This window comes from Talpa europaea (assembly GCF_964194135.1).
Source record: "Talpa europaea genome assembly, chromosome: 12".
In the NCBI taxonomy this organism is placed as follows: domain Eukaryota; kingdom Metazoa; phylum Chordata; class Mammalia; order Eulipotyphla; family Talpidae; genus Talpa; species Talpa europaea.
Window position 1 is genome coordinate 41,416,372 of NC_140079.1, and position 60,948 is coordinate 41,477,319.

At 53.0% G+C, this 60,948-nt stretch overlaps 4 protein-coding genes across 5 annotated transcripts; all 4 read left to right on the plus strand.

The window, feature by feature from the left end:
• Positions 1-5,007: 5,007 nt before the first annotated feature.
• Positions 5,008-11,401, plus strand: YJU2B (YJU2 splicing factor homolog B; the record flags this gene model as incomplete). The annotated part of the gene is made up of 6 exons (XM_084248730.1): positions 5,008-5,056; positions 6,228-6,288; positions 7,126-7,268; positions 7,357-7,529; positions 10,546-10,684; positions 10,801-11,401. The coding sequence occupies 6 exons, from the start codon at positions 5,008-5,010 to the stop codon at positions 11,256-11,258; spliced, it is 1,023 nt and encodes a 340-aa protein (XP_084104856.1). The 3' UTR covers positions 11,259-11,401.
• Positions 11,402-12,564: 1,163 nt separating this feature from the next.
• Positions 12,565-19,252, plus strand: MRI1 (methylthioribose-1-phosphate isomerase 1; the record flags this gene model as incomplete). Its single annotated transcript, XM_084249576.1, has 6 exons — positions 12,565-12,696; positions 12,782-13,020; positions 13,789-13,964; positions 15,124-15,300; positions 15,389-15,613; positions 19,115-19,252. 6 exons carry the CDS (start codon positions 12,565-12,567, stop codon positions 19,240-19,242), a joined length of 1,077 nt encoding a protein of 358 aa, XP_084105702.1. The 3' UTR covers positions 19,243-19,252.
• A 1,478-nt stretch (positions 19,253-20,730) lies between these two features.
• Positions 20,731-23,180, plus strand: LOC311181326 (leydig cell tumor 10 kDa protein homolog; the record flags this gene model as incomplete). The annotated part of the gene is made up of 3 exons (XM_084249695.1): positions 20,731-20,827; positions 20,905-20,960; positions 23,043-23,180. 3 exons carry the CDS (start codon positions 20,731-20,733, stop codon positions 23,178-23,180), a joined length of 291 nt encoding a protein of 96 aa, XP_084105821.1.
• Positions 23,181-30,913: 7,733 nt separating this feature from the next.
• ZSWIM4 (zinc finger SWIM-type containing 4) lies at positions 30,914-48,827 on the plus strand (the record flags this gene model as incomplete). Of its 2 annotated transcripts, XM_084251113.1 has the most annotated exons (14): positions 30,914-31,066; positions 33,083-33,284; positions 34,989-35,345; positions 37,285-37,433; positions 37,517-37,667; positions 38,705-38,872; positions 39,439-39,798; positions 40,906-41,043; positions 41,381-41,635; positions 42,195-42,330; positions 44,516-44,670; positions 45,969-46,132; positions 47,470-47,551; positions 47,968-48,827. In XM_084251113.1, the coding sequence occupies 14 exons, from the start codon at positions 30,914-30,916 to the stop codon at positions 48,825-48,827; spliced, it is 3,330 nt and encodes a 1,109-aa protein (XP_084107239.1). The 2 variants fall into 2 exon arrangements, with proteins under 2 accessions (XP_084107239.1, XP_084107240.1); XM_084251114.1 differs by lacking the exon at positions 39,439-39,798.
• Positions 48,828-60,948: the final 12,121 nt, after the last annotated feature.

The following is a 60,948-nucleotide window of genomic DNA, read 5'->3' on the forward strand; positions in this document are numbered from 1 at the left end:
GCAACAGCACTGGACCAGGTGAGTGATGATGGAAGCTGTGAAAAGTAAAAAGTGGCAGGTAGGAAGTGTGCTGGATAAAGAGTGGACAGGTCACACTTTCAAAACAAACAAATATTGCTCATTAGGTGCCTCCTACCCTGGGGAGACTCATCTGAACCCCACCACATAGTCCATAGCATCTTCACAGGGAAACTATGGCCTCTCTGCCAGACTCCAGGAGGGAGGGGCTGGGAAGTGGTTCAGAACCCCACAATTGGTGTCTTTTCTTTTCAGATTAGTCGTGTCAAGCGCGAGGATTGCTAGACAGCTCCCAAGATGGTGAGTGGACTGACTTTGGGCTCACTGGGTTTTTCTTCTGGTCTTTATGGGGCTTCCCATAAGCAGGACATCCTTCCTCTGAAGTCCCCTCCCCATAACGTTTTCCAGCTCAGTCATGAACTTTCAGTGCAGTGGTTCTCAAACTTTGCTGGGCACTAAAATCACCCAGAGAGCTTTTTTTTTTTTTTTTCATTTTCTTTTAGTTTACTTTTTTTTTTTTTTTTTTTGAGGTAACATTGGTCCACACATTATATATGATTTAGAGGGGTTTTTTTCTATTTTTTTTTAAGGAGGTGAAATTCACATACATAAAATGAAGCATTTTAAAGTGCATCATTTAGCACATTCACAATGGTGTGCAACCACCACCATTGTCTAGTTCCAAAACATTCCACCCAAAAGGAAAGTCCATAAGCAGTCACTCCCCACACGCTTCCCCTAACCCCCTGGCAACCACCAACCTACTTCCTATCTCCGTGGATTTACCTATTCTGGATATTTCATGTAAAGGGAATCATGACTTCTTTCACTTAATGTACCTGGCTTCTTTCACTTAACATAATGTTATCAAGGGTCATCTATGTTATAACATGTATCAGGGTTTAGTTCCTTTTCACAGCTGAATAACATTCCGCGTGTAGATGGATCACATTTTATTTATCCATTCATAACTTGATAGCCATTTGGGTCTCCACCCCTTGGTTATTGTTACTAACCCTGCTGTGAACCTGTATGTACAAAGATCTGTTTAAACCTGTGTTTTTTGGGTTGTTTTTTAAAATTCCAGTGTCCAGGTGCCACACATCAGGGCAGATCCTCCTTTCAGGAGGTGGGGCCCAGGCTTCAGTATTTGAGAAACTCCCAAGGTGGTTATAAAGTGCAGCCAAGTTTGCAGCCCTCTGTTCCAGTGGGTCACTAAGTTAACTCAGCAGATGGCCACCAGCATTTAAAAAGAGACACTCGCAGCAGCCTGTGTTAAAGTGTTCTTTCTTGAGACCTATGCTTCAGCTATATCACATATGTATCACCTGTATTTGGGCAGTTGCGATGCTAAAAAATAGCTTTCACCTGTGAAAGCTATTGCCTAGGAGTGTCTGAGCCTCACAGAGTTTCCCAAGGGGACAGTGGATTTTTCTCCCAAATCGCTAGTCCTGGATCAGACATGGAGCCCAGGACCGTCCTCTGCAATGTTCCCCAGTGCTCCCCGAGAGGCCAAGTAGGTCTCCCTTGGGACCCTGTCTGAATCACATGTCTCTTCCACTTTTCAGGGGGAAAGGAAAGGCGTGAATAAATACTACCCTCCGGACTTCAACCCGGAAAAGGTAAGGGTGCAGACTCCCACCTCATTCACAATAGCAATGTGACCCTGAGGCAGGACCCACATAGCATCTCATCCCCACCTGGAGTCAGAGCCTTGGCTGCAGGAGCCTGTGTCACCCCAAGCTCTCATCGCTTTGTGCTTGTTGCATGAGTTGCAGGACCGTGTTCACCCCCAGTGGAAACTGTGGCTCCCACTGTGACCACTTGCTTTATGCCCAGCTTGGTATCTTCCTAACAGAGCTCAGAATATTTAGCACATGGGCTCTGATCGGACCCCCTCAATTTCCCAGCTCCAGTCCTGTTGATCTCGTCATATAAGAAAGCTCAGGCGAAAAGGGTCAGGAGCGTCGGTTCCGGGGACAAGGCTCAGAGGACAAATTTCAGGAGATAAGTCCCAAGAGAGAAGGTTTAGGGGTGAAGATTCAGGGGAGAAACCCAGGAAAATAAGTTCAGGATAAAAGGTCAGAGGACAAGTCTCCCTCAGTTGTTCCCTCTGCTCAGAAGCCTTTCCTCCTTTTGGCCACAGGCCCCCTTCCCTTCCTTAAGTCTCTCCTCACACAGCATTCTACCTGGTGAAGTCTACCTAGTGAACATTCCTCTACATAGTGCTTTATTTCTCTTTCGTGGCCCTTAAAACACCCTGATAGGTTCTCCCTGAGGAGGTGTTGTCCATCTCTCCCTCTAGAACGTCCAATGCATGAGAGTGGGAACATTCATGTCTCGTCCATGGCCTTGTCCCCATACATAGGTGCTCCATAAGGGTCTCGTGAGCAAATCAGCACATCCTGGCCTCATGGTCCCAGACACATGACTCAGACTCTCTAGGCCACAGTTTCCCACAAGACAAAAGGGGGCAGTAAAATGACCTGACCACACAGAATCAGCAAGGGCTGAAGAGGAAGTGGTGCTCATAAAGTGCCCAGTGAGCATTTGCCAGTGTTGTCATCTCCCTGGCCCTCTCCACAGCACCTGGAGAGTAATCATGATCACTGTCCCCAGTGGCAGGAAGGGGAAAGCAAAGCTCGGGAGGGCAGAAGGTGAAACCTCACAGCTCTTATTCCTGATTACAGCCCCTCTTGCTCCACCAAGGCCTTTGTTGTTAACACCCCCCGCAGGACATGAGAGGCCTCCCTCAGCCTGTGAGCAAGCAGGTGCTCCCCAAGCTCTGCAGCACTAACCTGCTCCCTCACCCTTTCTATACAGCATGGCTCTCTCAACCGATACCACAACAGCCACCCACTTCGGGAGCGAGCTCGAAAGCTGTCCCAGGGCATCCTCATCATCAGGTAAGGTCCCAGCCCTCATCCTAGGACTCCTGCCCTTTGTGCTACCTGGTGTCAATCACCAGGAGAATTCAGCACCCCAATTCTGTCCAGTGCTACAGGATCTTAATCCTGAAAAGCAGGATCAGTCAGCCATTGCCTTGTAGCTAAACGACATCCATGTACTATTTCTGGGTGCTTCTGCTGGCCTGGGCAGCCCCGTGTTTGGACATTCTCAGCTGGTGCAGCTGGGCTCCACCACGCGCCTCTCCTCCTCCATCAGGCTAGCTCAGGATTGTTCACATAACACTTCCAAAGAGAGTGAGCAGAAGTGTACAAGAACTCCTGAGAATGAAACCCTGAAACTGGCACTTGTTCTTTCTGGCTCATCAGTGCCTAAAGCTGTTTGGGATGCCAGGCAGTACACACCACCTCTCAGCAGAAAACGCTGCAAACTCCACTGCAAAGTGCACAGATTGGGGAGGATTAAGGATCACAGCCACCACTGCAACAAAGCCAGACAGTGGCCCTTCCCAAGGGATGCGCCTCTTTTTTTTTTTTTTTTTTTTTTTTAGAGGCATGTTTATTTATTTATTTATTATATTTGTTTGTTTGTTTTGTTTATACATGCACTGGGTACAGTCAGAAGCACGGGAGGGTGAGAGAATTCACCAGAGCCAGAGTGGGGAGCAGAGCAGGCAGAAGGACTGAAGTACACTGCTGAGGGGAGCAGCGGGTGGCAGGAGAGGTCTGCGCACCATGTGGGATCCTCCTCCGGTGGCCGGGGAGCAGCCGGGGATCGAACCGGCGCAGCAGAGGCCGCGGGCAGCTTCGCAACCCAGCGCTCAACCGCTGCGCCACCGGGGAGGCCGGGATGCGCCTCTTGTGTCATCCCTGGCAGCAGTGGTAAGCCAGCTATGAGCTCACTGCTGCTGCTTTCTTTACCCCATGGAATCTGACCTCAGTCAGGGTGTACTCTGGGCCTAAGCATTAAATCTAATGACAGGGTTGGAATGTCTGTGGAAAAGGAGTCAAAACATGAGTGACCTTAGGGGACAAGGCTGAAGGACTCCTCAAAACTCCCAACACACCTCCACGCTCTGGAGCCAAACAGGCTCACCCGCCTCAGACCACGTACACCACCCCCCTCCACTGTTTGCTGAGCCCTTATCTCATCCTACAGCATCTTTAATGTGTCTCATTATAAGGTATTTTGTTTTTAAAAAGAAACAAAAGGTTTTTGTTTTTAAAAATTGTCATTACTATCAATGGCAAATCAGAAGGACAGGTCACAGAACTATGGAAAAGAAACCACATGAGAGTACAGCAACTTGACTTGGGTCTGACATCCCACAATCTGCTGCTTCTTCTACTCCAAAGTTTGTTTAGCTGATAGTGATGAAACATAGAAGGCAACTGGGACTGTCACCCAGACCAGGCCAGCCAGCTGGAGAGCAGCAAAATAGGACTGACCTGGCTGGAGAACCGCCACCATCCTTTACCTTCCACTCATGCTTGCCTTTTGCAGTGTGATGGCAGCCAGAGTCTAGGATATAGAGACCCATGGAGCGCCCAAGTGGAAAGGCACAAATACAGTATTCCCCCCTTATTTTGAGGGGTAATCATCTTAGACCCCCAGAGGATGCCTAAAACCAAGGATAATCCCAAACCCTACATAGTCCTTTGTCACTTGATGTGAGGTCCCAGTGCCCAAAACAGTGGTGCCAGTCGGCCATATCCTCTGGCCTAGGTGTGTGTCATTACACTATATGACATTTGCTCACACAAAGACTAAATCACCTAACAGTGCATTTCTCACAGCATGTCCCTTTAGTAAGCTACACGTGACTATATTTTTCCCTACACATACATGCCTGTGGTTACATTTAATCTGTAAATTTGGCATAGTAAGAGATTAACAATAGTACCAACAAAATACAACAATTGTAACATTATACTGTAGTAAAAGTTACGTGCTCTGTCTCAAAATTTCTTACTGCATGGAATATTTCAGACCACAGATGACCTCAAGAAACTGAAACTAAGAAAGCAAATCTGCAAATAAGGGGGCATGACAGTAAACTGTTTTCTGTTGTGTAGATTCGAGATGCCATATAACATCTGGTGTGATGGCTGCAAGAACCACATCGGAATGGGTGAGCTTCTACCTTCCCTTGCCCCTTTTCATCCCCACTCAGATGGCAATCCCCTTAATAGCTGCTGGGCACCATGATAAACCTTCTCCACAGGGTTGGGAGGGCTCCCAGTCAGGAATAGGGAGGAAACAGGAGCTCAAGTGACCAGTGGACTGTGTGCTTCTCAGTGCAGATTAGGCCAGTAAGAGGTCCTGTTTCTGCCACCTCTTAGGTGGATAACCCTGGGCACAAGACTGAACCGCTTTGTGCCTCAGTTTACCTGCCTATAAAATTCAGGAGTTATCAGTGCCCACCTGTATGTCATGTAAATTGCTTGGTGTATAGCACATGATGTGTGGGAGGCTTCATAAACTCAAAGTGCTACTGCTCTTGCTTTACCTTTAGCCTTCGAAACCCTGACCTTGCCATTGGTGCGCAGATGGGCAGGCAGATATGGGTCCACTCAACAACTCAGTAGCCATGACACGGCAGGCAGGTGACTCAACCCCACTGGCTTCTGTCTCCTCCTCTGTAATACAGGGGTCCTCCATTCACAGAAGGAGGGGCCAGGCCATCTCACTGCTGAGGATGAGTAAGCCCTCAACACATCCCCCTGATTAGACCTAGCAAAGGGCATCTGTCCCAAAGGCCACCAGGTTCTCAGGGGACATCACTCATGGGTCATCCTCAGGGGCATTAATAGAAGCAGCCACCCAGGGAAAGAAAACACAAGCAGACTACACCACCCACCAACCAAGCTCTGTCTTTCTAGTTTAAACTTTTTTTACCCAAAAAGCAAGGTCATACAGAGTCAAGAATATATAACATCTGACAATACAAAAGAGAATCTGAGACATGCTCTAGAAAAATAATCAAAGCCAAACCTTTCATGAACACTTGCTGAGTACTAGGCCCTATTGTAAGGGACCCATGTGTATGATTAGCTCCTTTCTCCCAACAGCCCCGTGAAGTAGGTGAGATGCTGAGCCATGATTCAAAACAAGGCCCTTGGGCTTCTGCCAACCCTCCTTCATGGTTTGTGCATCTGACTCACAGATTGGACAGGGCTCTTTTTCCCCCTTGAATTCCAATGTCCTAAAGTGTCTCTTTGCAGAGGACCAGAGGACCACCCTCTACTCCCCCACCAGAAAAGAGCCTAAGTGCCAGCCTCTGCTCTTCCCTCTCTTCCTAGGTGTCCGTTACAATGCAGAAAAGAAGAAGGTTGGCAATTACTACACGACCCCGATCTACAGGTAGGGCGGGGCAGCCTGGCAAGCATCTCAGAGGGACACATGGGGTGACCATGTGGTGAGGGACTGCAGAAGAACCTGAGTAGGAAGGAAGCTCATGCCCTATTCCTAATGGCCATTCCCTGCAGCCTCTCTTAGAAACCACACTGGTCTATCAGTCAAGGCATGCCCTCTGGCTAGAACCCTCCATGACCACCACCTTCCTCAGAGTAAGAGCCTAGTCCTCCCCAGGGCCCACAAGACCCCACGTGCTCTCATTTTACCTTTTCCCACTTTCCCCCTCACTCACTGTGCTCTAGCCACACAGATTGACTGTCCCTCACAACCCCCAGGGATGCTTCCACTTCCACCCTGCATCTGGAATACTGACTCTTCCCCAGATATCTGCAAGGATCCTTTTCTCACCTTGGGTTTCTCTTAACTTTGCTTCTAAGAGAGGCCTTTTCTAAAGTGGCGCTAGCCAGGCACTGTGGTTATTTGTGGCCTGCTGCCACATATGGACACGGGCCCCACTGGAATGTAAGCCTCTCAAGAGCAAGTTGACTTGCTTTGCTGTGACCCTGGCAGCTACAGTGAGCTCAACGCGGTTTGTTAAATGAATGAACAAATGAATGAGTGAATAAGCACACTCCTAACAGAAGGTGAGTTCTGAGGTGATAGGACCATGTCTATCTCGCCCCAAGCTGGACCCCCAGATATGCAGCCCTGCGAGTAGTAAGTGCTTAGTTAACACATATTGACAGATGTTCTTGATAGAAGGACACAGGCAGGTATCACAGGGGTGTCCTGGGACACAGCTGCAGTATCCTGATCCCTGCCCACCACCCTCTACCCCTCCAGATTCCGGATGAAATGCCACCTCTGTGTCAACTACATTGAGATGCAGACAGACCCTGCCAACTGTGACTACGTGATTGTGAGTGGAGCCCAGCGCAAAGAGGAACGCTGGGACATGGAGGACAATGAGCAGGTGCTCACAACAGGTGAGTTTGATGGGTGGCCCAGGCCCCAGGCCTCACCCCAGCCTTGGTCTGGGACCAGACCAGTCATGATCTGCCCCGCCCACCGTAGAGCATGAGAAGAAGCAGAAACTGGAGACAGATGCCATGTTCCGCCTGGAGCATGGTGAGGCTGACCGGAGCACACTCAAGAAGGCCCTCCCCACCCTGAGCCACATCCAGGAGGCCCAGAGTGCCTGGAAAGATGATTTTGCCCTCAATAGCATGCTGCGGAAGAGGTTCCGGGTGAGTAGGACTCCGCCCCAGGGTCCAAACCACAGGCAGGCAAGTGTCCCACATTGGAGCTTGGAGAACACATATTGGCTGAAGACCCAGGTCCAGCCCTTGTCCCACACATCCTGACTATAAGAGGGTTGTTTTGCACTATGAGCCTCAGTTTTCCCATCTGCCATGTGGGGACCACATCTGTACCTCTCTGTGCCAATGGGAGGCAACTAGCACAATGATGCTGTTAAGCACACAGCCCCTTCCCCTGGGAAGACTTTAGCAGATCTTTAAATGGAAGGAAAGCCTCAGTCTGGGGTGCAGGTGAGGGCTGACTCTGCTCTGGGTAGCAGGCCATGGCCCAGTAGATCACTGACCTCCAAGCCAGCTCCTAACACACTGTCCTGAAATAAAATCCCTAGATCATCAACCCGCCCCAAAGAATTTCCACAGTCATCCCTGACTATAATAATAAAAAAAAAGGGAGGGCCTCCCCGGTGGCGCAGCGGTTGAGCGCTGGGTTGCGAAGCTGCCAGTGGCCTCTGGGGCGCCGGTTCAATCCCCGGCTGCTCCCCGGCCACCAGAGGAGGGTCCCACATGGCGTGCAGACCTCTCCTGCCGCCCGCTGCTCCCCTCAGCAGTGTACTTCGGTCCTTCTGTCTGCTCTGCTCCCCGCTCTGGCTCTGGTGAATTCTCTCACCCTCCCGCGCTTCTGACTGTACCCAGTGCATGTATTAAAACAAACAAACAAATAAATAAATAAATAAATAAATAAAACATGCCTCTATTTTAAAAAAAAAAGGGAAAGTCACTTCTAGCAAACTCGAATAATGCATATTTCAGTATAGTCAAGACACCTGGACAGGAGTCACAAAGACACAGGGCATCCTGGGGTGTCGATGGCAGCCACCACGATGGCTACAGAAGTTATACCAAAAATACTTGGTAGGGAATATAACCAAGATGAAAATGCATACATTGTGCAAAAATGAAAAATGATGTAAAAAATATATAAAAATTAAATTAAAAAAAAAATACTTGGGGACCTCCCCAGTGGCACAGCAGGTTGAGCAACATGCTGTGAAGCTGTCCACAGCCTCTGCAGCGCAGGTTCAATTCCCAGCCAGCCAGGGAGAAACCCACATGGCACATGTGCAGCAGACCTCTGCTGCCCTGCCCACTGCTGCCCTCAGCAGTGTCTTTGGTCCCTCTGCCTGTTCTGCTCCCTGCTCTGTCTCTGGTGAATTCTCTCACCCTCCTGCACCTCTGACCTGTACCCAGTTCTTGTTTAAATAAATACATCTTTAAAAAAAAAAAAACGGGGTGGACCCATGTCACAGGGAGTTGGGCTCCCACTTCACATAAGCACAACTGGTCCTTGGTTAGGGGCACTGAGCCACTGACCCCCACGTACAGTCAGAAATCTACATATAACTTTTGACACTACAGTGATCCCTTGGTATTCAGGGGGGATTGTCTTCAAGATCCCCACAGATTTGGTCACCAGAATCCACAGATGTGCATGTCCTATAGTTAGCCTCTGTATCCACATGTTCAGCATCCAAGGAGTCAACCAACCCACATCCCAGCTTGGTTGAAGCCCATGTTGTTCAAGGGTCAACTGCATAATATAAAGGAGGTTTTCACCCTTGTGGGCATCCAGCAGGCTCTAGAAAGAACTTTAGGATGCACAGCCTCTCCCTCTTCCCTCATTCTGAGCAGCTCATGATGCTGCAAATAGAGCCCAGGCAGGGGTATCTTGGGAGAAGGGACAAAGTTCTCCCCATCCTACTGCTCCAGCTTCTTCCTGGCTCCTTTTCTGATCATTCTGTGGCCATTATTATTCCGAAGGAAAGTGCTAGTTTTCCTGCTGCTTATTTGTTACTGAAAATATAGGCCTCCAACCAAGCCTGTTCCCTGAGACATATCTATGGCCTCTGAGCATCTTCACATGGGGTTATAAGGACCCTCAAATATATCATTCCATGGAGCTCTCACCAGTCTCTAACATGCACCCCCTACATCAGTAACAGGCAGCTACCTCATAGGCAGTAGGGGCCCAAAGCCTGGAGTTGGCCTTGACTCATCTTGTAATAATCACCGCTCCTCTTCCCCCATTTCTGTCAGGTTCTGGCTACTTTCATGACCTCCATCATCTGCCTGGACCAACATGGTCCCCCAGCTCCCACCACCCTCCCATATGCACAGTCTTTCCCACACAGCCACTAGGGCACTGGCAAGCACCTGAGTCCGATATCTCAGAACCCTCCATGGCTCCCACTTATTTAAGGTAGAAGTCAAGGTCCTCCTGTGGTCCACCAGACCTAAATGTTCTGCCCTCTTCCCCTTCCCACCCCTGCCCATCTTCCCATTGCTCCTTCTGCTCCATCCACACTTCCCTGTGTTCCCCAACCACTCCAAGCATACTGCTGCTAGAGGGCCTTTGCACAGGCTGATTCCAAGGAGCACCCACCAGTCCTTAACTGCCCTGTGGAACACACGTTGGAACAAGTGTTCCACCTGGGAACATTTTTCCTCCACACACCACATGGGTCCCACAAACATCTTTTCTCAAATGGAACCTTCTTAGGGAGACCACCCCTCACCCACCCATCTCCTGTGAGCCAATTTAAAATTGACTCCCCTGCCTATTCCCCACCTCCTTCCCATTATTCTTTTTCTCTTGCCTCTTGGTATCTCTTACCCACTAGAATGTCAGTGCCACAAGGGCAAGGACTTTTGTTTGCTCACTACTATGTCCCCTGTCTAGAAGGCCTAGCACAGGACAGATGGACGTTCTGTGAACATTGTGGAGTGAATGAATGAAGCCCACCGGGCACATGTGTTAATAAGAATCATGTCTCTGCTTGCTAAGGGTCATCTTTGTCCCAGACACTCTGTGAGGGCCTTTCCTTGCATAAGCTGACAGAAGGGGAAACTGAGGCCCTGAGAGTTGGAGCAGCGCTCCCTGGGTCATGGGGCATTAAGTGGCCATGTTTTGATACCCATCATCCCTTCCCTCTTTCCCCACACACAGGAAAAGAAAAAGGCCATGCTGGAGGAGGAGGAGAGAGACCAGGCATTACAGGCAAAGGCAAGCCTGGCCATCCCACTGGTACCTGAGACGGAGGACGACCGCCGGCTGGCCGCACTACTCAAGTTCCACACCCTGGACTGTGCGTGGGGGGTCGGCATGCAACGGGGGTGGGGTGGTCCCCAGCCATGAGTCCCCAGACCAGAGGGTGGCTCTGCACCCTTCTCTCAAATGCCCCATTCTTCCCTCCCTCTTCAGCCTACGAGGATAAGCAGAAACTCAAGCGGACAGAGATCATCAGCCGCTCCTGGTTCCCTTCCACCGGAGGTCCCAGTCCCAGCAGCAGTGGCAGCAGCAAAACTGGCACTATCCTAAAGAAGCTGGCCCAGACCCGCAAATCCACACCCACTGGCAACCCTATCACCGTGGGCGATCTGGGCATAGTACGGCGGCGGTCCCGGGATATCTCAGGAAGCCCCCAGCACATGGCTGAGGGCCCCAAGTCTGGAGATCAGCCAGAGGAGACCATCCAGGACAGGCCTGCATCCCCACAAGACTGCTCTCAAGAGATAACTAAGACCCCTAAGAACTGTGTGTTGGAGGGGAGTTGTCAGGACAGACCTGGGTCCCCACCAGGCTCCTCCCAGGACATGTTGCACTCCTGCAGCCTCAGCTCCTCCCTTGTGGCCGACTACTCCGACTCAGAAAGTGAGTGAGCAATCTGAAGGCTGGACCTGCTCCAGAGGCCATTACACACCCAGGGGGCCCTCGCAGACTATAGCCCAGTTCGCCCACTCACCCACTGGTCATCAGAGGGCTCAGATCTGTGCTCCCACCCCACCTCACCTTCCCACATTAATGGAATTTTATTTATTTGGTCATAGAGAGGGTGTTTGTGCCTTTGCAGGGGAGGCGGGGGAGGGGGGGCAGCATCCAACATTAAAGTTTCTTTGCCCCTGCCTTGGGTTACTAGATGGGTCCAGGGGCTACAACCCCACCCGCCATCCAACCAAGCTTGGGAAGCTTCTAATCAGCAAATGTGTGGGCCATAGCTGCAATCCCTACCCAGTGTGCTGAGAGTTTCAAAGTAGTGCCTCCAGTTGGCCTGCAATCAGGGCAGGCTTTCTAGAGAAGGCTTCCCAGACTGAGTGTGTGGAGGATGGAAAGGGGACTGGGCAGTGGGTGGCCACCTGGGGTGCCCAGGAGCCATGCCAGATGTAGCTGGGGCATCTCATATTAAGTGTGGGCTATTCATCCCCAGCCCATGGGGATGTCTTTGAAGAGCCATGAGAAAGGGCCCCACCTACCATGTTGCTTGTTTTGAAGACAGCTGGTAAACTGAGCAGAAAAATGACCCCGAAACTGCCCAGCATCCACAGGAACACTCATCCACCCCATTACCCAGCTCCTAAACCTTGAGAAGAAAGGTCATTTCACGAGTATTGATGGTGCACTTGATGTGTGCCGGGAACATCTCTGGCCACTGAGGTAACAGTGGTGAATAGGACAGATATGCTGCCTTCTGGGAGTGGCGGTTCCACCTGAATTCGTAATTTGCCCAGCCATTCCGAAAGTTGTAGACCTGGCAAGGTTTTCGCTACGAAACCCCGGAGAATGGGAATGTCTCAGGGCAGTAAAAACAGACCTTTTGGTGCCTGGAGTTCGCAATTAAGGCCTTGCTCTACAGGTGGTCGCAGACAGCACTCTCTGGCTGGAAGTTAGGCACCTAAGGGTGACTTCCCGGGATTTGGGAGTCCTGTTGTGCATTAAACAGGGCCTGACGTAAGCAAGTGCACCACCGTTGTGGTTTGGGGGCACCGTTAAACAGCAAGGTCAGCGAAAAGGGGTGGGATCTACCCCTTGGCGGATCCCGGGAACCTGAGAGGTCGGCGCGCGCTCACGCGTCCTTCCGGGCGAGGCCCCGCCTGCGGCGCTGTGGCCACGCCCCACGCTCAGTCCCGCCCCACGTGCGCGCAGCCGCCTCGCGCAACTTGAGAAGCGGGGAGGCTCTGGGGTTACACCATGCCACTGGAGGCGATCCGCTACTCGCGGGGCTCGCTGCAGATCCTCGATCAGCTCCTGCTGCCCCAACAGAGCCGCTACGAGGCGGTGGGCTCCGTGCGCCAAGCTTGGGAGGCCATCCGCGCCATGAAGGTGGGGGCGTGCGGCGGATAGGTGGGACCTGCATGGGGGGGTCTAACTCCTCCCGCCCCTGACACCCCCCACCGCTCCCCATCAGGTGCGCGGTGCCCCAGCCATCGCACTCGTGGGTTGCCTCAGCCTCGCCGTGGAGCTGCAGGCGGGCGCCGGGGGACCCGGACTTGCCGCACTCGTGGCCTTCGTGCGCGACGCGCTAAATTTCCTCGTCACTGCCCGACCCACGGCGGTCAACATGGCCCGCGCCGCCCGGGACTTGGCCGACGCCGCAGCCCTGGAGGCAGAGCAGGAGGGCGCCACGGTGGAGACGGTCCGGGAGAGGTAGGGGGACCCTGTGCCGGCACTGCCCTAAACGAAAGCTATTGACTCATCTTTTCTACACAGGGACCCCTTTTACAGAAGGAGAAACTGAGGCGCAGCACTTTTAAACCCTTGTCAAGGTCACACGGGAAGGCAGCCCACCCTCAGGTGCTTGCACCCAGTCACTTAACTGTGCCTCCCCTGAACTTGGTGCGGCCCTGTCTAACCTTTGGTGGCTGTTTAGAGTGCCTCCTCTTTCTTGTGGATTTTGCTTTTAAGAAATTTTGTTGACTGCCATGGCCCTGTCCTCTCTTTTTTCCCCACTCTCCGGCTCCACTCCTTAGCTTCCATGTTTCTTGCCCCCACCCCTCCATCTGGCTCCACCTTCAGGGCCTTTATATATGCACTTTCTGTAGTCAGGTATCCATAGAGCTAATGCTCTCCTGAATCAGTTTTAGGTTCTGCCTTACCCATTTCTCACATAATAAAGTACATCCCATGCTCTATCCTGACTGCTGCCTTTTTCTTCACTTAATTTGTTCATCATCTGCTTCTCCACTCGTGTCAGCTCCATAGGGGCAGAGATTTTTGTCTTGTTCACGGCTTTATCCCCCAACACCTGGCACACAGGAGGTAAATGCATGTCTTGCGCAAATGGAGTGACAGGTGGTAATGGCAGAGGGTCTTTGAGCAGGAGGGGTCCGGCAGAGCAGCCCTTGGCCAGGAGGAGTGGTCAGGCTGGGCTCTCATGCCTGGTGGCTGGTGCTGAAAGCCCCATGTTGGCCTCAGGGTAATCCGCTGTGCTGAGGACATGCTGGAGAAAGACCTCAGGGACAATTGGAGCATCGGGGACCTGGGAGCTCGCCACCTCCTGGACCGGGCAGCCCCTGGGGGCAGCAAGGTGACCGTACTGACTCACTGTAACACTGGTGCACTGGCCACTGCTGGCTATGGCACAGCACTGGGTGAGTGGGGATAGGGGAGGGCCCTTTACAGATGGAGAAAGAAAGTCAAACCACCACTTTATCCACCTGAAAAGATATGAACTTATTAGTTCTTATACAGAAACATTTAAGGGTTTGACTTCAAGTATGGTTGCATCCAAGTGTCAAATACATCAGAATGCATCTATCCCTGTCCCTCCCAACCTCCATGGTGGCATCATCCTCAGACGCCACAGGTTGGCAAGGGCACTGCCAGAATTAAGATCATAAGGAATAGGGCCTCCCTGGTGACACAGGGGTTAAAGACAGCTCTGTCAGGCTATCACCAACCACTGTAGCACAAGTTTGATTCCCTGGCCAGCCAGGGAGCTGACCCACATGGCACAGCAGACCTCTCCTGACTCACCCACCGCTCCTCTCAGTAGTGTATTTTAGTAGATTGCCTGTTCTGCTCCCCACTCTGTCTCTGGTGAATCCTTTAACCCCTACTCCTCTGGCCTACATCCCAGCTCTTGTATGCATAAATAAATAAATCTTTAAAAAAAAAAAAAAAGATAAGGAATGCCAGAGAACTCTCCTTATATTTTAGAGTCTTGAAGGGGGTCACCTGTCCATGCTGGATCAATCACTTGATAAGCCCAGCTTAGCTTTGTGGATTCCAAGAGGACTGAGTGGAAGGGAGTGCCCCCCCCAAGAAAGATTGGGGTAGCTATGACCAAAAAGGGGGGGATTGAGATAGGATTTTCCTGTCTGCCTAGATCCCACCCTAGTGCCTGGGGACTGAGGAAGACATTCCTTCTCTTTCACTCAATATATTTTTAAGCATCTACTGTGTGCCCCATTGTGCATGCATGAATGTATTCTATTTATTCAACATTTGTTAAGCATTTACTGTATGTCAGTCACAGTTCTAAGCACTGGGGATCCAGCAGTGAACAAAGTAGACAGAACATTAGCTCCTGGGAGAAAGAACAGGGAAGGAGCTAAAAGGGGAGGTTGCTACATGAAGTCAAGATGAGAGGAAGTGTTCTCTGTGAATACGTGTCCCAGACAAAGGGAACAGCCACTGCAAGGACTTAGGGATGGGACTGCCTGGTAAGCCTTTGGAGCCCCTAACCATTAAGCAGCCCTGCCCCTTTCCATCTCATCCTGGCTTTCTTCTGGTGGGCTGGGCCCGCAGGTGTGATCCGCTCTTTGCACAAGCTGGGCCGTCTGGAGCACGCCTTCTGCACAGAGACGCGGCCTTACAACCAGGGAGCCCGACTGACAGCCTTTGAGCTGGTCTATGAGCAGATTCCCGCCACCCTTATTGCCGACAGCATGGCGGCCGCTGCCATGGCCCACCGGGGTGTGTCAGGTCAGAGGGGGCTCGGGCAGGCAGGGCTGCTGGTGGCCAGGGCCAGGTCATGACACTCAAAATGACATCTCAACATCTCTCTTCCCAGCTGTCATAGTGGGAGCCGATCGTGTGGTTGCCAATGGTGACACAGCCAACAAGGTGGGCACCTACCAGCTGGCCATCTTAGCCAAGCACCATGGCATCCCCTTCTATGTGGCTGCCCCCAGCTCCTCATGTGACCTCCACTTAGACTCAGGCCGAGAGATTGTCATTGAAGAGCGCCCAGGACAGGAGCTGACCGATGTCCATGGGGTCAGGATTGCAGCACCTGGTAAGTGGTCCATGCACAGGGTATCACAGTGCCTGGGCACCTCCATTTAGGCACCCATTATAAGGGGCATTTTGGGGGGCTGTCAACCTTCTTGGGTATAGGAAGCTCCTTCAAGCTATTTCTTGGGAAGAAACATCTTGGAGGTCAGATCCAAGGTCAGAGTACAGTACACGAACTAATAAGATGGGAAATCTTGAGTGACTTGTTTTGCTACTGGTTTTCTCACCCAAAGTGGAAATAATGCTGCACAGCCAATGCCTATAAAGAGCACAGATAACTATCAGCTTCTCCACGCAGCCTGGCTGTGCAGTCCTGAGCAGGTGGCCCAAGTTCTCTGAACCCTCAGTACCCGAGTGTTCCTGTCTGTAGAATGAACTGTTGTTATGACCTACCTACCTCATAAACCTCAGAGCATTCAGCTTATTAACCCCCATTATATGCGGCGGAGTACCTGGCACTTAGTTAGTACTCATTAAATACTAATAATTATGATTGGAAACTATTTTTAAATATTTTATTTATTTTTGCGTAGAAGATCTTGGCTGTAGGCCAGAGGTGCAGGGAGGGTGAGAGGATTTACCAGAGGCAGAGTGGGGAGCAGAGTAGGCAGATTTACTGAAATATACTGCTGAGGGGAGCAGTGGGGAAGACAGGAGAGGTCTGCTGCGCCATGTGTGGGTCAGCTCCTGGTCATGGATTGAGCTCAGGCCATTGCGGCGATAGCGCTGAAACTCAACCCCTAGGCCACCAGGGAGGCCCATGATTGAAAACTTTTTATGAAAAGGACTAGTAAGAACCGAAGTCTGGGGGCCTCCCTGGTAACACAGGGATTAAAGTCTCAGCACTATCACTAGCCACTGCAGACTGAGTTCAATTCCCAGCTAGGGAAGCTACCCACATGGCTCTGCAGACCTCTCCTGTCTCGCCTGCTGCTCCCCTCAGCAGTGTATTTCAGTAGATCTGCCTGTTTTGCTCCCCACTCTGTCTCTGGTGAATCCTTTAACTCCTGCACCTCTGGCCTATATCCCAGTTCTTATATGCATAAATAAATAAAAGAAATCTTTAAAAAGACGAGAACAGAAGTCCTCTGGGGACTACCATCCCATATTCCAAGTACAGAGTCAGAGTAAAGATAATACTTACTACACAACAGAGCAAAAGGAAATCCTGATATTCTGTTGGTTTTAAGAGTGATTCCTGGGCCTCCCCGGTGGCACAGCGGTTGAGCCCTGGGTTGCGAAGCTGCCCGCAGCCTCTGCGGCGCCAGTTCGATCCCCGGCTGCTCCCCGGCCACCGGAGGAGGGTCCCACATGGCGGGCAGACCTCTCCTGCCGCCCGCTGCTCCCCTCAGCAGTGTACTTCGGTCCTTCTGCCTGCTCTGCTCCCCGCTCTGGCTCTGGTGAATTCTCTCACCCTCCCGCGCTTCTGACTGTACCCAATGCTTGTATAAACAAAAAAACAAACAAATAAATAAATAAAAACATGCCTCTTAAAAAAAAAAAAAAAAGAGTGATTCCTTATAGTTTATAAAAAAATAGACATGTTAATTCTGAAATATTTCTTTTTTTCAGTGGGGGTGTAGGAAGTCCTGCTTTCCTAGAGGCATAATTAGTGCTGGTCAAAATCCAAAAGATCATAGAAAGCAGAGTTGACAACCCACCCCACCCCCACACCCTGTAAAAAAAAAAAGTCTGGGGACAACAGAGTAACAAGGTTCAGAGACACAGGCCAGGTGTGGTCTGGCCCCTGGCACTCTGCTTCAGCCAAAGGTTCCAGGAAACCAGACCCCATCAGAAACAGTCTGTTTTCTATTTTCTCTAAGAGAAGCTTTACATTTTTGTACATGTGAATTCTCCCAAAATTTGACAACTGGCAGCCAATTAAGTGATCTTGAAAAACTGTGAGCCAGAGAAAACAGTTATAGGCCACCAGTTTGATGCCTTTCATCTAGGAGATTGTTTGTAATGTACAGTCTCATTAAGCAAATAATTTTGAGCACCTGACTGATGCTAGGTACTCGGGATACAAGAGTGAAAAAAGACAAAAGTCCCTACCCTGCTGAAGCTGACAGTCCAGTGGGGAGACCACAAGGTAAATAAGGAAATTATAGGGTATGTTAGAAGGGGTAAGGGTCATGGAGAAATAAATAAGGCAAGGAAGTTCCATGCCTGCAAGGAATTTAGACAGGATGATTTAGAGGAGGCTTCCCAGAGAAGGAGACATCTGAGCAAAGTCCTGAAGGAAATGAAACAATGAATCATATGCATATATGGGGGCAAATATCCAGGCAGAGGGCATAAGCCCTGCAAAGACCCAAGGAGCATTCTTTTTCTTTTTTTTTTCTTTAAGATTTATTTATTTATGCATAAAGAGCTGGGGTACAGGCCAGAGATGCGGGGGGGTGGGGATGGAATGAGAGGATTCACCAGAGACAGAGTGGGGATCAGAACAAGCAGATTGACTGAAGTACACTACTCAGGGGAGCAGCAGGTGAGTCAGGAGAAGTCTGCTACGCCATGTGGGTTGCTCCCTGGCTGGTCGGGATGGAACTTGTGCAGCAGAGGCTGCAGATTGCTTCATAGTGCGGTGCTTACCCCTTGCGCCACCAGGGAGGCCCTCAAGGAGAATTCTTAGAGGTTCTTTTTTTCTTTCTTTTTTTTTTTAAGATTATTTATTTATTTATTTGTTTGTTTGTTTATTTATGCATACAAGAACTTGGGTGTAGGCCAGAGCTGCAGAGTGAGAGGTGGTGAGAGGATTCACCAGAGACAGAGTGGGGAGCAAAGCAGGTGGGTCTACTGAAATACACTGCTGAAGGGAGGAGTGAGTGAGACAGGAGAGGTCTGCTGGGCCATGTGGATCAGCCGGGGATTGATAGCATTGACACTTAACTCCTAGGCCACCAGGGAGGCCCCATTCTTAGAGGTTCTTGAAGAGACCATTGCAGCAGGCACATGTTCAAACTTTAGAGCTTGAACAACTGCAATCCAGGAATGGGAGGAAGTCTAAACTCATTTATTGAACACAGAAACCCATGCCTTTGTGCAATTTTGGGATGAGGAAAGATTCCCCACCCCCGGAACCACTATGGGAGAGACTGGTGGCAAGAACTTAAGAGCTTTCACCAGAGTAGCAGACCTTTCCTGTCTCACCTGCTGCTTCTCCTAGCAGTCTATTTCGATAAAACAGCCTTTTCTGTTCATCTGCCTCTGGTGAATCCTTTCACCCCTGCACCTCCAGCCTATACCTGATTATTCTCCACCACAGGTAACTCTAGGTGTTTCTTTGGGAAACTTACCCTTTCTTCTCTCTCTATGCACATTAATTCTATTAAAGTTCTTTACACTAAGAGTATGCTTGTCTTTATGCTCACAGATAGCCAGACCCCTTTAAAGCATGCAAGTGAGGGGATCCCATGGTCTCCCTCAGCTGTGCACTAAATAAAAAAAAAGAGAAAGAAAGAACTTTTACCACCCAAATATCTGTCTCTTTCCCCTGCAGGTATTGGGGTTTGGAACCCTGCCTTTGATGTCACCCCCCATGACCTCATCACCGGTGGCATCATCACGGAACTGGGTGTCTTTGCCCCTGAGGAGCTTCAGGCAGCCCTCAGCACCACCATCTCCTGAGACATGAATGGATCCCAGAAATAACCAGCCATGCTCCTAGGTTTTATAATAAACTTACTGAGTTATCTGCCCAAAAGTTGAGCTGCTTCCTGGAGCAGATCAGACAGGAACTTTTCATGGCTCTTAAGAGCCCAGCAGCTAAAACCAGGCTGCCCAAGGTCAAATCCTAGCCCCACGAGTTTTTCTACCCTGTACTCTTGACCTAGTTACTTCACCTTTTCAGGCATTGTTTCCTCACTTATCAAATGAACACTATACAGCCTCTTTGGTTGATGACTCTAGGGTGAAACCTAGGTGGAGGATTTTAAAGAGGACACAGAAGGCTCTATAATAAATAATAGTACCATACAGTATTTGTTAAAACTCAAAATTAATGCAAAAGAAAATCCACAATGAACGAACTATCAAGAGAGACTAGAATGGTCTCTAATGTGACCTGAAATGCTTCACCTCTGATATCCCAATGAAACTATTTACAATACCAGGTAGCTGGTCAACAGTAGTTTGATGATTTTCTTTTTTAATATTAACATGTTATTTTTTAAAAAAGGTTTATTTATACATACAAAAACTAGGATGGGGGGTGGAGAGGGGTGATTGGGAGAGTGTGAGAGGATTCACCAGAGACAGAGTGGGGAGCAGAACATATGGATTGACTGAAATACACTGCTGAGGGGAGCAGTGGGCATGTCAGGAGAGGTCTGCTGTGCCATGTGGGGTCAGGTCCCAGGCCAGGGATTGAACTCTGAACTCATGCTGCAGTGGCTGCGGGTTGCTTCATAGTGCTGAGACTTAACCCCTTGTGCCACCAGGGAGGGCCTAATATTAACATGTTGGGTTTTATTTTTTAAGATTTATTTATTAATGCATACAAGAGCTGGGCACAGGCCAGAGGTGTGGGGGGTGAGAGGATTCACCAGAGACAGAGTGGGGAACAGAACAGGCTGACTGACTGAAATACACTGCTGTGGGGAGCAGCAGGCGAGACAGGAGAGATCCACTTTTCCATGTGGGTTGCTCTTTGGCGGGCCTGGGATCAAACTCATGCTGGAGAGGCTTCAAATTGTTTCATAGTGTGGTGCTTAGCCCCATGCGCCACCAGGGAGGCCCTAACATGATATTTTTAAGTGTTGGAAATGCTGCTTACCTTCATTACTGAAGGCTTGGGGACTCCTTAAATTTGCGCAAGGGAGCCTCACTTGGTCCCTAGTCCTAGTCTGAATTTTTTGTCTAAAAAGGAGCGTAACATAGTATGATTTTTGTTGTTGCTGTTACAGAACAAGCACCCGGTAAGTGTTAATCGGTATACCCTTGGAAATGTTTGCGAAAGGCCGTCCATCACTTTTGTGCGGAATGGTTCTTTAACTCTATGTCCCGTTGTATCCCGTGAGCCTTTGCGCCCCCCGCCCCCCCTCCTATATCCCGTCTGGTCTGTGCGTTTTCCGGCTGCGACTACGCGACGCCGCGCCTCTCAGCCTGCGCGTCATCATGGCGCAGGGACAGCGCAAGTTTCAGGCGCGGAAACCTGCGAAGAGTAAGGCGGTCGCTACGGCTTCGGAGCGGGGCCGGGGCCCGAGGAAGGGCGGTGAGTAGTGGTCAGGAGGCTGGGAGTCGAAGTGGGCCCCGGGCTCCCCAGCCACTTGCGAACGTGTTTCTTCCCAGGTCGTGTTATCGCCCCGAAGAAGGCTCGCGTTGTGCAGCAGCAGAAGCTCAAAAAGGTAAGTTGGAGGCGTGCGAGTGGCCAGGGATCGCGCCTGGAGGTCAGCGGTGGGTAGAGTAACGGCAGGGATAGAGCCTGGGGGCCTGGCTTGGAGCCTGGAGAACCCCCAGCTTTGTGAGCAACAGTTCCGCCCTTGTGTGGTGGGTACAGGAACACCGCGCACCGTTCAACCTGCCGTCAGTAAGCAAGGCCTAGCTCTCTAAAATTGTCCAGCCAGGTTAGCTGCTTTCCTGTACCCCTCCTCGATAGAACTCGGGAGGGGAGGTGGCATGGGAAAGTTGAAAACCCCAGTTTTGCTAGAAGGCAGTGCCAGGGACAAGTCTTACTTTTTTCAGTAACTGGTATTTCTTCATCCTGCACATCTTAATTCCTGCGTTCGAGGTGGTAGAGCCTTTCTCCTAGTTTTGCAAGGATTAAGTGTCTCAGGGCACATGTAGAATGCCGAGAACTGCACGGGACCCAGATCTCAGGCCAACCCACGCGAATGCTGTTAGGTACACACAGTTACCAAGGAGGGCTTAGAAGGGAGTGAAGGCTGGTGGTGGCTGCCCAGTCCGTTTCCCAGGAGCCCTGGGGGTCGGGTGGGTCTCAGGACTGGACCAGAGTGGAGTGAGGGCCACTCTGAATCTTGATTTCTGGGCCCTTAGCTGTGTTGGGTTGGTGCATCCTATAAATAAGGTACAAAGATATGAAACTAGTTTTGGTGGAGTCAGATCTGAGTTCAAGCTGTACTCTGTATACTAACTTGCTCTGTGATCTTGATCAAATTGGCTAGTGTACCCTGAGTCTTGCTTTTCCCAGACCTGGGTACTCAGTGACCTGCCGACCTACATGGCAGGGGAGAGGGAGAGTTGAAAGTATATCCCAAACCCAGCATGTCCAAAACCAACCCTCAGTCCCTTGGACTGTAGAGGAAGACTGTCCTTCCAGGTATTTGAGTTTATCCTTAATTCCTCCCTTTCTTTCGCATCTTGATGGAATCCCATCCTTTTTACCTTTAGGATTGATCTTGTATCCTCCTATTTCCATCTTCTAGATCCCCCACCACCACCTGGTCCCATGTTATCATCTCTTGCCTGGACCACCACCCTGGTTTCCAACCTCCTCCTCTCAATAGCCATTTGGCACCTGTGAACACCTAAGTCAAGTCCTGTCTTCCCTCTATGCATAATCTAACCCTTTTTGGCTCCCACCTTTTTCAGGAAAAGGCCAAGTCCTCACCAGCCCACAAGGCCCTGCACACTCTGTCCCTAACACCTCCCTGCCCTCACCTCCTTCCTTCTCCCTATTGCTCACTGACACTTACTCACTCCTTGTCCCACCTCAGAAATTTACACTGGCTATTTTCTCTGCCAGAATCTTTACAGAACTTCACATGGCTCTCTCCCTCCAAGTCAAATCTGACGGCAAAGGTTGCTTCTAAGTAGCCCCAACCCTTCATTCCTTATGCCTTGGTTTCTTTTCTCCATAGCAGCACTTAGTCTTCACCATCATTTGACGGTTATAACATAACACCTTACTGATATTTATGTTATCCCACACGCTGAATGTCAGCTCTGTGAGTCATGTCTTTTGTGGTCTTGTGTCCCCTGGCCTAGGCACATGGTGACATCATGGTAGCTATGGTCGCTAGACTTAGGGCAATAGAGAGGTTTGGGAGATATGATTAAGCCACCAGTTTGGAACCCAAACACACTTGGTTCTGAGCCTGCCTTCACTTGCTCACATCACCACTTGCTAAGTGGAGACAGCCTAGGGCAGGAGGGGCTGCAAGCTCCCTTCACTGACATGGTAGGGAACCCCAGGCAGTTTTTCTTCCCTGTCTCTTCAGTGTCCCTAAAGGGGTAAGCAAAAGTATAGAAACTGAGGTCCAGAGATGAGAAGAGGGGTTTTTGCATAATGCCCAAAAAAAGTAAAGGGCAAAAGCAGTACTTAAGCCCCAGCTGCCAGACTCTGGTAAGGTGATGTCTGGGGGAGTTGCTAATCCACCACTGTGAGTTGGGGCAGAAGTGGGCAACAGATCAGCCCACCCTCCCTTCACCCCACTCCCAGGCTGATTGCCTTCTGTGTGCCCCTTCAGAACCTTGAGGTCGGGATCCGGAAGAAGATTGAGCACGACATGGTGATGAAAGCCAGCACCAGCCTTCCCAAGAAGCTGGCGCTGCTGAAGGCACCCGCCAAGAAGGGAGGGGCCACTGCCTCCAAGGCCCCTTCCTAAGGATACTGGCTTCCATGACAGCGACCACTGGCACAACCCCTACCTTCGGCTCACACCTGTGCAGGGTCCCCTCAAGTAGCATCATGAGGAGGAGGTGCCCTGTCCAAAGCCCCTGACTGTACCTGGAACTTAAGTGGGGGTTCAGACCATCAGCCAATGATAACACATCCCTGGGGTACAGGTCAGTCTCCCAGGCTACTGAAACTTAGCAAAGGCCAGAAGGATATTATCACCAACTCCTGTACCCCCACCTTTCCCCAGGACTCAATAAATCTAGGTTTGTCCTTCCTCCGGCAGTCACCATGCTCCTACAAGCAGGCCAGGGTGTTAACGCATCCTGGTCAGCACCATCAGATTCCAGGGGACAGCCAGGGAAGGAGGGCTGCGCTTCTGTGCCTTCAGCCTGGGAGCTGGCGGAGTCTCTTTCTCCAACCTGCTCCATTACCTGCATACTCTCCAGACATATCCACGTCATCACCTTTGCTGGGGAGGGGACAAGCCAGCCAGCAGCTGCTCATCTGTAGGGTCGTTGCTAACACCACCTCATGGGGTCACAGTGCCACTTCAGGGTATAAAAAGCCTTGATAACTAGTATTTCGGTAGCACATCTGTGACCCAGGAACTGTTCCTGAGAACTTCCCACCCATCACCTTGACCTTGGGATGCCCAAGTTGGGTCATCTGGAACCAGGACTTGAAACTGCTATTGATAGGGTCCTGGCTTCCACTCTCAGTTCACCAATGCCACCTCTCAACGAAGATTCTCTCCTGGTCTCACCCAGCCCCCCAAATCTTAGGACAGTGCCTGTGAAACCAGCCGGGAGCCCTGACCTATTGGTCAGCCTTCCCTCCCTCTTGGGAGACAAGGCTGGTCACAGCACAGGGACCAGGGGGCTGCAGTCCTGCTGAGGCTGAGCAGTGGTGTTGAGCAAAGGTGGCAGGATCTGTGTGCAATGGGCTGCACCCCCTGAGGTGGATGACTGGTCCCTGGGCAGCCCCCCTTCCTGGCCAGATTCAGCCCCTCAGGTATACTTTCTTGGTCCCCACGTATGGGCATTCACAATGCTGGAACTACCAACTTTTTTTTAAATAAAGATTGATTTATGCGTACAAGAACTGAGGTACAGGCCAGAGGTGCAGGGGGAAGAAAGGATACACCAGAGAGAGTGGGGAGCAGAACAGGCAGATCGACTGAAATACACTGCTGAGGGGAGCAGCAGGTGAGACAGGAGAGGTCTGCACTATGTGGGTAGCTCCCTGGCCAACACAGGGATTGGACTTGTATTGCAGAGGCTGTGGATAGCTTCACAGCACTGTGCTTAACCCCTTGCACCACCAGGGAGGCCCAGGAACTACCAACCTGTTTAAAAAAAAAAAAAAAGGGACAACTTCCATGGGAAACAAATCTGGCAGCTCTTTGAGTTCAATGTGGAGTGGCCGTAGCACCTTCCATACCATACTGAGACAGTCCCCGCGAGACCTGAAGAGACTGCAGCAGCAGGCACACGTGTCCATTTGTGGCAGAGTGGGTAAACAAGATGTGGTCTGTTCTTAACCTGGGATTATTATTTAATCATAAAAAGGAATGAGTCACTGGTATGTGCCACAGCACAGGAACTTAGAAAACATACTGAAGGAAACCAGACACTGGAGGCCACATCCTGCGTTGTCGCATGGAGATGAAAGCGACACAACACATCAGAGACGGGAGCAGGTTGCAGGGGACAGGCAGGGAAATGCAGCTAATGGACACGGGGTCATCTCTCGGAGCTGATGAAAATGTTTTGGAACTAGGGGTAGGTGGTTGCAAAACACTGAATATGCTAAATGCCACAGCAATGTACACTTAAATGGCTTTTTTTTAACATTTATGTATTTATTTATTTGATGTAGGCCATAGGTGTGGGGGGGGGTGAGAGACTTCACCAGAGTGGGGAGCAAAACATCTACTGAAATCCACTGCTGAGGGGAGCACCGGGCGAGACAGGAGAGGTCTGTTGCGCCATGTGGGCTAACTCCCTGGCCAGGGATCAAACTCATGCCACAATGGCTAACAATAGCTTGATAGTCCTGAAACTTTAACCGCTGTGCCATCAGGGTGGCCCCTAATTTTTTTTTTAAGATTATTTATACAAGCACTGGGTACAGTCAGAAGCGCGGGAGGGTGAGAGAATTCACCAGAGCCAGAGCAGGGAGCAGAGCAGGCAGAAGGACCGAAGTACACTGCTGAGGGGAGCAGCGGGCGGCAGGAGAGGTCTGCGCGCCATGCGGGACCCTCCTCTGGTGGCTGGGGAGCAGCTGGGGATCGAACCGGCGCCGCAGAGGCTGCAGGCAGCTTCGCAACCCAGCGCTCAACCGCTGCGCCATCGGGGAGGCCCTAAAGATTTATTTATTTATACAAGAACTGGGGTACAGGTCAGGGGCACAGGAGAGTGAGCGAATTCACCAGAAAGAGTGGGGAACAGATCAGGCAGATAGACTGAAGACACTGCTGAGGGGAGCAGCAGGCGAGGCAGGAGAGGTCCGCCACGCCATGTGGGTTTCTCCCCGGCCAGCCAGGAATCAAACCCACACTGCAGAGGCTGCGGACAGATTCACAGCGCAGCACTTAACCCGCTGTACCACTCGGGAGGCCCGCCCTTAAATTTTTTTTAATGAGAGTTTTAGCCATTTAAAAGAAAAAAGAACTTTACACCAAAAAAATGATAACATCTCAAAAAATGGAATTGTGGCAGCAGGGTCTGCATTTGAAGGAAGACTTTGCAGTTTGGCGTTTTCCTGGTCCACCAGCTGGGTTCTGGGTTGGAGGCAAGCTAGAGCAGGTGCCTGAAGGATGAGATGCAGACCCAGGAGCTGTGTGGGACTGCAAGACCCTTAGATCTTTGGTGTACCCTGCCTTGAGCGCCACCTAGGGGACCTGAGTCCTCCTGCCACCTGTACCTCAGCAGCTTTTCCAAGAAGGCAGTGATTTCCACTCTGAACATAGCCATTTTGCACATTGATCATTTGGTTGGCAGGACAGGCCGACCTCTGGACTGGGAAGAGCTGAGAACTGACATTCTAGTGGAAAGCAGAAAACCCCAAGCTTACCCCTTGTTGCCCCCTCCTCTTCCCTGTCCTGCCTCCTGACTTTTGCAGCTGTAGTTCCCTGCCCCACACAGATGTCCTTTCAGGAAGCCTGCTTTGTCCCCTGCTCCCAGAAATGGCCACCCTGTGCCACACCATTTTTTTTTCTGTTCTGATTTGCTTTATTCACTGCCCTGTGTCCAGCACCTAGAACGCACAGTTGATGCTCCAGAAACAGGTGTCGAAGGAAGGAGTTGTATCTCCTAACTACAAGGAAAGTTTTGCACCTTATGAGTTCAGTTATGATCATTCAGTGCATGACTGCTACAGCACACCCTTCAGGTTATCTGATTCTGCATTGTAGTGATGTCTCTGAACTTTTTACAACTAGGAAAACTGCAAGCAACTGATAGTAATGCAAATTCCTCTTACCTGTAGACATACAATTCTATCCATCCAGCAGAGGTCCCACTGCCAACCAGTCCTCCCCTGTGGAAAAACCAATTTACCTCCTTTTGCACATTTACTCCAAGTCTGATCAGTAAAAATGCCTGGTTTTCAACCTTGTTCTCACAAGTTCAATAAAAGTTTTAACCCATGTTCATCTTTACATGTCTGTGAGAGTTGTAAGTCACCGTGTTTTTGAAAAGTGTCTTATAACTTTCCTACCTGGAATCAGAAGCGGAAGGCTGGGACAAGGTGAGCTGTGGGTACCATTAGGCACCTCCCCCAGCCACCAGGAGGCGCCTCAAACCCAGCCAAGTCACCCAATGGCTGAGGCTCCTGTAAACTGGCTTCCTTTGTCCCTCTGACACCCTGTCTCCTGAGGTAGAGCCCAGGGGCTAGTAAAGGCTTTCTGGCACAACGTTTGGGGGTAGTTTGGAATGTCAGCCCACCAGTTTTCCCGTCTGATTCCCAAGCAGCTTCACAACACCCCTCAGTGCACACATTTCCCACAAGTCTTTCATGGGTGCTGGAAAGAGCCACAGACTGAACTTCCATGCCAGTTTCTTCCTCCTCCCAGTTGTGTGACATTCACCGAGTCCCTTCACCTCTTGCAGGCTCTTTTCCCACATCTGTTAAATGAGGATCCTAATAGCTCTCAGAGTGAATTCTGGAGCTTAAAGGCTGTGGGACTCAAATATGATTGAGTTGCCCTTGTATCCTGGGGGTAGGGGGTGACCGAAGCCTTGCCATACAGCTTCTTCTCTGCCTGTCCTCCCACCCCTCTCCACCAGGGCCAGGGCAGTCTCTGAATGTGATTTTTCAGACACAATTATCCCTGTTCAAGCCTTTTCCTCTCTGACTTCCACCTTCCCCCTCTGACTGGAATGTTCATTTTTCCTGGCAGGGCCCTGACACTTTGCCCATTAATTTGTATTCCAAAAGGGAAGGAAAGAAATGTAAGAAGTAAATCCTGCCAGCTGGGCAGGCTGGAGGGGCTGTGTTGGGACCAGGAAGCAAAACTGCCCCAGCTGGTTTCCTGCATGAGTCAAAGAGGCACAGGGTGCTGTGGGGGGCCAGTGGGACCCTCAGAAAGTTGGGATAGGATGGACAGAGATCTGGAAAGCTGTATGTCCCCCATCTGATCCTCCAGCAGCCCCCTTTTACCCACAGGGTTTGAGAACATGTGGGTTTGGGGTCAGGAGCTGTGGATGCCTAGACAGTGAGCTCACCACAGGCGGATAAATGTGGCTTGCATTTCCCTGAAGTGGAGCTCACTGGCTACACTAAGGAGGGAGGACACAAGGGTGACTAGAACCCTCCTCCCAGCCTCTCCTTTCCTGAAAGTGTTGGTAGGAAGGGGGAAGGCTTGAAATTGACCTAGGAATTCTTTCATGGGACACCCCTATCCTTCTAGAGGCCTTTCATACTGACAATCTTGAGGATGGCTGTGTCTCTTTCTCACCTGCAAAGTGGGAGCATCACAATAGAATGTTGGTGTTTCCCAAACTGCATTTGATCCCCAGCCACAGTGACAGGTCCACTCCTCTGGGGTTTGAACGCTGCCCCTACCACTTCCGGCTGTGGATCCTGGGCAAGCCACTTGGCCTTTCTGTGCCCAGGTTTTCTCATCAGTGAGATGGGGTAGTAACAATATTCCTATCTATTGTTAGAGAAAGAATAAAATGAAACATCCTCACCCTGTGATGACCCTTTCTCTATTCCTCCTAAAGTCAACACATTGACCAGGAGTGACCTTGAATCAACATCTCAATGTCTTGGGATGCCCACTGCTCTCAGGGACAGGGACATGGCTTAGTTGACACAGCTACACGCCAGATGCTGAAGGGAGCTGCTGGGAAAAGCTTGACCCTGGGTTTCCGTTTGCCAGGGGAGCTCCTGAAACAGGGTTAGCTGAAGCTCTCCCTACCTCTTCCCCTAACCCATTATTTATATTCCTTCCATCTATCTTTGCCTCAATTTTTTTTGCAAGAAAGGGAAGTTTTAATGAGTCTCTAACCTCAGAGCAGCTCCACCTGACTTCCTCAGGCAAGGATTCCCCTTCCAGGCCTCAGTCTTTTTGACTTAGAAATGGAAATGTGGGCCTCCTGGTGGCACAGGGGTTAAGTCTTAGCAATAAGAAGCTATCCACAGCTATTCTATCACCCCACACCCACCCCCACACCTCTGGCCTACACCCTAGCTCTTGTATGCATAAATAAATAAAAAATAAATCTTTTTTTTAAAGTTTTATTTATGCATACAAGAACTGAGTAAAGGCCAGAAGGTGTGGAGAGGTGAGAGGATTCACCAGAGACAGAGCAGGGAGGAGAACAGGCAGACTGACCTAAACACACTGCTGAGGGGAGCAGAAGGCGAGGAGAGGTCAGCTGGGCCATATGGGTAGCTCTCTGGCCAATCAGGGATTGAACTCGTGCTGCAGAGGATGTGGACAGCTTCACAGCACTGTGCTTAACCCCTTGTACCACCAGATATGGAAATGAAACACACATTTTTCAGCTTAAGCTCAACTTGATCATATACCATATATCTGAACACCTGTAGCATTCTATAAGCCGTCATTATTATTCTTTGTCGTTGTCATTGTATGGCTGTGGTTTCTCAGGACCACCACACTGCCCATCAGAAATTACAAATGGGAGCTCCATTTGTAATTTTAAATGTCCTGATAACACATAATAAAAATATAGGTGGGAATTAATTTTAACGATATATTTATTTAACCCAAATTTCTCTGAATTATCACATCAATATAAAAATTCTGAATGAGAGCCCTCCCTGGTGGCTCAAGGGGTTAAGGCACAGCACTATGAAACTATCATCAGCCACTGCAGCACAAGTTCTATCCTTGGCCAGGGAGCTACCCACATGGCACCACACCCCACCTCTTGTATGCAAAAATAAATAAATCTTTTTTAAAAAGAAAGTAACTGATATTTTATTTAATTTTTTTAAAAAGATTTATTTATGCATCCAAGAGCTGGGGTACAGGCCAGAGATGCGGGGGTTGAGAGGATCCACCAGAGACAGAATGTGAAACAGAACAGGCAGATTGACTGACACACACTGCTGAGGGGAGCAGCAGGCAAGACAGGAGAGGTCAGTCTCGCCATGTGGGTTTCTCCCTGGCCGGCTGTGGATGGAACTTGTACTGCAGAGGCTGCGGATTGCTTAAGTGCGGTGCTTAACCCCTTGCGCCACCAGGGAGGCGCAGAAACTGATACTTTAGCAGCTCCCTTGCCCACTTATGACTACACAGGTGCCTCTTTCTCTCCTTTTCCTAATAAACCTGTCCTTTTAAAATGTTAAAAAAAAAAAATCTGCCATTTTAATAGGTCAAAAATGGATGAAGATCAGCAATTTTATATTATTCACGTAATATGCAGGACAGAGAATAGAACGGGGGTGCACCTCCCATGAGAGCTACGAACGGCTTGCGATTCCCCCACCCCGCAAAGCATCTAAAGTTGACTCCGCACTCGCCCAGAGAGACTGAGACAGTTCATCTGGTCACACAGCCCAAGGGTGGAGGGGCGGAGCCCCAGGAACCCGCCCCTCCGTCTCGCTCCCCGGCTGAGCAGAGTTGATTGTCCCCTTGCGGCGCCCGGAAGCGACCCTCAGTAAACAAAGCCGTGTGTGGGCGCAGCCCCAGCTGCCCCGGGCGCGCTGTCCAGCCCGAGGGGGCGGGGGAGGAATGTTGTGAATGAATCCAGGGCCCGCCCCGAAACTCCGCAGAAGGCCTGCGTCGCGGGGGTCCTCCAGCTATGATTGGTCCCTGGTGTCCCGTGATTGACAGCGCCTCTCGCTGAGCGCTATGATTGGGCTAGCTCGAAAAAACAGGCAGCATATCCAACGAATGATAAACGAGAGCTTGGACAAGGGTCTGGCAGTACAGCCAATGGCGAAGGAGGACCTCTGAGGCCGAGGGGGGGGCCAATGGGGAAGGGCGGCGGGGGCGGGACGACGGCAGAGGATAAAGAGGCGGCCCAGGCAGCTTCATTGTTGTGAAGAGTCTTAAAGGGGCCGCATCACCCGGCCGGCCCGGCTCAGGGCGGGGGTGGGTGCGGCGGGGGTCCGGTAGCTGCGGAGCGCGGAGAAAGGATAGGAAAGCGGACTGGGGGTGTGAGAGCCGGTGAAACGGATCGGGCATCGGATCAACCCCTTCAACAGGGCCCGCCCCGGCCCCGGCCCCGGCCCAGCCGGATGGACCCCCCCGCGGCCAAGCGGAGCCGGGGCTGCCCCGCGGGACCGGAGGAGCGCGATGCCGGGGCCGGGGCCATGCGTGGCCGGGGCCGGCCCGAGGCGCTGCTGGACCTCAGCGCCAAGCGAGTAGCAGAGAGCTGGGCCTTCGAACAGGTGACCGAGGGGGGAGGGAGGGAGATGACGCACCCCCTGACCTACCCGGACACCCCTTTTCTTCCTCCTCCCCAGCCCCCATTCTCCGGACCTGCCCACTTCGGAGACAGCTCCTGAGATCGCCAAGATCCCTAACCCTGCCCGAGACACCCCCCCACTTCACTCCTAACCCTGTGGCCCATCCCCAACCCTTCTTCACCATACCCCGCCCCCAGCCCAAGATTGAGCGATGCTCTCAGTTCCCTGATCCCAAATCCGAACGCTTCTCCCTCCCCAGGGTCCTCTCCCAACCCTGGGTACCCTTCTTTTCCCACTTTATCCTCATATCCCAATTGGGGCATCCCATTCAATCCTCCTCTATCCAACTTCTAGAAGTTGCCCTTGCTTGGAACACCCCTGATCTCAGTCCCTAGAGACTCCCACTCCCCCTTTCTTGACCTCCATATGTCTGTTTTTCACACCAGTAGAGGACACCCCCATTTCTGTAAATCCCAGCTACAAGACATTAAGTTCTGTCATCCCTCCCTCCCTGCCCTCCAGCCTCTGGAACCCACCTGTGCCTCGGAAACCTTCCTCTTCTAGATCCTTCTCTCAGGCTCAGCCCCTTACATACACACACCATCCCACACAGAGTGCACCTAGGACCACCTCTTTACCTGGAGTTCCAAGCCCCTCCTGACTGGCTATGAGGATTACTCAACTGTCAAGACCTTCCTCCCCCCACATCCCAAAGAGCACTCTACTTCCCCCTAACCCCACCAGCCTTCCCAATCTGTCCACAGGTCAGCAGCAGGAGCAGGACCTAGGTCCCCATACTTGGACAAATGTACCTGGAACCCTTCCTCAATGGCTTCTGGGGATTCTCCCAGAATACCCCAAAACTTGGGCCCTGGAAGTCCCCTCTCCCAGCTCTCTTGTGAGCCCCTGAGGAACTGGGAATGTTGTCTGGACCTGTCCAAGCCTTCTGATGGCCCCATGGGCTCTGCCCTCCTCTGGCCTTGGCAGGAGGGGAGGGTGTTCTTTGCACCCTTTCTGGAGTGTGGGTATTAGCCAAGTATGGATGGGGCAGGCTCTGATTCATGGCCTGGAAAATCCCTCCTTAGTCATCTGCCAACTGTCCCCAAGGCCTGAGCCAGTCACTGGCCCTCCCACTTCCCCCTGAAACCCAGGCCCCTTCATTGTGTATGAGACACCCAGAATAATCTTAAAACTATCTCCAGGGCCTCCTTATACCTGCCCCGTCTGTGCTGGGTACTAGGAAAGTTCATGCCTGGTAGAAGCTGTGAAATCTTCTGCAACTCTTAGGAAGTTGTTGATCTCGTTCCCACTTTGAGGAAATTGGGGCACAGAGAGGTTGAGAAACTTGCCCAGGGTCACCCAGCCAGTGAGTAGCAAACCCAGATTGGAACACAGGCTCAACCAGCTCAGGTCACTGCCCAGAGCCCACAGGGAGACCAGGACAGCCCTCCCTTCCCTGGAGCCCTTCTGGGGAAAGGGACTTGGAAAGGGAGGGAACAGAGCCTGCCTTGGGTGTGGGAGCTTTCCAGCTATGGGACCCTAAACAAGTAGATTCACCCTGCCTCTGAGCCTCAGATTCCACTGACTGTAAAATGGGGTCATGATTAGTGTCATTGGACTGTTACTGTAAGAATTAAGGGAAATTGCACATTTAAAGCATTTCGCTTAGTGTGGACTAAGAAAATGTATTCCTGATGATTATTGCCACTTTAGTCTTCTTTTCTCCTGCCTCCTCAAAGCCTGGGAGGTCCCTGGGATCTGACGTCCAGGAAGGAGAATGCAGAAAATTCTAGAATACTATTGCCAGGTGTTATTATAAGCACTTTGTTTATAAAAATGCATATTTAATCTTCACCTACCAAGGAGGCAGACACTGTTAACATTTCTGTCTCACTGTTGAGAAAACTGAGGTGAAGTGACTTGCCCAAGGTCTTACTGCTCATAAGTGAAAAGCCAGGATTCTAATCCAGATTTCTAACCCAGCAACTCTTCCTCTAGGTTGAGGAGCGGTTCTCCCGGGTTCCAGAACCAGTTCAGAAGCGCATTGTGTTTTGGTCGTTTCCACGTAGTGAACGGGAGATATGTATGTACTCGTCTCTGGGCTACCAGCCCCCAGAGGGTGAGCATGATGCCCGGGTGCCCTTCACCCGCGGGCTGCACCTACTGCAGAGCGGAGCTGTGGACCGAGTGCTACAAGTGGGTGAGTGCTTGCCTCCCACCCCTACCAAAGAGGCCAGGAGGTCTAGAACCTGCTTGGAGAAGGGGAATTAGAGGGAGGCCTGAGCCAGGGGAGGGGAGCTTCCAGACCTCAGGCTTCAATACTCAGGGAGGGTTGTATAAGATATTATCAGTTCAAGATCAGGGATCTGCCTAGACCTCAGGCAGTGGACTCAAATGGTGTGGGGGGGGAGAGACAAAGAGAAGATGGTGAACCAGAAAGTAGGGGAAGACAGAGCCTAGAGTTTAGGCAGAAGACAGGTGAGGTTATTCCTCACCTCCGGGGCTTGGGGCCTAGAGGTTGAGAAAGGGCAATGAAGGAAGGTCCTGGACCTCAGACTCCAGGCCCAAACAGAGTTGGGTGCGGGTTATACACTAAAGGAGAAAGGTTGTAGAAACCTAGCACAGCTTAGTTGGAGGGGTGGGGGATTGATGGTGAGACAGGGCAGAGGGCAGGTCCACGGTAGCAGCATCAAGGAACAATCGTAAGCCAGAGTGAAGGGAGGGATGTTCCAGACCTCAGGCAGAGAGGCCCAATGATGCTTTGGCCCTGTGGTTTATAGCAGAAGTAAGAATGATCCTAGACCTCAAGCCGTGGGGGCCAGGTGGGCTTAGATCTCTGACAGGGAGACTCAGGTGGAGTTTAATATCAGACTTACAGAGCCAGCCAGATTAATATCAGACTTATAGAGCTGAGGGATGGTTTTAGAGCTAAGACAGTGTGGCTCAGGTGTCAGTCTAGGGTGTAAGTTTAGGATCAGCTTGAGGGGTGATCTTAGATCTCAGGCAGTGGGATTCAGGTGAGAATAGGAGATAGAGGTTTAGAGCTCCCTCAGACAGTGGGAGTCCAAGGGCAGCTGGGGAAGGTTATGAACCAAAAAGAAAGGAAGGAGCTGCAGAGACCAGGTTGGGGGCGGTGGTGAGGGAGAGGGGAGGAAAGGTTATCAACCTCAGGCAACGGGGCTCAGAGGGGACCAGTGGAGGCTAAGCCAGAAAGGTGAGACTCAGAGCATCATATTTCCCCTCGGGCCGTAGGTCATGTCTCCCAGCTGGAGGCTTGGCCGAGGTGATCCTTCCTGAACCCTGTCAGCCTAGAGGCCTCCTTGCCTGGACATGGCCCAGCCGGCCACCTCTAGCCGGTATGAGGAAGCCGCCATCTCCCTGCATGACGCAGCCAGGGCCCGCTGGGGCCTGAGCTGCCCAACCAGTCGGATGAGACTGGCATCTGGGCTCCCCAGGGGCCAGGGAGGGGCAGGGGGCGACAGGGTGACCCGGCTCCTAGCTTGTCACATCAGCCCCTCACTCCGAGTGTCATGGCACTTGGGCTTCCCAGGAATTGACAGGGCGCCTGGAGTTAGTGCTGTATCCGTGGTAAGCCAAGGGCCAGGAAAACCATCTTGGACCTCATGGCTGTGATAATAATATTTATAATTGTGTTTATTTAGGATTTATTGCATACCAACAGCATTCTAAGCATTTGCCAAATACTAACTCATTTCATCTTCATTAGAAACATGTAAGGAGGATGTTACTGTTCATTCCTATTTGACAGGTGAAGAAACTGAGGCACAGGGAGGTTAACTAACTTGTACTAGGTTACTCAGCTGGGTTTGCACCAGGTTTCATTGTGTACCATGGTGCCTATCTCTGGGGTGACAAAGCTCCAGCAGTTTGCCTTTGATCTTAGGGTTCCACTTGAGTGGAAGCATCCGGGAGCCAGGGGGCCCTGGAGAGCCTGAGCGCCTCTACCACGTCTCCATCAGCTTCGACCGCTGCAAGATCACATCTGTGAGCTGTGGCTGTGACAACCGAGACCTTTTCTACTGTGCCCATGTGGTGGCCCTGTCACTGTACCGCATCCGGCACGCCTGCCAGGTGGAGCTGCGGCTGCCCATCTCTGAGACGCTCTCCCAGATGAACCGGGACCAGCTGCAGAAGTTTGTGCAATACCTCATCAGCGCCCACCACACGGAGGTGCTGCCCACTGCCCAGCGCTTGGCCGACGAGATCCTCTTGCTGGGCTCTGAGATCAACCTGGTGCATGGTAGGGCACCTGGGTGGCCTGCCCCAGAGAAGTGTGACAGTACAGGCTTCGTGTGCTTTCTGGCTCACCCTCCACTGGTTCCCCAGTTCAGAGCCTCCCCACTTGCCATGCAGCAGGCATTTGTCATGTCTTGGAGCCCCTTAATCCATGAGTGGGATGAGGAGATAACTATTCTCTGATGCCCAGGTCACATACCTAAATAGCATCAGATCCTGGATTTAATCTGACCTTGGGCAGGTAAATGGTTGGAAATCAGGCAACTTAGGCCTGAGTTTAGGGAACAGGTGGGAGATGGAGTCTAGGGTCGGGGTGTCCCAAGGTCACAGGAGCAGGCCTGGGTGTGGGTGGGTGGATGGCAGGAGGGTATGTGTAGATATTAGTGGGAGCAGAGGTGGGAGATAGACCAGGTGTTAGGAGATTTGGGAGGGTTTGGGGCTACAAAGGGGATGTGTTGCCCAACTGTAATGGTGAGACGATGGAGTAGGATGGAGGGTAGATACGTGGGTGAGTAGTGGGTGGAGGCATGATGGATAATTGAGGGTGGGATGGATAGATATAGAAGACATTCATGGCGGGAGGTTGAGGTAAGCTGACAGTATTGAAAAATGCATGGAGTGAGTGGATGGGATGATTAAGTAGGCTGACAGGTGAATAGGGAGTTAGTAATTGGCTGCAGGGTTGGGTGAATGGGCTTTGATTGAGGGGTTGAAGTGAACTAATCGTGACAGACAGATGGAGGTGGTAGAAGATTGGAAGGACCATGGGTACATGTATTGAGGGTGAGTTGATGGGTACATGGAAGGTCTGTATGTGTGGACTCGGTGTATGAATTGAGTGGGTGGGTGTTTTGTGAGAGATGCATAGATGGACTAATGAGGTGGTGGGTGTTATGGGAGGCACATATGAATGGATGATTTGATGGGGAAGGGCAGACAGAAAGTTAGGGTTAGGTGGATAGATGGAGAGCACAGTTGTGTGAGTCAGTGGATGAGTAGATCAATTGGTATTTTGAGTGGTTGGTACTGATGACTTGGAAAGACAAATGGGAATGGCAGGTGGATGAATGGGTAGAACATGGGAATTGGTATATAGGTAGGTAAACAGGTGGCATTTGGCTAGGGTTGATGATGTACTGGTGATCCGATAGGTAGGTTATGGATGTGTGGACGGATCGGTGCATGACATGGCATGGGAGTGGGGTAGATGGATAGAGAGATGAATGGTTTGGATAGATGGGTAGGTGTTTTGGGTGGCATTGACAGATGAATGAGAGGGGAGATGGGTGTTTCAGCTAAGAAGGGTGAGTAAATGGATGGATGAATTAGTGATGTTTTAGGAGATGGGTGGGTAGGTAAACGGTTGGATAGAGAGATGGGTGAGTTGATGGATGAATAAGTGAGTAAGTAGATGGATGAGCAGGTGATATTTCAGGTGGGATGGACAGATAAATGGGTCAGGGACAGGTTGGTGCTTTGGGGTAAGATGATGGTGGTGAGGTGAACAGATGGATAGGTAGATGGTGGGTATTTTTTCATGTGGGATGAATGGATGATAGAAATTTGGGATGAGGGCCTCCCTGGTGGCGCAGGGGTTAAGACGCAACCTATGAAGAAATCCGCAGCCACCGCAGCACAAGTTCGATTCCCGGCCGGCCGGCCAGGGAGAAACCCACATGGTGGGACAGATCTCTCCTGTCTCGCCCGCTGCTCCCCTCAGCAGTGTACTTAGGTCCGTCTGCCTGTTCTGTTCCCCACTCTGTCTCTGGTGAATCCTCTCACCACCCCGTGCATCTCTGGCCTGTACCCCACTTCTTGTATAAAAATAAATAAATCTTTAAAAAAAAAAAAAGAAAGAAATTTGGGATGAGTTGGGTGATTTTGAGGACTGGACAAAGGCAGTGATGCTCACCCCATCCCAAACTTTCCTTCCATCCTTGCAGGTGCCCCAGACCCCACAGCAGGTGCAGGCATTGAGGATGCTAACTGCTGGCACCTAGATGAGGAGCAGATCCAGGAGCAGGTGAAGCAGCTGCTGTCCAATGGAGGCTACTATGGTGCCAGCCAGCAGCTGCGCTCCATGTTCTGCAAGGTACTGTCTGCAAACGCAGGTGAGGAGACTGGAGAGCCCTGGTGCAGGCAACCGCCCTTCCTTACCACCCTGTCCTGGCACAGGTGCGGGAGATGTTGCGGATGAGGGACTCCAACGGGGCCCGCATGCTGATCCTCATGACTGAGCAGTTCCTGCAAGACCCACGCCTGGCCCTGTGGAGGCAGCAAGGAGCAGGCATGACAGACAAGTGCCGCCAGCTATGGGATGAGCTCGGTGAGGCCCAGACCCTGGAGCTTGGCACACACCAGGGGCCCCCGGCTCTTCCCTGCCCTGAGATTATGGTCTGTCCCCTGAATTTCTGATGTAGGAGGCAATGGCGGGGTAATGGCAAAAAAAAATGGGAGATTAAATACCCCCCCTGATGTAATTGACACTTAAGAGAGAGAGATGAGAAAACATAGTTTATGCTTGAACAGCATGGGTTTGAACTGTGAAGGTCCACTTATACGCAGATGTTTTTCTTTCCTGAGTTCTGCACTCAGGATTCCACCAACCTCATAGGTCAGTGGGTTGAACCCCCAGAACTCGAGTATACTGAAGGCCAACTCTCCGTTCATTCTACATGGATTTTGACGGGCGGTGGAGGGGGAGGGGAGTGGGGAGGGGGGTGTTTTTAGTGCCCCTATCCTCTGGGTTGTTCCACGGTTAACTGTATGACAAACCCCAGAGATCCATACACATTTTCCATAAGGGCTGGGCGAGTTGGTAGTGCGTGCTTTCCTGGCCATTTGTCACAGCCACACAGTTCTGTCCATTGTGGTGAGAAAGCAGCCACAGACACATGAGCCAATGGTCATGACAGCAGCCAAGAAAACTTTGCTTATGGACAATTTATTTTTTGAATTTTGTGTCATCTTCAGTCACAAAATACTCTTTTATCTTTCACCTACCTTTTAAAAAGGTGAAAATAAAGCTTAACTCACAGACCACTCAAAAACAGGTGGCAGGTTTGATTTTCTGCCTGGAGAATGGTATGCCCACCTCTATGACAGATGGTAATAATAGCGGGAAAAACAGCAAGAGGCATATGACAGCCTCAGTTTGCATCCTGTCTTCCAACTTCCTAGCTGCAGGACCTCAAAATGACTTTACCTCTCCGTGCTTTGGTTTTCTTACCTGTAAAGTAGAGACTGTTAGCGGCAGAGGCCCGAGGTGTGGGTGAACAGAGTGCAGCCCAGATGCAGCAGGCACTGTGTAAGGGCGAGCAGCTACTGTTGGCATGAGTATGAACCTCCCTCTGTACCTCCCAGGGGCCCTGTGGGTGTGCGTGGTCTTGAGCCCCCATTGCAAACCAGAGGAACGAGCCAGCTGGCTCCAGCTGCTGGGCAAGTGGAACAAGCTGGACGTGTGCCCGCTGGAAGAGGGCAACTACTCCTTTGATGGGCCCAGCCTGCAGTCCCCCAAGGCCCTCAGCCCAGGTAGGAGAGGGATCCCTGCCACTCCCTGCCAAACCATCACCACTGCCTGTAACCAAACTTCTGGGGACAGCTAAGGGGGCTCCCAGCCCTTGCCTTCTTCCCTGTTGGGAAGGAGGGAGCACCCAGGATGGGGGTGGGGTGGTGGATATCCTGAAGGACAGGAAGTGACATGTTTACAGCACCAGTCGTTCTGGGCTGGTCTCCTGATCCAGCCTCCTCATGGCTGACTGAAGAGAGGCAGAGCTGATGGGAGACAGATAGAGGAAGAGTGAAAAAGGAACAAGAGGATTGGGAGGAGAGAGGGAGAGAGGAATGGAGTATGGGGAGAAAGATGGAGGAGTTATTCAGCCTCAGTTGCTTGAAGGTCTATAATCGTTTTTCCACCACATGTGTATGCATGAACACACATGCGTTTGTGTGTTTGAATGCTGTTAAATGACTACTGTAGGAGCTTGGGGGAGTTTAGACACACCCATCACTGTGTCCAGAACCTAACCAAGCTGACACTTGGTGGGGAGAGTTGATCACGCCCAAGGGCACCCTCACCCATGGGTGCCTCTCCACAGGCCTGGAGGAGGAAGAAGAGGAGGAAGAGGAGGTGGCAGCAGGTTCCCGCCACACAGTGTTTGGCCGCGCCCTGCAGGCTGGGTCATTGCACTGGAGCGACACCCACTTGCAGAGGATCCTGGCCAGTGACTCCTACAGCCCCAGTCTCACAGGCAACATGGGCAGCGACAAGCCAACCTCTGACCCCCAGGGCCGCCCACTCTGGCTGGGTGAGCCCTTCCCCACGGCCTGTGCCCGCGTGGACACCCTGCGTGCCCACGGGTACCCACGCCAGGCCCTGCGGTTGGCCGGCGCCATAGTCAACACACTGCGGCTGCAGCGGCGACATCAGCTGGAGAGCTACAAGCAGCAGAAGAAAGGTCGGTGTCCACACGGCCTGTCCCAGGGGCTGCGGGTACACTTAGGGTCCCTCCGGGAAAACAGACAGGATCACTGCAAGTGTTCTGAGCAGAAAGGAAGTTAATACGGGGGGTTGGAAACTTCCAAAATTACTGAGAGGACTACAGGATTGAAAGCAAACCTGCTGCTGGTTCAGGAACTTGAATTCAGAACCACAGGCCTTCCGGTAGCTACAGCCCCCTTGGGGGGCAGTTCCTATGAGGATACCAGGAACCTACTGGCAGAACTTCATGTCTGTGCCCAGTGGACAGCCGCATTGCTGCTCACAAGGGGGTACACCAGCCACAGACCTTTAAGCAATCTGGCCCCAGTGTGCCAGAAATTTCAATTTTCCAAGAAAGACCAGAAATGTGGTAGATTATTTGAGGAGGGATTTACTGATTTTTAAACATGGGCAACAAATTCAAATTTGTATTATTAAGAAAAAATAACACTGTACGGCTGCAAAAAAAAATGACCATGTTTGTAGACTCACGTGGGGGCTGGGAGAGGCTACCAGTTGTGTTCTATTATAGGGGCAGTAGGGTTGGGTTAATAGATTGTTACCAGGAAATTGAACATAAGGCCCAAGAGGAGAAACATGGAGGTTCTGGAACCCAAGCAGAGCCCTGACCAGCCTGGAGGAGGTGAGAGCTAAGCTGAGATGTTAGGATGTATAGGGAGGGAGGGAGGAAAAGTGTTCCAGGTAGAAGGAACAGCATGGGCAGAATCCCACAGGCAAGAAAGAGCAGGGCTTGTGGGAGGAGGTAGGAGGATGGGCTTCCATATGCTGCCACATATCAGTTCTTGGGGACACTGGAAGCTAGTTGGGCTGGAGATGGAAAGGAGTAACACTGGTTGGATTTTTAGGAAGCACCAAGTTTGGTCTCTGTTTCCTGCCAGGCCTGGGTCTGGCCATGGAATAGGAGGCCAGGACTGTAGAAGGGTGGGCTGCTGTCTGTAAGGATATCAGCTGATGGGCAGCTGGTGGGTGGGCACTGGGAGGCTAAACTGGGGGTTGGGAGAGGAAGCCCCACCCTAGGGGTTAGGCAGGTGGTTGGGCATTGAGCACTTCTTCCTGCCTGCAGAGCTGCTGCAGAAAGGTTCCACTTGTATCACCAACACGGAAGGATGGGTGGGCCACCCCCTGGATCCCATTGGCTGCCTCTGCAGGGCACTCCTGGAAGCCTGTCGCTTGGAGGAAGAAAGCCTCGCCCTTTACCCAGGTACCTACATGGGGACCTCTAGAGGAGGTGGGATGACTCCTGGCCCAATACCTCTGGCAAACAAGGCCACAGCCTTTTTCACATCCCTACCTTTCTCTGTGCTCCTAACCTAGGCCACATCCCCTGGCCAGTGCCAGGAGCCAATTGACATAGCTTTAGAAAATGAGGCCTATCTGCTGGTAAAAGGCAGACTCTCACCCCCAGGGTTAGTGTAGGGAGTTGATGAGCTTCCCTAAACCACTCCCCCAACCCAAGTCTACATGCTTGAAGTCAAGGGCCACTGGGGTCCCAGAAAAGGGGACTACCCTTCAGCATCCCTGGTACTTGTCTCCCACAGACTCAGGCTCTGAGAAGCGGAAGGTGGCCTACCAGCATGTACCTGTGCCTGGGAGCCCTGGGGAGTCCTACTTGGCACTGGCGCTGGAGGTAGCACTGCTGGGCCTGGGGCAGCAGCGGGCCCTGCCTGAGGGATTGTACGCCCAAGACAAGGTGGTACGCAATGAGGAGCAGCTGCTGGCCCTCCTGGAGGAGGTGGAGCTGGATGAGCGGCTGGTGCAGGTGCTGCGTAAGCAGGCCGGGCTGCTTCTGGAAGGTGAGTCCTCACCCCATGGCCCACCTGTTCACCAGTGGCCTGGTTCAGCTACTGGACCAGGAGGCCCTGATCCTAGCCCTTCCTTCTGGTCTCTTCTGTGACCTCCTACCTTGATGGTTCCTGAAAGGTGATGTGTAGACTTCCGTCCTGCTTCCCTAACACTCCTGACCGCCAATAACTGCTACCAGTGGTAGCACCCCACCCCGTTCCACCTTGGAGCCAGTGAGCTAAGTTGCTGATGCTCATGCACATACTGGCCCACCCCTGCTCTCCTGAGTTTCATTGACTCTACCCTTGGTTGCCTTGTAAGACCCTGCCCCTGACCCTAGAATGAGCCCCCCTGCACCCTTTGGCCCAATCCTGCTCTGAGCGCCCCACCCAGGGAAATTTTGCAATCTTCCAGAAGTTAACCTCAGTTTCAGCTCTGCACCCTCACACCTAATCCCAGCACTTCTATCCTGGGATTTGCCCATCCCCCACTTAGAGCCTGGGGTCTAAGCAGACTGGGGGGTGGCAGGGGTGAGCCCGCACCTGGGAATTACTCAGGCTATCTTGGCAGGGGGTCCCTTCAGCGGCTTTGGAGAGGTGCTGTTCCGGGAGAGCGTGCCCATGCACACCTGTGCCCGCTACCTGTTCACTGCACTGCTGCCCCACGACCCCGACCTGGCCTACCGCCTGGCACTTCGAGCCATGAGGTGAGGCCAGGAGGCCAGGAACTCGGCCCATGGAGCTGGGTAGGGGTGGGGGTGGGAGGCAAGCTTGGAGCCCAATTCTCTCCCCTCAACTAACTCAGCCTGGTTAATTCAATCTCCCTCAGGCTGCATTCAGGCTGCCATGTAGCTGCAGTGTCTGTTACGTTTGAATTTGAGGATCATCTACGCGATACAGAATTCAGAGTCCTTTTCTGGGCAAGGTTATCTCAACCTCAGGGAGGCGGGCATTGTTGCCACTTTGTTGTCTAGCCTGCCAGAATCTAGCTTTCTGCAAACGAATCATTTAGAAGCTGAGAACCAGTCCTCCTTTCACATCCATTCTCAGCCTGTGCCTATTTGTACCACGTTTCCACTCACCGTGGCATCTTAGATTCTGCCCTATTGCATGGGGTACTGTAGCCACACACCATAAAAGAGTCAGTCTGAAGCTGATGATATTTGTACTATTTTCAAAAAGTCGTTGCAGTGAGTCACTTTGTTATTTCTGAAATACACCAGCGTGTCATAGAAGCAGAAGTTTTTTTGTTGTTTTTTTTTAAAGATTGATTTATTTATACAAGAACTGGGGTACAGGCCAGGTGTGCGGGAGGGTGAGAGGATTCACCAGAGACAGAGCGGGGAACAGAACAGGCAGACTGACTGAAATATACTGCTGAGGGGAGCAGCGGGCAAGACAGGAGAGGTCTGCGCACCATGTGGGTATCTCCCTGGCTGGCTAGGGATTGAACCCACACTGCAGAGGCCGTGGACAGCTTCACAGCGCTGTGCTCAACCTGCTGCACCACCGGGTAGGCCCTCACTTTGACTTTTTCTTTTTAATTTTTTTAATTTAGTTTTTTGCGTAGATGAAATGGGGTATAGATAAGAGGTGTGGGAGGTGAGAGGATTTACCAGAGACAGAGTGGGGAACAGAACGGGCAGACTCACTGAAATACACTGCTGAGGGGAGCAGTGGGCGAGACAGGAGATGTCTGCTGTGCCATGTGGGTAGCTACCTGGCCGGGGATCAAACTCAGGCAGTAGAGGTGATAGCCCTGAGACTTAAACCCTAGGCCACCAGGGAGGCCCCTTGACTTTTTTTAATGGTTAAAAAAATCAGAAGAATATTCTGTGAAACCTGAAAAGTACTATGAAATTCAAATATGGGTGTCTGGAAATATTGGCCCAGGTAGCCACACTCATTTGTTTACATGTTCTCTGTGGCTGCTTTTGCACAGCAATGACCCAGTTGAGGACAGATCACCCACAGAGCCAAAAGGATTGGCTATAAAGCCCTTTGAAGAAAAAAGGTGCTGACCTCTAACTCCATGGCTCGTTACCCAATATAATCTTCTAAATAGCCTATTAAAATGAGTATGTTGGGCCTCCCTGGTAGCACAGGGATTAAGTTTCAGCACCATCAAGCTATCATCAGCCACTGCTCCTGAGTTCAATCCCTGGCCAGGGACCTAACCCACATGGCACAGCAGACCTGTCCTGTCTTGCCCACTGCTCCCCTCAGCAGTGTATTTCAGTCAATCTACCTGTGCTTCTCCCCACTCTGTAGTGGATCCTCTCATCCCCCACACCTCTGACCTACAGCCCAGTTCTTGTGTGCATAAATAAATAAAAAAATATTTTAAATATATATATATATATATATATATATATATATAAAATAAGTATGTTTACCCCATATGCACACAAGTAGGTTTAAATGTGTCCAGAGTTACTGAGTGAGGAAATTTTGATATTTTCAACCAGAATAGTCTTGGCTCCAACCACATGCTGTTGATCCCATCTAACAACTTAGAAGACTTTTCTAAACACAAAATAAATATACAGCAATGTGTCACTTAATGCTGGGGATATGTTTTGAGAAATGTGTCATTAGGCAGTTTTGGCATGTATACAACATTAGTAGTTTTACACACCTGGATGACACAGCCTGCTACACGCTTCGACCACATGGTGCCGCTTACTGGGCCACTGTCGTATTTGCGGACTGTCATCGATGGCAGCCTCACTAAGCGGTGGTCATAAACACCACCACACAGGACATCTCGCACACATAGCTTCTCTCTTCCTGGGTGCCCAGGTCTCTGCTGTTCCAAGGGAGGAGGTTTTCCTAGAGAGATTGGAGACTCTAGCCTTGCCCCATGGTGGGCTTCCTTCTCCCTCACCCTAGGCTGCCGGTACTAGAGACAGCGTTTCCCGCCGGAGAGCCTCACCCCAACCCACTGGACTCCATCATGAGCAACCGCTTCCCACGCTGGTTTATCCTTGGCCACCTGGAGACCCGCCAGTGCGAGCTGGCCTCCTCCATGCTGACAGCTGCCAAGGGTGAGGACAGCAGCTGCCCCCACCCCCCTGTCCTGTTAACACTTTCCTCTCCCTCCTTTCTATCTTTTTCCCGAATTCTACCAGTTTTCTTGAATGCTTTGCGCATGTCCCAGGCACTGTCTCAGGTGCTACAGATGCAGCAATGAAAAAAACTCACCATCGCCATGCCCTGTGTTGTCACATTCTAGTGAGGCAAACAGACAGTAGCCTTGGTAAGAAAGATAGTCATGCGGTGAGTGAGAAGCTTCTTAAATGCTACAGAGGGGACAGAAGGTGGGGGAGGCGTCATTTAAACAAAGACCTGCAGGTGAGGGCACAGCCATGCCGACATCTGCTATCTCAGGCAGCTTGGGCTGCCATGTGAAATACCCATAGCCTGGGTGGCCTAAGCCAGACATTTATGTTCTTGTGTTTCTGGAGGATCAAGTCCCAAGATCAGGGTGTCAGCCTGGTCAGTTCCTGGCAAGTTCCAGGGCTCTCTTCCTGGCTTGTGGACAGTCCCATTCTTGCTGTATCTTACTTGGTGGGGGTCTTTTTTCCTCCTTTTATTAGGGCATTAATCCCATCTTGGGGACCCCACCCTCATGACTTCATCTGAACCTGATTGCCTCCCAAAGGTCCCACTCCCTAATGTCATCACATTGGCCGTTAAGGCTTCAACGTATGAATTCTATGAGGATACAATTCAGTCCATAGTATCTGAGAAGAGCATTCCAGGCAAAAGGAACAGCCAGTGCAAAGGCCTTCTGGTTGAACTATGCCTGGTATATTTAAGGAATAGAAAGGAGGAGCCTGGTGTGGCTGTAATGGAGTGACAGAATTGTAGGGTCTGGGCCAATGGTGATAATAGTAGTAAAAGCTCACATTTGTGTAGCTCTTACCACATTAATGTCTTGATTAAGTGTGGGCTCACCACAGCCCTGTGAGGCAGGTGCCATTGCAGTTGTATTACCCATTTTACAGATGGGACCACCGAGGCAGAGAGGTGAAGCGACTTAATCAGGGTCACACAGCTAGTGAGTGACAGGTCAAGGATTTGAACACTGGCATTCTGGGTCCCAGATTCTCAATGCCCTTGACAATGTGGGGTACAGGAGGTTGTAAGGTTACTTCTTCCCATTGGAAGGGGGATGGCAGAGGAGAAAAGGGATCCAGGACACTCCGGATCTTCACACAATTGTCACCAGGTCTCCCTCCATGCTTATACATACACTGTGTGAAGGAATCTTCGTGAGCAGGTCAAGCAGGGGTTGGGCACCCTGTGACAGCTGTGCACTCTGCACCTCCCCTGCCCCTAGGAGACCCCAAATGGCTGCACACAGTACTGGGCTCCATCCAGCAGAATATCCACTCGCCAGCCCTGCTCTTCAAGTTGGCACAGGATGCCTGCAAGACAGCCACCCCAGCCAGTGTACCACCCGACACCACCCTGCTGGGCATAGCGCTGGAGCTGGGCCTGCAGGTGAGGACCCCCCAGGAGGACGGGGTGGGGGGGGTGGAAGGGAAGGGGAATGCTTCCTGAAGGTGGAGCCTGAGTGAATACCACCTCTGGGGAAGGTCTAGATATGAGCCCACACCTGGGTGTGGGGCCTGGGGTGAGCCCTGCCTCAGCTCTGGCCTGCAGGTGAGGACTTCTCTGTGTGGGGCCACTGAGGGGCAAGGGCTGTGATAAAAGTCCTGGGGCTGAGGGAATGTGCTCCCCTGTGGGGTGGGACTGTGACTGAGGGACTCAGCAGAGAGCCTGAAGATGGGAGTCTGCCCTGAGAGTAGCTAAGCAGCAGGAGGGGTAAGGGCCCTGCAGGTGAGTGAGTGAGCCACAATATGTGGCCTAGGGTGCTCATAGTAAGCTCTGTGGGTGGGTGGGGCTGAAGCTGAGAGGCCAGCTTGCCAATAAGGATCTTTCTTGGGAGTGCAGCCTGTAGGGACCACTCCCCAGAGGGAGGGACCCCCATTGAGGGGCATGAGGGAAAACCCTGAAGGTGAAGAGTCACCTCTGAGGGTGGGGATTGTAGCTGAAAATGACATAGGTGGGTACCCCAGTGTGGGCAGTCCTGCAAGGGTAAATCAGAGGCCAGCATGAGTACAGACTGTAGATGAGGAGACCACTGCAAGGTATGGGACATAGAAGGGGCAGCACCCTTGAGGGCTGTTTCTTAGAAAGAGCAAGAAACACCTTGGGGCAGATTTGCAGGAAGCTGATAGGACCTTTCCATGTAAAACTGGCAAACAATGGGCCTGCAGGAGGCAAAATTGGCCTCTTCAGGGGTTGGAGCCTTGTTGGAGGTGGAAAGGAGTTTCCAGAAGCAGACAAGACCTGCTAATGGGGTGAGGCAAGCTCCCCTCTGGGGAGAGACAAACTTAATGTAGGTGGGAGCTAAAGAGAACATGTGTTTTTGTTTCGGGCTACTGAGGAAGAATCTGCTGACATGAAATATGGAACTTTCTGGAAAAAAGAAACAGGTTGTTAGGATCTCAGAGTAGCACCAACAATAACAGTAACAATAAGTGACTAGTTGAACACTTCGAAGCAATAGGCACTATCCCAAGAGCTTTGCCTATACAGCTGTTTTTATAGTTCTCACAACAACCCTTTGAGAATAGATGTTATTTTATCCCCATTTTGCAGATGAGGAAACTGAGGCCCAGACAGGTAAAACCTCTAACCCCGATTATATGGTTCATTGACTCAGCAGCTTAACTTCCAGGTCTTCTGAGGCCCTTCAAGATCACTGACCCTCTCCAGGAGCCAGCCTAGGGTTTTTCTGGGTGACCCCTCCTCTCCCTTCTCCCACCCTGCAGGTGATGCGGATGACCCTGAACACTATGACCTGGCGGCGGAGGGAGATGGTGCGCTGGTTGGTCAGCTGTGCCACAGAAATCGGTGAGAGTCCTCAAGGGACCTGCCACCCATTTCCCTGTTGCTGTTCAGGTGTCACTGAGGGAACCCAGCAGGCACGAAAGAGAAGCAGATTTTTCCCTGACTCTAGTCCTTGCTCAGAGCTAAGCCAGGAGGGAATGTCAGGGAGGGGAATTGAGCTTGACAAAGAACCAGAGGCTGGCCAGGCTAAAGTGCTTGGGGAAGGGACACTGGCTTCAGAACTTAGCTCCACCCAGTCCAGCTGCCCCCTGCCCCTTTGGGAAGGTAAAGCACCATTTCTGTTCAGCACAAGGTGGAGGCACAGGGGTCTTCAGCCCTGACTTGTGGGGATGGCAGTGTCTGTGTAAACCCATGCACATATGCCCACTCCCCTACCCTCCCACCCTTTCCTGACCAGTTGCACATCTCCCCTGCCCCAGGCCTGCAAGCCCTTGTGAACATCATGCAGAATTGGTATTCTTTATTTACACCGGTGGAGGCGGCCACCATTGTGGCAGTGACGGGCACCACTCATGCCACACTATTACGACTTCAGCTAGATGCTCCCCGGCGGGAGGAGCTCTGGGCCTGTGCCCGAACTCTGGCCTTGCAGTGCGCCATGAAAGACCCTCAGAACTGCGCCTTGCCCGCCCTCACCCTGTGTGAGAAGAACCACGCGGCTTTTGAGGCGGCCTACCAGATTGTACTGGATGCAGCAGCTGGAGGCCTGGGCCATGCCCACCTGTTCACCGTGGCACGCTATATGGAGCACCGTGGCCTTCCTCTGCGTGCTTACAAGCTGGCCACATTGGCCCTGGCACAGCTGAGCATCGCTTTCAACCAAGACAGCCACCCAGCTGTCAACGATGTGCTTTGGGCCTGCTCACTCAGCCATTCGCTGGGTCGCCACGAGCTTTCGGCCATTGTCCCCCTCATCATTCGCAGCATCCACTGTGCCCCCATGCTCTCTGACATCTTGCGCCGCTGGACCCTCTCAGCACCTGGTCTGGGCCCCCTGGGGGCCCGCCGTGCTGCCAAGCCACTGGGCACTGACCGGGCGCCTCTCTGCCAGCTCCTGGATGCAGCTGTGGCAGCATACATCACCACCAGCCACTCCCGCCTCACACACATCAGCCCTCGGCACTACGGCGACTTCATCGAGTTCCTGGGCAAGGCCCGTGAGACCTTTCTGCTGGCACCTGACGGGCACCTCCAGTTCGCCCAGTTCTTAGAGAACCTCAAACAGACCTACAAGGGCAAGAAGAAGCTCATGCTCTTGGTGCGGGAGCGTTTTGGCTGAGGGGCAACCAGCAGGTGGGGGTGATCCCGCTGCATGCCTGCCTCTTGGGCACCCGCTCTTCAGGGCCTCAACGCTGTAGGCCCTTGTGGCATTTCAGTATTAAGTCAGGGAAGGATCCCGGCAGGAACTAAGTGGTCTTGCCATCTCCCCCACCCCAAGCCCAGCTGGAGATGAGAGGCAGGGGGTGGCATCCTGCCATGTGCGTGCCTAGGAGTGTTGGAGCCAGTGTGTGAGACGCAAGGATCAGAAGCCATAGCACCACCTAGAGTCTTGGAGGGGGGTGTGTGCTTGGGCAGTTGGTGTGACCCCCACCTTGGAAACCCCAAAAGCAATAGGCAATCTCCTCCCTGAACTTGTAGGCCCGGCTTGGGCTGGGGGGTGGGGTGCATGGGGAAGCTGGGAGGTAGGACTTTCCAGAAACCTGTCCTCATTGTCAATGTAGCAGACACTTCCTGCACCCCACTTTAGGTGGCCAGGGGACTTAGGTTAGGGCATTGAAAGCTCCTTTTGTACCCTCCCCTCACTGCCTCAGGGTCCCCATCCCTGCCCCCTCCAGGCTGCCCAGCTGGGACCAATGGCTCATCCCAACTGAAGGATTTGAAGAGGCCTCAGACCTCGACCACATACCTCATCCCTTGTCCAATGAGGACTCTATTCCCTTGGGTGCCGGGGTCCCAGAGTGGACTTGGGGGATCATTGCTGTCCCTCCTCCTACCAGCTAGTCACTGGATGTACAACTCAGGAACTGAGCCAGGCTCACGTCCCCCAAACCTGGTGTCAGGGGAAAACAAGTGCAGGAGAGCCAGGGACCCTTGCCCCTGATCTGGAAAGGGAGAGGCCAGCATCTTGGCATTATCTGCGTCGCTGTCCCTTTCACCTGTGCCTCCCAGCTCCTCTTTACCTTACTCCCTTTCCATATTTCTCTGTCTTGCCTGCATTTCTATTTGTGTCTCTTAAGTCCCACTGCCTCTCTTTCACCTCCCTCCCTCTTGGCCCAGGAAGGAGGGGGGAGAATATTTCACCCCACCCCATTCCCTCTATCTTTTCTCCTCTTGTAATTAAGGACAAAAGATCATGTCATTTTGTAACATTTTTCTATTTATTGAACTATATATTGTATTTCCCTTTTCCTTTTTTTTTTTTTTTTTACGATTGAACACAGCATTTTCTTTCTAATTTTGAAGGTCTGACATGTGCCCCTCTAATCGGGTCAGGGCTCCCTCCACAAACTTTCTGCCTCATCTCTTCAAGGGGTGAAATGGGAGTGATGTCCTGTTTCAGTCAGTGATGATAGTGTGAATAATAGCAGACAGGAGTGGAGAGGTCACCGTGAGCAAGCTATGCACTGAATGCTTTACACCTGTCATCTGTTGTGCATCCTCATCCCAGCGCTGCAAGTCAGTATCCTCCCCATTTTGCAGACAGTAAAACAGCGCCAAAGGAAAGGGCGCCTGCGTAGGAAGCCGCTGGGAATGGCCACTAGGGGGTGCCATGGCTCCAGATACTGGTATTGGGGGTACTTGTGCCAAAGTTACTGAGGGAGTAGGGGGGCCTTGTCCAGTACCGAGTGCAGCTCTTTGGGAGGACTCCCCCGCCCCGGTGATGGGAATGCTGGGCTTACACTAAGTCGCGGTGGGCGGGCCCTGGCCGAGGCGGGAGGTGTGGTGGGTGTGGTCAGTGGGGCGCGGTCAGGGCATGTCTGGACTCCCGCAGTAAAGCTCAGGTTTCCAGTTCCCAAACGAGGAATCTGAGGGATGCAAGGTCCTCGGCTGCCCTCCTTCCCTGGCTGAGAAGCGCCTCCCTCGGGACCTTCTGGTCTGGACGGACGGACGGATGGACCGACTGGGACAGTTAGGGCGGGGGCAGGCGAGGACACAGGCTTCCCCGCGGGGCGGGGCGGGGCGGGGCGCGGCCGCTAGAGGGCGCCGAGGCCGTGCGCGAGCCCGTGGGCAGGACTTCGGCGGCGCCGGGCTAGGCGCTGGCTTCGAGGCGCCGCCCTCCCATTGAGGGGGCCAATGGGAAGCGGTCCCGCCCTTCATGTTCCCGCAGGTATGGGCGAGGGGGCCTGTCAGCGGCGCTGTTGGCGCCGTGTGGAGGCCTAGGAGAGAAGGGGAGCCCCCTGAGTTCTCGCTATCAGCTTGGGCTCTGTGGTCCCAGCCGCATCCAAATGCCGTCCTTGGGACTGTGGCGCCCCTTACTGTGCCCCACAACTTTCAAAGTCATCCAAAAGTATTCCCTGGGGTTACACTGAAATATCACCCCCCTGCTGACCCAACTTCACGTTTCCAGCACCCCAAATATCGCCCCTAGGCTGAAGTAATCCCTTATCTCAGTCGCCTCAGTTATATGTGAAAACCCATGATTTCTGTCAACCCCCACCCAAGCCGATGGCATTCCTCATGGGACACTAAGTCCCTGCCGCGACAGCCCCCTTTGTCACCACTTAAGTCCTGAAAGTCAGTCTCTCCAGTCCAGGGTTCCCCCCCAGGATATCTTTCAAGGTCACCTTTCCACACCCCGGGGAACCTTCTCCACCCAGGTGACTAAGCTGTTGCCTTCCGTAGAACAGCTGGGGCCAGGAAAGGGAGAAGGTGCAGGGACAGTGAATTCAGGTCGACCAACGCCCCTACCCAAAAGGTTGGGACTCCAGAGAGGAGGTGGGAGTGAAACAACACCAGGCCTTCAAGAATGAGGTGGGGGCAGATTTTATTGAATTGGACAAGAAATGCAACACACAGCAGACTACTCCAAGCTTCTGGCTGTTCCCACCCTGCCCCAGCCCCAGCAACCTGGGGGAAGTCACTCTGCCTTCCCAGTTGTACCCTAAAAAGAGCCCCATCCCATCTGATAGTGGACAGTTCAACTCTTTCATGCCCTGAGACCACCCAGGGCTGAACAGACCAGCTTGTGTCATTTCTGGGCCATAAGGACCTCAGCTACCACCCCTATACCAGAGGGTGTCATGGTCCTCCCACCCCAAGTTAGGAAGCCTCAGGGCTCAAGGAGGAGGGACTAGGCATTCTCAGGTCAGGCCAGCCTGGTTCAGGAAGCTCAGAGTTGGCATTTAACGGTCTGAGGGCCGGAGGCAGCTTCCTCTTGGGTAACAGACTGCTGGAAAGGTGCAGGCCAGCTGTGGCCCCACCAAGCATGAGAGAGGAGGGGCTGAGGCTCCTGGCCAGGAGGGTCGTCCAGGCGAGGACACAGCTGGCTTCTCTTTCACATGGAAGGGCCACCCACCCATCTGTCCTCCCTGGGAGCCCAGCCTAGCAGGAGGTAGGACTGGGAGGGGGGTCCCCAAGTGCAGAGTTGGGGGAGGGAGCCGGCAGCAGACAGCTGCGTACACACAGCTGGATCCAACCACCCCATCCCAGGCCCCAACTCTCCCCAAGTCTCTCCTCCAGACACAGGCCTGGGTCTGGGTCCTCATCTCCTCCCCCAGGCATCAGCCCACCCAGGGAAGGCAGGGGCCACAGGCTCCAAGGGGGCTCGACTCCTGTTCCTGCTGAACTGAGCCAGTCTGCACAAATCAACTGTGTTTCAGCTCAGTAGGCACAGGAGGCAGAGCCCAGGGAGACCCGGGCAGCGGTGGGAGAGGAGGCAGGGCAGGAGGAGGTGGGGGCCCCGGGGGCGGAACTTAGCCACTGTGAACATGACTTGGTGTGGACCCTGCTCACAAGCAGCTAAGCCCTGCTCCCCAGGCCAGATGCAGGCGGTGGGGGACCTCTGCCATGCCATCCCCAGGTAGGTCCTTGGCAGTGGTGGTGGCAGCAGTGGTGGCCCCAGAGGCAGGGCTCAGGGTCGGTTGGTAATCCCTGGCAATGTGATTTGTGACAGGCAGCAAATCCCATCCCCAGGAACCCCAGCCGGCCATGGCACAGGGGTGGGGGGGACACCGGGAGGGGCCAGCGGCTGTCACCTAGGAGGGAGAAAGCAAAGGAGGTAATGAGATTTGAGGACATCTGTCTTCCAGTTTCTGCCTGCTGCCACCCTCTGAGACCTTGCAGGAAAGTCTTGTCTCCATGTTTGAAAACAGAACTGGTCACCAAGCTTGAGAGCTCTTCCCCAGCCATACCCTGGCTCCCAGGCATGGAAAGGCACAAATGCCTGGCTGGTCCCTTTAGGCCAGGAAGGCTACAGGAACTCCCAGAACTAGGTTTCCTCCACCCCTGCTACTTTTCCCAGCCCCTACCCACCCTCCCCTACCTCCCTACTTTACCTACCCGCCCCCCTACAACGACTAAGCCCTGGGCAGGCTAAATGGGGCCATGGGGAGAGGAAGCTGAGGGGGTGGCGGGCAGGCGGGTGAGGAAGTGATCTCACCCCAGCTGGCGCCACTTCCTAGAAGCCTGAAGGGCAGGAGGAAACCACCAGGACCTCCCCCCAAGGCCCGTCTCGTCAGAGGCCAGGTCTCAGCTCCAGCCCCACCAGAGCGGATGCCAGCAGCGGGCTCCCAGTGCTCCCCACAGGCATGCATGCAGGCTCCCTGAGCTCTGGACCCAGGCTTTTGGTGTAAATACCAGCTCACAGTTTCCCAAATGTCCTCCAAACCTCAGTTTCCCCATCTGTAAAATGGATCCAACGGTCCGTGCCAAGTAGCGCAGGTAAGTTTCACCACAGTGTCCCTTGTCAAGTGCCCAGTACCAATACCACGGGCAGAATTTGTGGGGCTTGATGCAAAATGAAAATGAGGCCCCCTGTTCACAAACTAAGAATTTCAAGGTATCAACGGCAGAACATTTAACCAAGCACCAGGTCCTCAAGAGAGGAGGGGGGCTCCGTGAAACTGCCGGGTCAACACACCCATGAAACCAGCTCTGTGTTCAGTAAACAGAAATCTCCGTTACGACGAGAGCGCTGCAGGTGGAAGATCCCAACTCTGGAGCCAACCTGGCAGAAGCTTCCTTGCTAGGTGACATGGGAAAGACACGCAACCTCTCCAGGCCTTTGTTTCCCCATGTGCCAAGCAGAGATGTTCTGGAAAGGCTCTCTCCCTTGAGTGAAAGGATAATTAGGACAGGGCTATGCTATTATCATTTACCAGCCAGTTGCAGGAAAGATGGTAGAAATGAGGACCCCAGCACTCAGATTTAGTGGCACCTACACTCCAGGAAGACAGAGAAAAATGTCCTGCATTTTCCCCACACACACTGTCCACTAACTGTTCCACTGGGCCCTAGTCCAGCCCTGTCCCTCCAGGGTCTGGGGGCACCAACCGGGAGCAGACGAGGCCCTGCAGAGCAGCCAGCCTCTCTGGGCCGCCTCCGGAAGTGAGACAGCACATTCGTGTCCCAGGGACTAGAACGGGAAGGGCGGCCATTTGGCCAGGCTCGTTTCCTGTGGGGTTTCCCCTGCACAGAGCCCCGGGCCAGGGCCAAGGCCACTCCCCGTCCCTGCAGGCACAAAAGGCCTGGGTCCCTCGTGGAGGGGTCACTGCCCAGGAGCCTGGGCAATGTCATGCCTCTCAAGCTCAGGGGAGCTGGTGTCCAAGGAGAGCCAACCCCCTGGCAGCTGGAGGTGTGGGGGAAGGGCACGGGTAGAGTGAGAGGAGGGTGGGCCTCCAGGGGGGCCAGGAGAAGCCAAGCAGGCCCCAGACACACCAATGTATATATGTATGCTGGATATGCTCTGCAGACAGGGCGTGTACGCATGAGACATGTGGGCACGAATACTGCCACCCCCCCTCCAACCCAAAGCTCTAAGAATGAATCAGGGGCAGCTTCCGCCGGGGGCGCCACCACCATCACCGCCCCCAAGCCTGGTCCCCAAATACTTTCCACCCTCAGAGAGCAGCTGGGATCGGAAAATACCAAAGGCTGCAGGCCCCGCCCTGCCCGCCGCTGCCGCCTGCCCTCCCGCCTGTCACTAATGCTTTGCCTAATGCGTCCAGACTCTCCACAGAGGCTCCTGGGCCGCCAAGCCAGCCATCAGCCTGGGCAACTCAGCCAAGGGCTGCCTGACCTCCAGCCACCCACCCTGTACCCCAATGCCTTCACCACAACCATCCCAGGAGGCTGGCACTGGGATGGAGGAAGGCAGGGTACTGGCAAGTGGGTGGGCCCCCACTGCCCACCCAGGCTGGGAAGGAAGGGGAGACTCAGGAAGGGGTGAGTAAGTGGAGGACTGAATCATTTGTTATAAATAGGGGAACCATGCAAGTCACATCCCAGCCCCCACTGCACCCAGCCACAACATGCTCCAACTCCTGCCTTAAACCTTAATCCCCTCAGACCAGTCACAGAATTCCCGGGCCCTCTAACGCCCCACTGTGAGCCCTAAAGTGAAGGGCACACCCTAGACCATATCCACCTCTGCATTCTTCTCAGTTAAGTCCAGGTCTCTGCCCTGGACTGATTTTTGGAGGCCACCGGCTGCCCAATCCTCCTCCTTCCTGTACCCTAATAATTCCCAGGCCAAGCCTCAGGTCCTCTGGTTCCTATTCTCAGGATGTGAATGACCACCGTCCTGGACAATGATGCCAGGGTAAGGCCAAGGGCTCAAGCATCTCAGAAGTCAGGTCCCTTAACACCCAGGTCCCCCAGTCCCAGACCACCCAGGCCCGCTCTGCCCAGGGCCACAGCTCAGTGACCACACCCAGGTTGGCGCCGGCTCCAGCACCCTGGGGCAAGGCGCCGCTGAAGCATGACTCAGCCGTGCCCAGCATGGCGGCGTCCTTCCCTGCCCAAGGATTCTCACACACCCACGCCCACTGCCCTCTGAGTATGCCCTTCCTGGGTGACCAGCTCTGCAAACAGGGCCTTCCCAGGCACACCTCCATGTCCACCCTGGACACCTGATGGCAGGAGGGAAGGTGGCCAGAGTGTCCCTAAAGGAATCTGAAGGTGAGGGCCTGTGACAGGAGCAGGGAGCATGCTTCTCTCCACTAGCTACCCATGGGCAGCTACTGCTGCCCATGTGCAGATGGAGAAACTGAGGCCCAGAGGGTGCAGAGCTGGACTCACGTTTCTGCAATAAGTCTAAGGAGAAGCCAGGCCGGACCCTGGTATAAAATGCATCCAAAGTGGGAAAAAGCTGGTCAGCCAACCCAGAGAGGAGCAGGAAGTTTTCTTAAGACCGCCCAACGTTCTGATCAGCATTATTCACCGTTCTGATCAGCATTATTCACCCTAAGCAGAGTCCCCCACCCAGCCTCCTAGGGTGAAGGACAAACTCTGAAAAAAACGTCTGAATGTATATCAATGTGCCACCTGAGCCTATGGCAAACAGGTTACCCCATTATACCCATACAATCAGTTACCCTGGGGCTACAGATAGAACAGGGATCTGCCCTGCAGTTGTGGCCTGCACAGAACATCTGGCCTCCACTGGAAACAGGCAACGGTTGGTAAGGGGTCCCTGGGAGGACCCCTGGAGCATCTGTCTCTGCTGTTTCTCTCTAGAGAGCAAGGGTCTTCGGAGACTCCAAGAACAGAACCAGCACAGACAAGCCCAAGTCCCCTGGAAACGCCCTGTCACGCCTGTGCTCCACATGCCAGCCCCAGGCCAGACTGACAGCTATTTTAGGGTCCCTTCTAGGCCCACAGACAAGGCCTGCCAGTTGGGGTCTTGAAGGAGCTCCTGGAGGACATCCTCCAAGGGCAATGAGCAATGGGTGCCCCTCTGGGCGCCAAGACATTGCTGGCATGAGGCCCCAGGGCCCGTGCCTTCCCAGGACTGCAGCGTGTGAACACACGCACACAAGCTGGCCCCGGGCACTGTGCGTGGGCAAGCGGACAGGGTGTGTCCAACATCACCTCGCCTCTAAGCCTGGGCACCTGTCGGGTACAGCCCTCCAGCTTGGGCTGGCACTGGCAGGGCTGCCAGAGGACACCCCTCATGCCAGAGGTCCCACACCTCCCAGCCTCATCCTTATACACCACCCATCATGGGTGGACAGCTGGTTGGGGAGCGGGCAGGTGATGGGAGCCAAGTGTACCTCCAAAGCATTCAGAAGCCACTGAGTCTGGGCCTGGTTGAAGGGGTACAGAGCTAGGGGTTTGGTGGCAGTCAAGTCCAGCCCTGGGGTCAGGGGTCAGTCTGGGGCTAAGGTGGAGGGGTTGGATTTATCCTCCTGCAACCAAAGGGCATGGGACCCCAAAATGCACAGGGCTGGGGAGTCAAGCCTCCAGAAATCTCTCAGGCTTGCCCCCTTCCTATGCAACCTTGAATAAGCCCTTCTCTCCTGAGACAGGAGAGGAGGAAGAAAGGGGTTCCCCAGGCCCAGGCTGCACTGCTGAGTACCCACCCGTTCTCCTCAATGGGAGGCCTTCCCCCATTTGCAGGTTGACATGTCAAGGGCTTGAATCAGTTTCCCTCCATCCATTCTGGGTGACACCCCCCCCCCCCCACTTCTCCAGCTCCATCCCCACCAAAGGCAACCCCAGGGGCCAGGGCACCCGCATATCCACTCCTCTGCTCCAACCAGGACACAAGTCCCTGCCCACCTCGACCAGCCCCAGTCCTGTCGGGACCCGCCCTCCTAACCAAGCTCTCCAGAGGCTCCCACGGGAGCAGCGGCTGGGTGGGTCCCAGCGAGACGCGGGGGAAGGGGTAGAGGCTGAGTCACCCGTCCCCCGCTCCGTAGGGGGCGCCCCAGGACTCTGCCGCCAGACCCACCGTCCCCGCTGCCCCCACCACCACCCGCGGCCCGGGGCGGGGCGGCGCCCTTCCCCTAGCAAAGGGTTGGGGGGTCCGCCAAGCGCACCCCCACCCCGCCCACGAGTCCGGCGCGGAAAAGTTGCCGCCGCCGCGGCGCCGCTGCCTCCCTCCTGGGTCCCTCCTGGACTCACCCGCGGGGGAGGGGAGCCGGGCACCCCGGGCTCCGGCCGCGCCCCGGGCCCGGGCGGCGGAGACGCTGGCGGGCAGCGGGCGGAGACACGGGGGGCGGCCGGCGGCCGCGCTCCATCCCACTCACTGGCCGGCCCGCCGCGGGGCTGAAACGCTTTTAAAACCTTCCCGTCTCCTCCCCCCGCCCCCCTCGGGCCGGGCAGGGGGCGGGCGCGGGGCGGGGCGGGCGCTACCGTCATGTGCCCCCGGAGCCGGTCCGCCCCCACTTTCTCTCTCCGGTCCCCCCAACTCGGCCCAATTCGCAACTCAGGCCCAACTTTCTCCCTCCTTGTCCCGACTCTGCTTGGGCCCCTTACCGGCCCAACTTTCAGTTCGGGGACCTGAACTGCGGGTCCAGTTCCAGTTTTTAAACGAAGGCTCTCCGGGCGAGGGTAGGGCGGGAGCTGGGATCCCAGTCTTCATCACACGCACCCCAGATCCCCTCTTGGCCTAAACCTGCGCCTACGCAGGAAAAGGAAATCCAGGAGGCTGTGGCAAGGGGAAAAGAGATGGGGGGGGGGGGCATGGTCACTGTACCAACCCTAGACACTTTGCCACTGGGAGGGCACGGGCATGGGTATTCCAGGAATCCTAAACACTAATCCCACTTCCTCTCCTTGCAGAGCCTTATTCAGCCTCAGGAAGTCCCTCCTTTTATCCCACCCAACCCTCTCCTGCTGCCATTGAATACTTGGTGACCCCGGTGGTCCAGTTCAGGTGATCCCTGAATCCAGGTTCCCTCCCGCTCAGACTTCCCGACATCCCCGCCCCCCACCCACCCAGGGCATCTGGGAAACTCCCGGCTCCCAGAGTAGCCCCAGGGAGAGAGGCCCTTGCTGGATCCCTCCCTCCTTCCCTGCGTGCCGCGCCGTGTCTGTCCCACCTCATCCTCCCCGACCTCCCCTCCACCGGGAGGAACACGGCGGCATTGTTCCCCAGGACGGGGCCCTGCCTTGGGGCTTGGCTGAGTGCCCAGGTGGGGGGCCGGGAACAAAACCCAGCAAAGGAGGGGCGGTGTACCCTTTGCAGCCAAGCCAGCCTCCTTGGGCATGCCCGGCCACTACTTTGCCCTCTTCAGGAGGACAGGGGCCAATGGTCCCAGACCACCCCCTCCCACTGTTATGCCACAGCTGTATTCTGGGACCCTGAGAACCCCACCTAGACCTGTGTGGGCATTACAGTGGGGGACAGATTTTTCTCACACACCCCCAACATCCCCAACACCCCAAATCACATAATTGGGACTGGGGCTCAGATTTTTTCACCACCCACCTCCAGGACAGTAAGAGAGTAGCCTACCCTTTGAATAATGCTGGGGGTGGGGAGCAGCAATATGCCATGTTGAGGACTAGAAGGGCAGGTTGGATGCCACTGGGTCACTTGCACCACAGAATTCCTCCAGGGCTCCCCATTTCCTCACTTCAGGTCAGCTGGCTCTTACCTAGGGTCTCTGGGATTGAGAGGGGGTGTGTGGGGGAGAGGATGGTGGAGAGGGAGGATACCTCACCTCATGGGGCCCAGACCTGGGGGCTCCTGGGTCTTTCTTCTCTGTGGGCCCCAAGGGGCAGGCCAACCCAGGCTGCAGGATCTGGCAGGTTGGGGCAGAAATACCTGTGGGGCCCCGGGGGAGGATTTGGGGTGGCACAGAATTCCCCAACTCAGGGAGGGGCAAGGAGGTGGGGCACTCACCACATGGCCTCCTGAGCAGCCACAGCCACAAACAGGAGAATGGAATATGCAGGGTCCAGGGTCTCCCTGTGGCAACACACACACACACACACACACACACACACACTGCTTGTCACTCCAGAGTAGAAAGTGACCAAAATTACAACAAATGCTTCATCATGCCAGTTTCCTCTATACCCCTTCCACCCTGGCCTGCCCCTTTTCCACCCCAGAACAAAGCCTCCTAATCATACTCCCCCCTCCGCCCACTATCATTAGGCTAATCAGACACAAATTTAGAGTGAACACCTCTATACTAGTCTATGGAGATACCACCAGTGCCAAGGCCCCCAACCCTGTATGAGCCATTCTCCTGCAAGTGGCTGGCAGGGACCATCCCAGCTCTAGTTCAAGTTTAGAAGGTCCTCCTGATGCCCTCAGCCTTCCCTCTGGATTCTCTGACATTTACCCCCACAGGCCCTGGTCCTGTCACCCAGGGACAGTAGCCAGCAGGGATTGGAGGGTGCCAAACTAGCCAACCAATCCTTTGTCATGGGGGTGGGGGCTGTGAGCTGTAGGAGAGGGGGAGACAAAGCAAGGGTGAAGCCAGGTCAAGTGGCACAGGACACACACACCCCCATTTGTTCATTCTTCAAACATTCATCAAGTGCCTGCTGTGTGCCATGAGCTGTTCTGGGCATGGGGAAGCGGGAGGGGGGCACAGGAGCCACAGCAGAGAACAAGCCAGAAAAATACATGCTTGGAGCTGACATGCTATGGGGAAAACATACAATCAACAGATATATAGATATGGAGACATGTAATGTGTTGAGTGGAATGTTCAGAAGGAGAATGGAAGGGAACAAAGGAACCATGGAGTGAGGGGCTGGAGGCCAGGTCAGAAAAGACCACTCTGGAGAGGGGAGGAGATGATATATGAGTAAAGACTTAAAGACAGTGAGGAAAGAGCCCTATGTAGACATTTGGAGGAAGAGTTCCAAGTGAAGGGAACACCAGTGCAAAGGGCCTGAGGCAGGCATGTGCCTACAGGATTTGAGAAGCAGAAAGGAGAGCAGTGTGACAGAATGGAGAGAGTAACAAAGTAGACGAACTAGTTTCAAATCCTTGCTCCCCAACTTTCTAGTTAGATGTCTTTGGCCAAGTGATCATACTTCTCTGAACCTCAGTTTCTTTGTCTGTAAAATGGGACTGAAAATGTACAGTTTGAGATACACAGTGCTGAAGCAAGGTAGAGGGTGAAGAGCATGTGCACACCAGCCACACTCAGTTGGGATGAGAGCTGGGTGAAGAGACCCTGACAGACCCAGCCGCCCTGTAGGTCACCCCAGCTCACATGCAGAGCCGCCTGCCGGGCCCCATGGCAACGCTGCACACAGAGACATCAAACAGGCCCTGCCGAGGAAGTCCAACGTCACTGTGGTTAGGGTGGCCCCTCCCAGCCCAGCCCCTGGCTGGCGGCGGTGCTCCTCCTTGCCTGTCAGGGCCCCTGCCTCCCTTAGCTCTGGCGACAGGCTGTGTTATGGACTGAGCAGGGATCCCATCACCTGCCCCCTCACTAGGACACCAACTACTCCCCACATACGGAGAAGGACATTCATTATATGCGGCC